Here is a 72,089-nt window from a genome sequence, read left to right as displayed (position 1 = left end):
TGACTCAGCTTTCCTGATATCCTGCATGGCCCAAGTGCAGAGGCATGAGAAGATATAAAGGTAGGTGGGATATGTGTTACTCAGCTTTCTCAGACTATTCTCATGTCTCTCCACATGTGCCATGCAGGACAGCAGAAAAGCTGGGTGCTGTTACATCATGTAATGTCACTCAGATTTCCTGCTATCCTGCAAGGCATAAATGCAGATAATAAGAACATGGAAAGGCCGAGGGGACGGGTTCACTCAGCTTTCCCAGAGACTCCTGTCTCTTCACATGTGTCATGCAGGATAGCAAGTAATGTCAGTGTCTCCCAGCTATCCTGCATGACACAGGATGGGGGAAGAGGGGCACTCACTTCCTCAAACTTTGCTCATGTATTTTCTCATGTGCCATGCTGGACAGCAGGAAAGTTGGGTGGTATTACATCATGTAATGCCCCAGATTCTTGTCAATATATGCTGAACACTGCCAGAACCTACCAGATCCTATTCACTATAATGGGTCTGTTGGGTTCCAGCGTGAGTACTGCCATTTTGTAGAACAAAATACGGCTGCACGAGGTGGCGCAGGGGAGAAGTTAGGGAGGGTAGTGAGAGGAGCCAGAGCGCATAGTGGGAGGGACTAGGAACGGGCATGGGGGGCCCAATGATTTCTGTGTACGCCCCTGGCACTGACATAAAGCTGTCAGTGTTATAAAATACATCCCAGAGCTGTAAGGATATTTGTATTCCACTTCTCTCTCCTACATTCTGCACCCAGGGAGAAATAAAATATCATATCTTAAAAGCGGTGGTCCAACCTAGGAGTCGACAACCACAATAAAAATAAAAAAACTCACCTGTCCGCAGTCCCACCCCAATGCCGCCTATCACTGTCATACTGTAGGTACTAGAACAAAACGTCACTAGCAGTGACACCGTTTTAGCAGATGTGACTGCTGAGGTCAGTGATTGAGGTTACTGCCATTACTATGTAATTTCTGGCAAACCTCAATGGTATGGCTCTAGAAGTTTTGGTCTGTAGTCCCAAGTCGTAGATATAATGCTACAAAAAATAATGCTCACCTCCTCCTATTACTAGCACTTGTCATAATTTTGCATGAATGAACTCACAAATATATATTTATAAAAAAATTTCTATCAAAACTACGTCACTTAAAAACATAAGACATCTCTCCAGGTTCCCTCCATACTCATCTGTGCGCAGATTTCTCAGCATGTAACTTTATTTCACTGGCAAAGGAATAATTATTACTGTACCAGTTATATCACCTGAGGAACTGGTGTTTGTTGACATTAATGTAATGTGCACGGCCAGCTTTGGTCTTTGTTCACATCTAACCTCATAAATAATGACGGTATGTGGTACTGACGTTTATGTTTGACTACTCTTTGGGTCTTATTCATACTTTAATTTAATATTCTACTTACAATTAGGGTTCGGCGACAACAATTTTGGGGGAGACACATAACGCACCCAAGTATCACAGTGTAACGGGACAGCCATAGAAATAAATGGGGTTGCAGCAGGACCCACAAGTTTGCCATGACTGAGACCCATGATTTTTTGTGATTCTGGGGTCGCAGCAACCGTACGAGTCATGCTACGGCCCCATTAATGTCTATGGCTGCCCTGCTACACTATAATACTTAGGCGCATGACACATCCATGGCTGTGTAGTTTATATTAATATTTAAATATATTTCTATGATCAATAATTATTTATGTTAATTTGAATACTCATTGGTAATATATTATGTGACGCTGTGTTTACCCACTAGAGGTCATTGTCAGACAACTGAAACGTGATATGTCCTGGTTTTTCCATTGTATTATAAAGTGTATAGAAATTACTTTATTATAGTGAAGAGCACTGTATTGTTATTAACTATTATTATTTCAACTAAAATCATTAATAGGAATTGAATGGCTCCTAGATTTAAAGGTGCTTGAAATATAAAGCGCTTACATTGCTGGAGAATATGGTTATTCATTTGTGGTATAACTGGAGAACTAATGAAGTAGTGAAGTTTCTTGAGGGGGTATTCCAGACTGAAGCATCAATTATTCTGTGGGTAGGCAAAAAATACTAGATCTGTGGGGGTCGGGCATTTGGCTATTCTCATTAATGCCATAAATTTTGAATAAAGCACCTTCAACCTGGACATGCTCTAGCAGCTGGGGAGATTTGGTGCAGTTTTTTTTAGCAGATCTCACCCTACATTTGGTGAGGGTGAAATCCACAGTGGATTTGGAAATTTCTGTGCAGAAAAAATCTGCAAAGCGTACATGAGTGTACATCTCCTTCCTTTATCAGGAGTACAGGTTGCTGCTTTTACCTTCCACTATGCACACGGCAGTGGTTTTTGTCCGCAACAAGTCTCCATTTTTTGCGGATCCATTCACTTCAATGGGGCTGTAAAAGATGGTCCGCATCTGTATGTTCGTTCCGTGGCCCCTCCAAAAAAAAAAAATAGAACATGTCCTATTCTTGTACGTTTTGCGGACAAGAATAGGACAGTTCTACAGAGTGCAGGACATTCTGTAAAATGCGAAAGGCACACGGCCAGTATCTGTGTTTAGCGGATCTGCAATTTCCAGGTGCAGGTGTTCCTTGTGGCAAATCTTATCTGAAACATACATTTAACATGTTAGCAAGAAGTAGGGAACAGGTTGAAACTGCAGGATCATACTACAAAGGCGTTTTTAGTCACTAACCATGGAACGCATAGGCCTGCATAGCAGTTTTAGACAATTCAGCACAATATTTTGAAGCAAGACCATTTGCTCAGTTCTGGAGATGCATCTGAGCAATACAAATGGCTGCAAAAGGTGTATATACCAGGCATACCATTGGCTAATAGCAACAGATTTTGGACATCCAAACATTTTTGTTTTAAAAGAGGACCAGTCAGCAGACTCTTAGAGTACATGCAGTGTATTAAAAAAGTCTCCAGACCCTTTAACTTTTTTTAAATATATGTTGCGGCCTTGTTCTTAAAAAAAAAAAAACAACAACGCGTTTTTCCCCATCATTCTGCACGCAGCACCCCAGAATGAGAAAAGAATGTTTGAAATCTTTTGGCAATTATATTAAAAAGTTAAAAATAAAAACTAAATTGACATAATTATTCAGACCCTTTACAACCTCTAGTCTTGTATGATGCCACAAGGTTTGAACACCTGGATTTGGGGATTTTCTGACACTCTTAGGCCTCTTTCACACGGGCGTCATGTTTTTTGCCCGGATAAGAGGCGGGTGCGTTGCGGGAAAATGCGCGATTTTTCCGTGCGAGTGCAAAACATTGTCATGCGTTTTGCACTTGCGTGAGAAAAATCGCGCATGTTTGGTACCCAGACCCGAACTTCTTCACAGAAGTTCGGGCTTGGGATTGATGTTCTGAAGATTGTATTATTTTCCCTTATAACATGGTTATAAGGGAAAATAATAGCATTCTGACTACAGAATGCTTTGTATAATAGTGCTGGAAGGGTTAAAAATAATAAAAAAGTTAACTCACCTTCTCCTCTTGTTCGCGCAGATGCCACTCTGTTCTTTAGCTGTGGACTGAATGACCTGAGGTGACGTCAGATCACATGCTCCAATCACATGGTCCATCACCATGGTGATGGAGCATGTGATCTGACGTCATCAAAGGTCCTTTAGCCCACAGATAAAGAACAGACCGGCATCTGCGCTAACAAGAGGAGAAGGTGAGTTAACTTTTTTATTATTTTTAACCCCTCCAGCACTATTATACAAAGCATTCTGTATTCAGAATGCTATTATTTTCCCTTATAACCATGTTATAAGGGAAAATAATACAGTGAATAGACTGTCACCTAGAACCCATGCGTGAAAATCGCACCGCATCCGCACTTGCTTGCGGATGCATGCGATTTTCACGCAACCCCATTCATTTCTATAGGGCCTGCGTTACGTGAAAAACGCACAAAGAGGAGCATGCTGGGATTTTCACGCAACGCACAAGTGATGCGTGAAAATCACCGCTCGTGTGCACAGTCTCATAGAAATGAATGGGTCAGGATTCAGTGCGGGTGCAATGCGTTCACCGCACGCATCGCACCCGCACGGAAAACTCGCCCGTGTGAAAGGGGCCTTAAGCTCTGTCAGGTTGGATGGGGACCATAGGTGGACAGCTAAGTTCAGGTCTCTCTACAGGTGTTCAACTGGGTTCAAGTCCAGATTTCGGCTGAGCCACTCAAGAACATTCACAGAATTGTCCTTAAGGCACTCCTGTGTTTTCTTGGCTGTGAGCTTACGCGCTCACTATCCTGTTGGAAGGTTAATATTCTGCCCAGTCTGAGGTCCAGTGCACTCTGGATCAAGTTTTCATGAAAGATAATGTGTCGCCAAAAATGTTATAAAAGCAGAGTGTGCTTGGCGTGCATGCTGTACCTGTGCTCCCTGGACTTTGTGTGGCTGTCGTGGCCCATAACAGGTAGGAACTAGTGTTAGGGACCACTCATGAAGGCGACCTTGACGTGGTGAGTGGCTTATTACGCTTTGGCCAAAATGTACACCAATGCCTTATTCAACATCCAGCATAAAGGCAGGGCAGAGTGCTGGTTTGCAGAGTGCGATTGCATTTGTGTTTTTTAAAACGGTTATCTTGCCAGTTAAAACAATTTTTCCTAATCTGTTCTTATTTTCTGATTAAAGATTTTTTTAATTCTGTTTCCTGAACAGGATTATGGGGCGGCCATCTTGCCTGAGCTTTTCTTAACAGCATTTAGATGGCATTAAAAAATTGCTTTACGGCAGCTCCGTTGTCACGGTACCTTCTGTGACAGAGGTTAGAAGATCGGAAAGACTGACTGCATGTGAGGTTAACTGACAGTCTCTTGATTCTCAGTGTTGTGGTTTGGTAATGACCACACCTCTTGTCAGATGCAGCCTGTGGTCATTACTGCATTCCCTACTTAGTTTGGTCTCGTACTTCATACCATGCAGTTGATATTCTCTGCTTGGATTTGGAAGAGTTGGTGTGTGGACCTTACCTTTGTTCCTGCTCATCCATTTTCTATTAGATAATATTTACTGGTCTTTGTATTTGGTTGTTCCCCTGTGCTTATTGTTACTAGGCCTCAGGGAGACGCTGGTTTGTTCACCTGGGAAGGAACCAGTAGTCTCATTCCCTGCCACTACCTAGCGCATTTCAGTGCTCCTAGGGTCTAGGTTTCGGCATATGTATTTTCCCACCGTCAGGGTCTATACATACTGACAGGAGTCAGGGCCATGTTTAGGGGCTTCCTAGGAGGTGACCTTTTCCCTCTCCCTAGCCTTGTCCCTCCCCTGAATTCGTGACATTATCAACTGCCCAAATACTGCCATTTTGTTTGGATCAGTGCAGCTATGGAGACTATGTCTGCACTGGTCGGACAGCTGCAGGGTCTGTCTTTTGAGGTAGCTGACCTCCGCGTGACTGTCTTGCAGATTCAGAGGCCACAGGCGGCTTGTTCTGGTGGTGGGTACCAGGCTTGCCTTGAACTTAAGGTAGCTCTCCTGGACAGATTTTCCAGGAGTAGCGACAATTTTCTTTGGTTCAGGGAGTCATGTAAATTATACTTTAAGCTGCGTCCGTACTCTTATGGGGATTACAGTCAACGTGTGGGTATGATCATTTCATTGCTTAAAGGTGACGCCCAGTTTTGGGCTTTTCCTCTGCCGACCGGATCACAATCCATGCAGTCGGTAGATGCATTTTTTTTTTTTTTTTTAGAGTCTTGGGTCTTATTTACGATTATCCGGATCGGATCTCTCAGGCCGAGACCAAATTACATGGTTTACGCGGAGTCCTATTGCTCTGAATTTAGGAGATGGTCTACGGATATGGAGTGGAATGATCCTGCTCTCCGTAGCCAATTCTGTCAGAGGCTATCTATCTGAGAGGCTGAAGGACGCGTTGGCCTTTCATGAAAATCCTGAGCCATTGGAAGCAGCTATGTCCCTTGCTGTGCGTCTTGATAGACGCCTGAGAGACAGAGAGAGAGAGAGATCGATCTAGGGTTCATCACCCTGAGGACGTACTGTCTAATAATGTGGCGGCTTCCGTTGACACTGTTGGTGGAGAGACACCTATGGTTACGCCTTATGACGAGCCTATGCAGTTAGGAAGAGCTACTCCTGGAACTGCTGGCAAGAGCTTTGGTCATATGAAGGGAGTCTGTTTTTGTTGTGGAAAGGAGGAACATTTTATGAATATATGTTCGTACGTTCAGCATCAAGGTGAAAAAATAAAATAAACCGTTAAATCCCCAACTTACTATTGGTGGTGTGGGTGGTACTGGTAGTACCCGATTTCTCCTGTCGGCCGAGGTGGCACTAGACTCCAAAACTGTGGACATTAAGGTGTTTATTGACAGTGGGGCAGGGGTTAACCTAGTTGATGGTCAGTTTGTTCATATGCATGGTTTGACAACAAATGCACTAGACAAAAATATTTCTGTGTTTGCAATTGATTCGTTCCACTCACTCAAAAATGTTTATCACAAATTGTGCAGAACATCCGTTTAACCACCCCAGCTCCCCTAGCTTAAACACCCTTAATGACCAGACCACTTTTTACAATTCTGCACTACACTACTTTCACCGTTTATTGCTCGGTCATACAACTTACCACCCAAATTAATTTTACCTCCTTTTCTTCTCACTAATAGAGCTTTCATTTGGTGGTATTTCATTGCTGCTGACATTTTTACTTTTTTTGTTATTAATCAAAATGTACAGAATTTTTCGCAAAAAAAAAAAATACATTTCTATATAAATTTTTCTCTAAATTTATTGTTCTACATGTCTTTGATAAAAAAAATAAAAAATGTTTGTAAATGCTATAACTTTTACCCAAACTATGGTACAAAAATGTGAATCTCCGCATTTTGAAGCAGCTCTGACTTTCTGAGCACCTGTCATGTTTCCTGAGGTTCTACAATGTCCAGACAGTAGAAAAACCCTACAAATGACCCCATTTCGGAAAGTAGACAACCCAAGGTATTTGCTGATGGGCATAGTGAGTTCATAGAACTTTTTATTTTTTGTCACAAGTTAGCGGAAAATGATATTATTTTTTTCTTACAAAGTCTCATATTCCACTAACTTGTGACAAAAAATAAAAACTTTCATGAACTCACTATGCCCATCATGAAATACCTTGGGGTGTCTTCTTTCCAAAATGGGGTCACTTGTGGGGTAGTTATACTGCCCTGGCATTTTAGGGGCCCTAATGCGTGAGAAGTCTGGAATCCAAATGTGTAAAAAATGCCCTGTGAAATCCTAAAGGTGCTCTTTAGAATTTGGGCCCCTTTGCCCACCTAGGCTGCAAAAAAAAGTGTCACACATGTAGTATCGTCGTACTCAGGAGAAGTAGGGAAATGTGTTTTAGGGTGTATTTTTACATATACCCATGCTGTGTGAGAGACATATCTCTCTAAAAGTCAACTTTTCCCATTTTTTTTATACAAAGTTGTCATTATAGAGATATTTCTCTCACCCAGCATGGGTATATGTAAAAATACACCCCCAAAACACATTGCCCAACTTCTCCTGAGTACGGCGATACCACATGTGTGACACTTTTTTGCAGCCTAGGTGCGCAAAGGGGCCCAAATTCCTTTTAGGAGGGCATTTGGATTCCAAACTTCTTCTCATGCTTTAGGGCCCCTAAAATGCCAGGGTAGTATAAATACCCCAAATGTGACCCCATTTTGGAAAGAAGACTACCCAAGGTATTCCATGAGGGGCATGGCGATTTCATAGAAGTTTTTCAGTTTTTTTCTCAAAAAGTCTCCCTTTCCGCTAACTTGTGACAAAAAGTTCAATCTTTCATGGACTCTATATGCCCCTCAGCGAATACCTTGGGGTGTCTTCTTTCCGAAATGGGGTCACATGTGGGGTATTTATACTGCCATGGCATTTTAGGGGCCCTAAAGCGTGAGAAGTCTGGAATTGAAATGTCAAAAAAAAATGTACGCATTTGGATTCAGTGAGGGGTATGGTGAGTTCATGTGAGATTTTATTTTTTTGTCACAAGTTAGTGGAATATGAGACTTTGTAAGAAAAAACAAAAAAATAAATTTCCGCTAACTTGTGCCAAAAAAATGTCCGAATGGAGCCTTACAGGGGGGTGATCAATGACAGGGGGGTGATCAGGGAGTCTATATGGGGTGATCACCACCCTGTCATTGATCACCCCCCTGTAAGGCTCCATTCAGACGTCCGTATGTGTTTTGCGGATCCGCGGTGTCTGTGTTTTGCGGATCTGATCCATGGATCCGCAAAACACATACGGACCTCTGAATGGTGCCAACCTTACAGAGGGGTGATCAATGACAGGGGGGTGATCAGGGAGTCTATATGGGGTGATCACCCCACTGTAAGGCTCCATTCAGACGTCCGGATGTGTTTTGCGGATCCGATCCATGGATCCGCAAAGCACATACGGACCTCTGAATGGAGCCAGCCTTACAGAGGGGTGATCAATGACAGGGGGGTGATCAGGGAGTCTATATGGGGTGATCACCCCACTGTAAGGCTCCATTCAGACGTCCGTATGTGTTTTGCGGATCCGATCCATGGATCCGCAAAGCACATACGGACCTCTGAATGGAGCCAGCCTTACAGTGGGGTGATCAATGACAGGGGGGTGATCAGGGAGTCTATATGGGGTGATCACCCCACTGTAAGGCTCCATTCAGACGTCCGTATGTGTTTTGCGGATCCGATCCATGGATCCGCAAAACACATACGGACCTCTGAATGGAGCCAGCCTTACAGGGGGGTGATCAATGACAGGGAGGTGATCAGGGAGTCTATATGGGCTATAGGTCAATGATCACCCCCCTGTAAGGCTCCATTCAGACGTCCTTATGTGTTTTGCGGATCCGTGGATCCGCAAAACACGGACACCGCGGATCCGCAAAACACATACGGACGTCTGAATGGAGCCTTACAGGGGGGGTGATCAATGACAGGGGGTGATCAGGGGGTTAATAAGTGACGGGGGGGGGTGTAGTGTAGTGGTGTTTGGTGGTACTTTACAGAGCTGCCTGTGTCCTCTGGTGGTTGATCCAAGCAAAAGGGACCACTAGAGGACCAGGTAGCAGGTATATTAGACGCTGTTATCAAAACAGCGTCTAATATACCTTTTACGGGTTAAAAAAAAAAAATCGCATCTACAGCCTGCCAGCGAACGGTCGCCGCTGGCAGGCTGTAGATCCACTCGCTTACCTGCAGTTCCTGTGAACGTGCACGCCTGTGTGCGCGCACGTTCACAGGAAATCTCGCGTCTCACGAGATGACGCGCCGGCGCGTCAAGGAGGAATGAATCGACCGCCTCCGGAACGCAATCCTGAGTTAGGCGATCCGGAGGCGGTTAAAGGTGTGAGATTTTTTTTATCAAGAATCCATCTCGTGTTTTGTGCTGGAGGGTTTGCCTGCTCCAGTGGTGCTGGATTTACCATGGTTAAGTAAACATAATCCTACCACCTATTGGCAAGCGAGACAGATTCTTGATTGGAGTGATTATTGCATAGACAACTGTCTTAGCACATAGCTTTCTGTTTTAACTACTAAAACTTCCTTTATTTCTGATTTTGCTGATGTATTCTTTGAAAGTGGAGACCAGGAGTTACCCCCACATCAAGAGTATGATTGCCCTATTAACCTTATTCCTGGAGCTAAATTGCCCAAATCTCGGTTGTATAATCTTTCTGAACCCGAAAGAGCAGTCATGCGAGAGTATATCACTGAGAGTTTGGCTAAGGGACATATTAGACCGTCCAAATCCCCAGTTGCTGCAGGGTTTTTGTTTGTTATGAAAAAGGACAGAACTCTTAGGCCATGTCTGGATTTCAGTGAGCTTAATCGCATTAATGTCCGTTATCCCTATCCCCTTCCTTTGATCCCAGATTTGTTCAATCAGATTGTCGGTTCCAAGGTGTTCTCTAAGTTGGATTCGAGGGGGGGGGGGAAATAATCTGGTATGAGTTCACATCAGCGTTCAGCCTTTCCATTCTCCTGCTCCGTTATAGGATTCGGCACATAACTGAGCAGAATTGTGCCTACGGACCCCCTAGACTATAATGGGGTCCATTAGGTTTCCGCTCAGAAGATGATTTTGGAGCAGAGACCAAAGTTGTGCGCGCAGGACTTTTGTCTCTGGTCCAAAATCATCTTCTGAGCTGAAACCTAACGGTAATGTGTCGAATCCGTCCTTTCCGTTCTCGTGCTCCGAAGTACCTTCGTGGAAGTTGGGCCCAAGCTTTATTGGTCCATATAATATCTCTGCCATTTCACAGGTCTGCGACTAAAAATCTGTTTGATTATTTTCATCTAATTTCCATGTATTTTGGTGTGCTGAAAACAAAGAAAATATTGAAAAAACTCCTAGATGTCATGATTTGCCACAAAATGCGAAATTATCTTCAAATTTATAAACAAAATAATAATTTTGGGTATTTTTTAAAATATATTATGGGTTTTTAGCCAAATTTAAAGTCCAAATTACTATTAATTAATTCACATAAGTGCATTTAAGATGGCAAAAAAAAAACTTAAAGGGGTTGTCTGAGTTATGTAAAAAAAATATAGCACTGTAAATCTGATGGTCAGCAATATATACATAGGCTAAGCAAGTTTTAGGGAAAAAAAATTCTATTTCCTCATTTCCCTAGTTATCTTCTTGGCCCTTAGTTGTTATTTGCAGGTAAACAATCTTTGCCCCTCCCCCCCTGCAAAGGGGGTGAATACAAGTGCTGCTCTGAGTGACATGTCTGACTAATGGAATACTCAGCAGCATACTGTATGTGTAAGGCCTCATGCACATGGCTGTGTTCCGCGGCCGAGGTAACACGGCCTGGATTCCTGTTCAGAGCAGGAGCGCACCGCGTCATTGGTTGCTATAGTGTATTACTGTAGTGCAGCGGCGACATGAAGCGCACGGCGTCATAGCAACCAATGACGCTGTGCGCTCCTGCTCTGAACAGGAATCCAGGCCGTGTTACCACGGGCCGCTCTTGGCAGCGGAGCACGGCCGTGTGCATGAGGCCTTAGCCTCAGCCCCGAGTCTGTGCTTCTAATAGTAGAAGGGGTTAGTCTTTCCTGAAGAATCTGACTTTGAAAATGATACAAGTCCAAAATTGTTTTCTCAGGAGGATCAAATGAATGATTTGGTAAGAGACTTGAATCTTCCCAAAGATGCTGCCGAGTTACTCGGATCAAGGCTGAAAAGCAGGAATTTATTGTTGCTTTTCGGAGTGTCATTTTAATGGTTCAAACATTGTGAAAAGGAGTTCGTTCTTTACTTCGCCCAGGAAGACAATTTGGTTTATTGCATCGATGTCGAAGGTCTGATGGGTCAATTTAAAATCCAATATGATTCAGAGCAATGGAGTCTTTATAGATTCTTCAAAAAGAAGTCTCAAAGCAGTTTTACTCCACAACGGTTGTTTTTATGCTTCCATACCTGTAGGTCATTCCGTACACTTGAAGGAAACCCACGAGAACTTGGAATTGGTTCTTCGTAAACTTAAATATGAAGACCATGGTTGGAAAGTGTGTGGGTACTTGAAGGTCTTGTGTATTCTGCTCGGGCAACAAGCTGGGTATACTAAACACCCTTGTTTTCTGTGTCTATGGGACAGTCGAGACCGACAAAATCACTGGACCAAGAAGAGTTGGCAGCCGAGGGTGCTAACAGTCGGTGAAAAAAATGTCCTCTGAGAAAATTTGGTACCTTCCCATAAAGTTCTTCTACCACCTCTCCACATAAAATTGGGATTGATGAAGCAATTCGTAAAATCACTTCCAAGAGATGGAGAATGCTTCAAATACTTAGTCACCAAGTTTCCAGGCATGTTGATGGAAAAATTGAAGGAAGGTGTGTTTGTCACACCAGACATTAGAAGGCTTATAGTTGATCAAGAGTTTGTCAATACCATAATGGATCCTCAAAAAGAAGGGTGGATTGCATTTAAAGAAGTCGTACAGAAATTTTTAGGCAATAACAAAGATCCTCATTACAAAAAGATCGTCGGACAAATGCTGAAAGCGTTTCAAGCTTTAGGTTGCCTGATAAGTTTGAAAGTGCATTTCCTCCAGTCTCAGCTTGACTACTTTCCTGGTAAAAATTTGGGGGCCGTGAATGAGGAACAAGGTGAACGATTCCACCAAGACATTACAGAGATGGAAAGGAGATACCAGGGAAAATGGAGCATTACAATGATGGCAGACTACTGTTGGATGCTTCAGAGAGACATTCCAGATGCTACTCACAAGCGTAAATGCACCAAGAGGAGCCTCACAGGGGAGAAAAATAGAGTTTAGTGTATGTAGGTGAGCTCATTTCAGTTCAAAAAAGGATTTGCATGAATTTTTTTTAAATAAAACTTTAATTTTATAAGTCTATTTCCATTTATTTTGAGGTATTGTCTTATTTAACAGTTACCTAAATTGTCAGGAAATGTGATGTCCTATGACAAAATGGAGGTCATTTTCGGATACAGGGCACCAAAAAACTAAGTGTAATGACCGACATCACGCACAGGGAGGAACACAGGGAAAGCCCTGCCCAAGGGAGAGGGAAAGGTGGTGACCCCTAACTCACCTTGCGGCTGGCACCTGACTGCCCTGACGTCCCTAGACAGGTTCCTCACCCGTGCGGCGATCACGTGCCTAAACCCTGGCTTTCCCTGAAATGAGCCCTAGATAGTGAATGGGCCGGTGGGATCGCTAGTCCGCACCACTGCACTAAGAGGGAAACACCAGGGAGAGGACAGACAAATACAGACAAACACATACACCCAGGTGGGCGACCACAGCAGTCCACAAAGGTCCAACAGGGATCCGGAGGGTAGCGTTCTGAATCAACAATCCGAGAACGCAGCAACACAGCTCCAGTAGGTCAGCATAGATGTCCAGGCAGGAAGCTCTATCTCTGGCAACCAGAGACGTGTGAGAGAGGAATATAAGGAGGTTTGGGAGTGCTGGACAAGGAACAGCTGAGGAGAAGGAGCTACCGATCCTTGAGTGAGCCAAAAGGGTTTGCAAAGCAAACCCAGAAAGCTACCATAAGAAAAACAGCCCTATCTTAAATAGAGCGTGCAGCCAACCGCTGCGACTTCCTGACCCCGGGTATAACGGAGTCAGGCGTGGTTCTTGATACCCTCGTGACACTAAGATTACGTGAAATAACCAAAACAGCTCTTGAAATTTTTTATTTTTTTTGCAGACCTGAATTATTAACCCGGTAGCTTTTCGTCTTGACCTTCCGCAGCCTTTAAAGATTCATATTGTTTTCCACAAATCATTACTGAAGAAATATGTTGAACCTGCTGAACCGTCCTCCCTGCCAGGTCAAAGCAGGTAATTTTTGGGGAATATCTCAGGAACGTCCTAGAGCGCTGAGACCCGGTCTAAAATCTTCCCGACACCTTATGTACCTGTGTGCCAAATTTGGTGAAGCTCGGTCCAGCCGTTTGGTAACGCATAGAGAACAGAGACAGACAGACAGACAAACACACACACACACACACACACACACACACACACATACACATATATATATATATTCGAGTTACTCCTGCAGTTTATAAATCTTTTGCTAGAGGTAGTTGTGCGTTGTGTGTGTATATATATTACGCTTTTTGTGAGGCAGTGTAACCAAAAAATGGCTGTTCTGGCACAGTTAAATTTTTTTTTTTTTTTGACAATGTTCACCTTTTTATAGAGCAGGTCGTCATGGACGTGGCAATACCCAATGTCTATTTTTAACATTTTATTTTGGTTTTACACAATAAAAGAACTTTTGGGGAAAAAAAGTCTCCATTTTCTGAAAGCCATATTTTTTTATATATACATACACACAGTACAGACCAAAAGTTTGGACACACCTTCTCAATCAAAGAGTTTTCTTTATTTTTATGACTATGAAAATTGTAGATTCACACTGAAGGCATCAAAACTATGAATTAACACATGTGTAATTATAAACATAACAAAAAAGTGTGAAACAACTGAAAATATGTCATATTCTAGGTTCTTCAAAGTAGCCATCTTTTGCTTTGATTACTGCTTTGCACACTCTTGGCATTCTCTTGATGAGCTTCAAGAGGTGTGCCCTGTCAGGTTTAATAAGTGGGATTTCTTGCCTTATAAATGGGGTTGGGACCATCAGTTGCGTTGTGGAGAAGTCAGGTGGATACCCAGCTGATAGTCCTACTGAAAAGACTGTTAGAATTTGTATTATGGCAAGAAAAAAGCAGCTAAGTAAAGAAAAACTAGTGGCCATCATTACTTTAAGAAATGAAGGTCAGTCAGTCCAAAAAATTGGGAAAACTTTGAAAGTGTTCCCAAGTGCAGTCACAAAAACCATCAAGCGCTAGAAATAAACTGGCTCACATGCGGACCGCCCCAGGAAAGGAAGACCAAGAGTCACCTCTGCTGCGGAGGATAAGTTCATCCGAGTCACCAGCCTCAGAAATCGCAGGTTAACAGCAGCTCAGATTAGAGACAAGGTCAATGCCACACAGAGTTCTAGCAGCAGACACATCTCTAGAACAACTGTTAAGAGGAGACTGTGTGAATCAGGCCTTCATGGTAGAATATCTGCTAGGAAACCACTGCTAAGGACAGGCAACAAGCAGAAGAGACTTGTTTGGGCTAAAGAACACAAGGAATGGACATTAGACCAGTGGAAATCTGTGCTTTGGTCTGCTGAGTCCAAATTTGAGATCTTTGGTTCCAACCACCGTGTCTTTGTATGACGCAGAAAAGGTGAACGGATGGACTCTACATGCCTGGTTCCCACCGTGAAGCATGGAGAAGGTGGTGTGATGGTGCTTTGCTGGTGACACTGTTGGGAATTTATTCAAAATTGAAGGCATACTGAACCAGCATGGCTACCACAGCATCTTGCAGCGGCATGCTATTCCATCCGGTTTGCGTTTAGTTGGACCATAATTTATTTTTCAACAGGACAATGAGCCTAAACACACCTCCAGGCTGTGTAAGCGCTATTTGACCATGAAGGAGAGTGATGGGGTGCTGCACCAGATGACCTGGCCTCCAGTCACCGGACCTGAACCCAATCGAGATTGTTTGGGGTGAGCTGGACCGCAGAGTGAAGGCAAAAGGGCCAACAAGTGCTAAGCATCTCTGGGAACTCCTTCAAGACTGTTGGAAGACCATTTCAGCTGACTGCCTCTTGAAGCTAATCAAGAGAATGCCAAGAGTGTGCAAAGCAGTAATCAAAGCAAAAGGTGGCTACTTTGAAGAACCTAGAATATGACATATTTTATATATGTCATATAATTACACATGTGTTAATTCATAGTTTTGATGCCTTCAGTGTGAATCTACAATTTTCATAGTCATGAAAATAAAGAAAACTCTTTGAATGAGAAGGTGTGTCCAAACTTTTGGTCTGTACTGTATAATATATATATATATATTTTTTGGGGGTGATTGTCTTAAGTAGGATCTCATTTGTTGCGGGATGAGATGACAGGTTGATTGGTACCATTTTGGGGCACATGACTTTTTGATCACTTGGTATTACACTTTTTGTGCTATAAGGCGATAAAAAATGTCTTTTTTTTTTTTTATGTTGTTTACCAGATGGGTTGGATCACATGATATTTTCATAGAGAGAGGTCGTTATGGACATGACTATACCCAATATGTGCATTTTTTAAGTTTTATTTTATACAAAAAAACCTTTTTTTCAAAAAAAAAAATCATGTTTTTGAGTCTCCATTTTCTGAAAGCCATATTTTTATATTTTTTTGATGAATGTCTTATGTAGGAGCTCATTGTTTTTGCGGGATGAGGTCACGGTTTGATTGGTACTAATCCTGGGTATATATGATTTCTTCAAATCACTATTTGTACCATTTTCTGGGAAGTGCGGTGGGCAAAATTGCAATTCCATCATAGTTTTTTTTTTTATGGTGTTCACCATGCGGTAAAAGTGATCTTTTTATAGATCAGGTCCTTACGGATGCGGTGATGCCAAACATGTTTAGTGTTTATTTTTTAAATTTTTAACCAATTATGTGTAGATCTAGGAAGAAGTTAGTTTTTTTACAATTTTTTTGGACCCAGACCCACCGGGTTCTTGAAGATCCAGTTGGTCTGATGGCTTACAATACACTGCAGTACACTGTATAGTGTACTGCAGTGTATTGTGAATTTCCACTTGGCCTTTAGCAGAAGCCTGATCAGGCTTAGATATACTATAGCAAGCCGGATGCCTGTGAAGGCGTCAGGTTTCCATGGTAACCACCGGGACTCTGCCACAGTGCAGCGGCCCGATGGGGGAGGGATCCCCCTCCCTCAGTTTACCCTTCAAGCATCGGGTTGCTGCCACAGTAGAGCAGCGGCCCGATGGTTAGCCCCTCCATACAGCGGTCCCTATAGACCATGGCATGGAAGGGGTTAAACAGCCAACATCGGTGCCAGCACCGATCTCAGACATTTCAAGCAGAGTGTCAGCTGTACATTACAGCTAACACTCTGACCCACTGCCATCCTAAAAGGGTGTGTGTGTGTGCTGCGCGCTCCGCATCTATGAAGGGGGGAGGCTCTCTGCATTCTTGAAAGGGGGGGATGGGGGTGTTGTGTGCGCTCTGCCATGCTGAACTGGGAGGGTAGGGGGGCCACCGCTTGGCCATCTATAAAGGAGGGGGGCATTAACCATTCAAGCACTGGGCTGCTGCCACGGCAGAGCAGCTGCCCGATGGTTAGCCCCTTCCAGACAGCAGTCCCTAAGGAGCATGGCATGGAAGGGGTTAAGCAGCTGTCTCAATCAGATTGTCAGCTGTATGTTACAGCTGACACTCTGCACCACTGTGCCATCCTGAAGGTGGGGAGGGGGAGGAAGGAGAGGGAGACACTGGAGCTAGGAGGAGTTACAGAGAATCCGTCATCTGATGGATTCTCTGTAAATTCACTGAGAGCAGCCTGCTGTGCATAGGAAGCACAGCAGGCTGTAAAACAGAAACGGCAAAAACGGCAAAAAAATAAATAAAAAATAAATAAAATAAAATAAATATATATATATATATATATATATATATATATATAAACACACAACAACCTTTACAAAGGTGTCCATATCCTTTAATGCCTGACAAAAAAGAGAAATAAATACAGATCCCGCTAGTAGACAAACTCAAAGCTGTGTAGGGAAAACGGCTCATTATTTTTAATAAAGACCAATTTTAAAAATAATTTTTAGTTCAAAATCACTACAATGCAATAATAGAAAAAAAATTGCGACCAATGGTGTACATAGCCTTTAATTAGAGATTAGCAAATGTCATTTTTTTCAAATACGTTCACGCTTTGTTTGGTGGTAAAAGCAGAATTGCGTTATGGATTCTGTTACCACGGACCATAACTTAATTCTATGACAGAATGCATAATGGAATGCCTTTAGAGGCATAAAGGAGCTCTGAAAAATGAAAAGGTGGAATCCGATTGGTTGCTATGGGCAGCTAAGCCAGTTTTCCTTTGCACCAGTTTTGATAAATCTCCCTCAGAGTGCTACAACTGAATCCAATCCTGTGTGGGCTTGCAAACTATAATCAGCTGGTGTAGCTGAAATTAGTGGGTTCTCTAATATGCATGAGGACCTTCATGAATTTTACCAGAACATATTCAGTGCGGTAAATATGCTTTATGTGACAACAGTATTTCCAGAACTGAACACTGCTTCAGTGATGGTTTATAATGCTGTGTTCTTGCCTGACCTCGGCTGTACAATTCAGTATAGCCAAGGTCAGGCAGGAACACACAAAATTATAAATCATTATAATGCTGTGAGTCACAGGAGTTGTGTTCAGTCTGGGAAATACTGTTGTCACACAGAGCTTACTTCCTGCCCTAAATTCTCTCTTATGAAATTGCCTATGCAGTGCGAGAAATACGCTTTCTGTGACAGAGGTATTTCCCATCCTGAATGCTGCTCAGACCCACGGTATTATAATTAATAATGATGCTGTGTGTTCCTGCCCGACCTCAACTCTAATGTTTTGTACTGACAGTACAAATTATGCTAGTGAAAATCATTACAGTTGAGGTTGGACGGAACACACAGCATTATAAATCATTACAATGCCGTGGGTCTAGGTCATAAGAGCAGCATTCAGGACGGGAAAAACTTCTGACACAAGGAGCGCATTTCTTGCACTGAACACGCTTGTGTGAAATTGGCCTTAGTGTTCTATTTCCCTGGAACGCCACCACAGGGGAACTATTACACAGTGCCTATTGAAATCAATTAGTTGCCTCTGTAATGCAGGACAGGTCCTCCACTCTTATCAACTTATGAGGATACTGAACAAGGGACCCCTCTATTTACTTTACTGCCTAAAAGCACAATGGCTCAGTGGTTAGCATTAATGCCTTGCAGCCCTGGGGTCCTGAGTTTGAATCCGACCAAGGACAAACATCTGCATGGAGTTTTTTTGTCAGTCTGAGTGTTCCTCCTTAATATTATTCCTCAAATGTGAATTTAGCTTTTCATGAGCTACATATAACACGGATGCCTATTTCATACATGGCATGCATTGCACACAGAAAGACCATATAACTACTTACAACACATTCTAGAAGGTGCATCACAATTTTAAAATGAAGTTTACCCAACCACTGAAGCATCAGGACACATGTTCTGCCAGCATTGCTCCAGCTAGCAAATTTACCAATGGGCAGATTAGGTGAACCCCAAGTTCTAATACTCTGAAAGAAGTCAAAATAAAATTTAGGTTTAGGTTGTGAAACGTTTACTCGAAAGACAGAGCGCCTTGAATTCATACCATGTTGTGTAAGCTGGATGACAAGCCCGGTCACGGTGAACATTCCTCTGGCTGAGACCTCTTCATTTAGTCTCAGTGCTGTAGTAACTGAGCCAGCTGTTCCCTACAGACCAGAGTTGTGACAACAGGGATGTTTATTAGTTGAATAAACCTCTCTGGGTTTGCACCTGCCTTTTGGTATAGCACAGGGAGTTTGGGCAAAAGCACCCGGAAAATCAAGTTAACGTTTCATGGGGAAAATATTTCCAGGTGGTAACAGAATCTTTATTCAGTCTCACACATGTGTGATGTGAGATTGGTGACACCCATTTGTATTTTGGGATTTACTTGTTACATTAAGTTTTCTGCATTAACAATTACATCAATTGTTACAAAATAAAGGAATCTACAGAATTCCAATCAAACTCAAATCCAGACAACATAGTGTATCTGGGGTGCTATTTAGAGGGATTTTCTACGCATGACAACCCAGGTCCATATGACCTTTGAAGGTTCGTCTACACCAGTGTTTCCCAACCAGTGTGCCTCCAGCTGTTGCAAAACTACAACTCCCAGCATGCCCGGACAGCCTTTGGTTGTGCGGGCATGCTGGGAGTTGTAGTTTTGCAACAGCTGGGGGCACACTGGTTGGGAAACACTGGTCTACACATCAACAACATGTGTCATGTGACAATTCATGTAATGATGGTCAATGGTGTTACAATGTGACATGCTCGATTTTGTGTCACAAGGAGCATGCCACACATGGCTCTTACTCCATAGGCTTGAATCCAAGTTGCGCTCAACATGCAATTCAGCTGTGTTTTCATAGTGATTTTTCTGTGACTTGCTGTTCCCTGTAGATGTACCCTTAGGGCATGTGGAATGTCATTGAGGGGGTCCCCAGGTGATCAACATGCAAGGTTCTTTTTAAAAAGGGTGGTGTTCTTCATGTGACAAATACTATCAATAACAGAAACATGGGTACTTATGCAACGACTTAGAGTATCACACGTGTAGCTACAGTATAGCCATAGTAGATAATCTAGCTGTAATAGGGCTAAGAGAAGAATAGGCCATCGATCTGCAGAGGCAATACTGAACCATGATGCAAATAGCATTAAGTTGTGTTCTCTTTCATTGTAGGACGTTCTTGTAGTCTACTTATATCTTTTAAAGAGAAAATAGCCTGGTACATTTATGAAAGATCCATATCAGTCCACCTACTACTACAAGTTAATATTTATATTGGACCTGTCACCTCTCTTAACAAGTCTGTATTAGTAACCAATTGTATTCCACATTAAATGACCATTCTGGAGCATATTTTCATATACACTCCTTAAGACTAAAATTGCAGCACCGATAAGGACAAACTTATGCAAGTTGAGGAAGTAGCAGGTGTCTATAAGATCTGCAGATGGTTCAATTTTAAGCACCTAGCTTCAATCTGTAGCACATGAGAGAGGCATAAAAGCCAGATTGAAAAAGGTTTTATTAGCCACATGAAACCTCACAAATCAGACCAAGTTGTGTAGGATGATTGAGTGACGCCTCCCAACACTGGGCTACTAGCCAGACATCCAGCTACAGGTGTTCCATTGACCTCATGCCACTGCTCTTAAAGGCTGCCATGGTGCACAGCAAGATGGCAATGGAGGTCTAGTTTCCTCAATGAGTCCCCCTTTTGTCTTGGTTGCAATAATAGCCAGAGATTGATCTGGAGACCACACGGGCAATGCCATGAAGATGCCTTCAGAAGGGAACATCGTACCAGTCCTACCCTCAGGATTATGGTATGGGGCGGCATAATGTACAGTAGCTGGATCCCTCGAGTCTTCATTTCAGATACACTAACAGCTCAGCGTTATATTGGAGAAATGGTCATACCATTGGTTCCACGGCCAGGAATAGTTTTTCAACAGGACAAAATGCACCATGTTTCTCATGCTACTATGAGCAGCCTGTGTGACCTAAATGTGCTACTATGGCCTGCAATGTGTTCAGACTTTTCTCACACATCTAGTGCACATCTGGGACTTCATTGGTTGGCAATTGCATAGGGAGCTTTAAGCAGCAGATCTTGATGATTTTTGCATTCAGCGTGGCAGAGCATTCCTGAGATAACTATTAATAACAATTGATAGCATGCCAAGGTGTGCATTTCTGTGAGTGGTGCTCACTCAATACTGAATAAAGATTTTTTTTATATATTTTGTTTAATTTTTTATCATTTGCATATCATTAACATGCCTATAGAGCCTGTGATTTCCATAATTACATGACTTTTCCTTATTGGTATTGCAATGTCAGTGCTTAGGAGTGTAGCTCTAGGTTGCGTCGTTCCTTGGTCATTTCAACTAGAAGTATATGAATGAATTGCCAACTAGGTGTTATCAATTTCGAAGTGTATCCCTGCACAGTCTGCCACTGCCCAATTAGTACTGCTAGATGTAGACTTTACGGACACACCACTTTGACCAGCAGGAATAGTAATACCCAGCTGACCATTCATAATAGCAGGAATAACTGAGTCAATCGAGTCATATGGAAACATGTTTAAGAATAATTTCATAGGGAGGTGACAAGTCCTCTTTAAGAGGTTTTCCAGGAAAATAATAATAATATTGGCCTATGCCAAGTGTCAACTGCTCAGCAGAATTAGGCTCCATTCACACGTCCGCAAAACACGGAAAGCGGCAATGTGCATTCCGCATTTTGCGGACCGCACATTTCCGGCACTAATAGAATATGCCAGTTCTTGTCCGCAATTGCGGACAAGAATAGGACATGTTTTATTTTTTTCGGGAACGGAAATGCAGAACGAAATTGCGGACGTGTGAATGGACCCATATGTGTATGGCTTCGTTCACATCTCCATTCGGAAATCCAGCAGGCTGTTCCAGCACATTGCGGACAAGAATAGGACATGTTCCATTTTTGTGCGGATCCGCAATTCCGTGTCCGGGCAGCACATTGTGCTGCCCCATAGGAATTAATGGGTTCGCAATTCCGTTCCGCAAAATGCGGAATGAAATTGCGGACGTGTGAATGGAGCCTTAAGGGGTAGCTGTGTGAAGATCAGGGGTACATAATTCATGAGGCAAACTGACTCTCTTGGCTCAGGTGGCGCTGTGCTAAAATTGAAGGGGGGCAGCAAATTATCCTCCAGCCCTGCACATTTTTGGGTATTATTGTACATCATGGATTTATTGCAGTTTTTTCAGAAATTTGTGGCAAAACTAACAAAAACAAGAGGTGTATTATAACTCCTAGGCATAGATGTGTGTAGGAGAGGGTAAAGGACCTTTGAGATCATGTGTGCATGCCAAAGGACTCCAGGGAGAAGAAGAACTGGCAGCATCTGCTCTTATTCTGAATAGAGAGGAAATGTACAGCTTCACGCCTCGTGTACTGTATACTGATGTATATATACAAAGCCACAGCACAGCACCTATATACTGATATATATGGCAGATTTATGTTTTTCCCAATTCCACCCCATTTGGAATTTATTCCACCTTCGCACTACCTCATATGCAATGTTAAATGATGTCATTAGAAAGTACAACTTGTCCAGCAAAAAGTTAGGCTTCATACATGTATGTGAACTGAAAAATAAAGTTATGGCTCTGGGAAGGCAGGGAGTAAACAACAACAACAACAAAAAAAAGATCGTCCTGTCCTGAAAGGGTTAATTTGGGAACCTTTGTGATTCAAGAGCATTATGTTGATGGTGTGAGGTGGGGCCATGGTATTTAGAAAGATTCAGAGTGTATGTCTGTAAAATGTTATGGCCATTCATAATTTTGAGTTATGTGGTCCAGAAAAAAATAAAAAATAGTGGTCAACCCTGGACTGTGTTCTGGGATCTGTACTTATTTGAAACCAGGTCATACATGACCACATATTGCAAACATGTTTAAGGCTGCAACTCAGCCCTTAGGCTACTTTCAGACTCGCGTTTTGGCTTTCCGTTTGCGAGATCAGTTCAGGGCTCTCACAAGCGGTCCAAAACGGATCAGTTTTGCCCTAATGCATTCTGAATGGAAAAGGATCCGCTCAGAATGCATCAGTTTGCCTCCAATCATTCTCCATTCCGCTCTGGAGGTGGACACCAAAACACTGCCTGCAGCGTTATGCTGTCCGCTTGAAGAAACTGAGCCAAACGGATCCGTCCTGGCACACAATGTAAGTCAATGGGGACGGATCCGTTTTCTCTGACACAATCTGGCACAATAGAAAACAGATCCGTCTCCCATTGACTTTCAATGGAGTTCATGACGGATCCGTCTTGGCTATGTTACAGATAATACAAACTGATCTGTTCATGATGCATGTCGTTGTATTATTGTAACGGATCCGATTTTACAGATCCATGACGGATCCGCCCAAAACGCGAGTGTCACAGAGTTGCAGTCTGAAAGACGTAGGAAGTTTGCTGTCATGTACTGAATGGATTTTATGACAATTCCATAAAGCTAGAATATTTTATGTAAAACTGAATGCTGGATTTAGCTTACTTCTATACTGACAGTTAACTAAGCCCTATTATTCGACAAGGACCACAGATTGTATATCCAGACACAGCAGCTCGTCTGTGCCTGGTCCTGCAGGTGAGGGGCCAACCTTGATCCCAAGGATGGGGCACCAATGCTTTTCCTGGAAACCCCTTTCAGAATGGTAAGTGGAGAAACTAGACTGACATTAAGATATGACATTTTTAACAATGTGCAGGAATAAAATTATATTGCTTGAAAAGAAAACCAATAGCACTTACATTTAAAAATAAAAATGTTCATGGGGGGGGGGGGGAGCAAAAAATAATAAAGAAACATTTGACCCTACTGTATACATATGTAATATACTCTTTGACAAAAAATGTAATGCACCAACAATGAGTTGTTGGCATCACATGAACCTGTGTGTGAATGTAATGATGACATATGTAAGTGATTACAATATTAGAGCGAAAAGATACATTTATTGGGGAAAACTGTACAATTGTAAGGAGGCTCCAGTACCTGTTGGGTCACCTCTAGCCTGGATACAGGATGAGATATGGTTGGTCATGAAGGCATACACGTTCCTTATGGTATCCTGCAGCACATTTGCCCACAGATATTGCAGCTGGGCCTGTATATCCTGCACACTGGAAGGAGGTTGCCGAAGCTGGCGATCCAGTGGAAGCCCTTTTACGCCCTCTTGTGGCAAGACCCAGTGTCTAATCAGACCATACCTGTAATCATTTACATATCTGCCTGAGACATTAACTGCATGACGAATTTTTCAGCAATCCGACATTTCTGGGTGCACACTACATGACAAAACAAATTGATATGATCAGGCCTTTATATGTAGATAATGTTGCTATTTAAAAAAATAAAATAAATGGAACTAGTCAGTGCAATGTGAGCAAAATTTATTAATACAAAAAAATGTACATAGGGTATACAAATGTAGCTATTAGGAACACTTGATTTTAAATAACTAGCAAAAAACAACATATTTTGAAAGACAAGAGAAATTGCCTTTGGTAGAACCATGAAGAAAAGTGGACCACTTGGATTTGTAACCTTTAAATACAGAATACTGTTTATTTTAAGGCCATCTCCTGTCAACATTACAAATATAGATGAGCGAATTTCATATTTTGAAATTCGGTCACGCTTTGTTTGGTGGCAAAAGCAGAATTGCGTTATGGATTCCGTTACCACAGACCATAACGCAATTCTATGACGGAATGCATAATGGAATGCCTTTAGAGGCATTCCGTTATAATAGAATTCTATGGGCTGCAAAACGGATCCGTCCCGTTTCCGTTATGCAGGGGAGACACAGAATCCCTATAGTTCCATATTTTAGTGCTGTAGGCACCCTGTGTGGTGCTTCTGTACGGCACAGTGTTCTTCTCTAGAAGCATAACTGACTGTGCATGAGCCTTAATACTGTATCAGGTCAATTAGACAACTACTACATTTTGCTTGGTCCATCAGATGCTAGCCGGATTTGCATCATCAATATTTCCAACAAAAAAGGAAGCTTAATAGAGTTTTAACAAATAATGGTGTTTTGGGGTTTGGCCAGTAGAAGATTTATATTTAAGCCCCATGCACACAACCGTATCCACTTTCTTCAAAATATAGATGCAGATCGTGTGCTGTCCGCATCTTATTTGCGGACCCATTGTGTGGATGTCCATTTTGTTTGTGGAATGGATATACAGATGCGGAAAGGACAGAGAGGATCCATGTGTTTTCCACATCCATATGTCCGTTCTGCAAAAAGGTAGAACATGTCCTATGCTTGTTCACAAAATGCGGACGCAACACAGAGCGCATCCATATAATGCTGATCTGCGATTTGCAGACCTGATGGGGTTTTCTGCATGGGGCTTGAATGAGGAGAAATACCTTATTTAGATATTAGCCTGTATGAAAGGTGTATTTATCAAGCTATGAGAGAATGATGCTAATATGCCCAAAATCAAAAGATTTTCTAGGACAACCTCACGTTATACCTGGAACAAGACACAGCCACATGCGGCACAGTGCCTCTGTGAATGAGAAATGATGAGAACATCTGGCAATCTGAAATAATATGCATCTACAGGTCTCCATGCTAAAACTATGTTGGGGCTTATCTTGAAAACTGAGAAGCAAAGGGGTTTCCTATGGTAATCAAAGCTTTCACTTTTTAAACCAGTGAAAAAGCCATAATCTGGTTGCTATAGGCAACATTTTTTGCATAGATTTTAAAAGATAAGCCCCATTGTCTTTAGCGCATGCTGCTCAGGGTCAGTCCGACATATATCTGGTCTACTCCAATGTAGGACTTATTGCCTCTTGAGGTTATGAAGGTCTTCATCGCAAGACAGATGGTTGAAAAATGCATGTAGCTTAGGCTGAGTTCACACTTCAGTTATTTGGCCAGTTATTTCCATCAGTTATTGTGAGCCAAAACCAGTAGTGAAGCATACCCAGAGATCAGGTATAATGGAAAGATCTCCACCGTTTGTGTTTTTGCTCACAGTAACTGATGGAAATAGCTGACCAAATAACTGAAGTGTAAACTCAGCCTTAAAAATCGTAGGTAGACTGGTTGCAAGGGACGCATTGCCTGACAAACATATATAACAGGTAGTGCATCTACTGAAACTTTCAGTAAACTGAACCACTTTTGTCCACGGACTATGCCTGGTATTGCCGTTCAGTTGTATTCATGTGCATGGGCTTACTACAGTAGATACGGCCTATGGACAAGAATGAGCTGTTCTGAGAATGGGTTCTCTTCCATGAAAAGTAAACCCATGTTGACAAAGCTTCTAATAAAACGCTGATGTGTAAGGGCTCATGCACACAAACTTATTTTACTTTGGTTTCCGTTCCGTTATTTTTTACAGGTCCGTATGTGGAACCATTAATTTCAATGATGCTTGAAAAAACCCGGAAATGACTCTGCGTGTATTCCTTGTCCGTATGTCCTTTCCGAAAACAACAAAAAACAAATCCTATTCTTGTTGGTTTTGCGGACAAGGCCAGGCATTTTTACAAAGGATCCGCAAAAAAAAAAAAGAATGCAACATGGACGTCACTTTTTTTTTTGAGGATCAGCGTTTTGCAGACCGCAGAGTACATACTGTCGTGTGCATGAGCCCTAAGAGAGAGGATTTATTAAACCATAATCTTGGAGATATCCCTCATACACTGAACAATTCTTGGGCAGGATGCTCTACACTTTTTCCCCCGTTTAGATGCATTTTACAAGGATTTCCACTGCAGCTACATAGCAAGAACTTGCATACCAACTGGGCTCATTCCCAATAAGTTAAATAACAACAAAACTGAAATACTGCTACAAATAGCAACAAATGAAATCTATTAGGTTCTCTTTTCTCTCTCTCTATATATATATATTTACAGTACATGACAACATTTCACAAGTCCAGTCCTACTGGAATACTCAGAATGAAGGAAAGAGAATCTTTTGACTATTTACAAAGTGGAATCAATGGCATGCTTCTGGAAACCATCAGCCTTTTCCAATTGAAACTAAGAAAAACACATTTATATTATAATAATAATAATAATAATAATAATAGGACATAATATCTATAATAACAAAAGTGAACAGGCAGCATTTTAGTACAAAATGCCAGTTACAAGTGCATAGCATACAGAATAACAAAACAGTGACACTGTATCAAAACTTTACAAATTCAGAGAATGACGTTACTACTTACACAGCTCAATACTGTCTACAAAAAATGTGAACGCTTTTTTTTGTTCAGCTGGCATCATAACAGTAGTGGTTTGACCATTTTGTGTGTTTTTGGGGTTCAGTAAAAGGAGCTGTTTGCACATCCTCTACTTTGAAATGCATCATTGTTTCGTTCTTTCAAGATCATGCTTTTTCCTAGAATGAAAAAGATGCATTAAAAAGAGAGCAGGGAGTGACATGTTCCTTACTGTATCAGACGTAGGAAGCCATCTCTATAGCACATAACAGCATTTTACATTAGTTGCAATGTGACACCATAAAGCGGTTGTCAGGATTTAGTCACACATGCATTCTGTACAAAAAACATGTTTAACGCAGGAAACAAACATTTCTACCTTTTACCACCATGTTGCTTTTATATTCAAAATTCTGTGCTGATGAAACTTTAATAATATATATATATATACACACACACACACACACACACACACACACACACTGTATGTAGCGGTTTGGCGCTTTGTACAGAGCATTTGGATCTCTGTACCAGAAAAAGTCTTAAAAAAATGCAGCCACCAGTCACCACTAGGGGGAGTTTACTACACACTGTGTTATTACAGGGTTCAATTTATAACACTAAGCAGCAAGTTTTTGCTCTAGTGGCAAATGCAGGCATTTTCTAAAGTTTACATCTATGCATGTGATTTCTAGTTCTCCAGCAGAAAAAACAACAACAATATTTTAAGACATTCAAGAGGTTAGCCCATTAACAGTAAATATTGTAGGTGATAAAATGTATGATCCATGGAGGTCCGACTGCTGGTACCTCCACTGATCATGAGAATGGGAAGCCCCGAGTCTGTGTGAATTAAGCAGTAGTGTGCATGTGTGAACACTTTTCCATTTGCTTCTATGGAACTAATTGAGATAGCTAAATGCTGTACTCAGAAGTCTCATATAGGTGCACTGCGGCTCCATGCACACAGGAGACTCGGGAACCCCTGTTCTCATAATTGGGGAGTGATCCCACCACCATTGATTATAATTTAAAGGGGTGACCCACAAACAACATTTATCACCTATTCACAACTAATCAGTGCACAATTTTGAATCTATTAGATGTAGTGTTCAAGGGTGGAGAATTGCATGAAAATCTACTGTATAAAATGACAAGTGCTTTCAAAAGAATTTTCAAAAGGGACCATAACATAAATCTGGCTATTATGATACAACAGCATCAGATTTTTTTTTTAAGTTTTAAACCCCGCATCATTCATACTAAACAGTACTTGGTGACTCAGAAAAGCTTCTGTGCAAGTTAGGATTTTGGCTATGTCTGTTTCGACTACGCACAGAAGAGAACATAATGTTGCAACCAGTCACCTTACATTTATGAAGTTGCCTCAGATGTACAGTTTTGTAATGGGCCCTGAATGTCCCCTTGTTACTGTAAGTTTTTTGGCAGATGTGGCAAGTTATTGGCATACCAGATGGTATATGTGAGAAACTTTGGTCAGCTTTGCTGACCAAATTCAAGTTGTGGTAGACCTCTTCCTGTGAAATGAAGCTCAAGCCTTCAAAGTTTTCATCACTATCTTCCACTGGTAGGTTACCTTCTTCACTACCGCCATCTGAGTCCCAGGAGGAATGTGAACTGCTTGCTGACTGGATGCTTGAGGTTGTGCTTAAATCCAACACAACGCTGTCATTCACAGGATCCGTACCAAAGCTGTCCAAACAAGGCTCTCTGATCTTACTCATGGGATAAACCAGACTCCCTGTCCGGTTCATTCCTTTGAAGATCACAGATGTCTGTCCTAGGTTTTTTAGTGGGGATTCCTGGTAGTGATCCTTAACCATGTCTTTCAAAAGATAAGGGATGTTGTATGGGTTGTTTTGTAGTTCCAAAGCCTCTCTGGTTAGAAGCTTATGATGAAGGTTCAGATTAGAACTGTGCCTGTAAAACAGAAGGAAGAGTGAAGGGAATTTCCAGTACACAGACAGACAGCAACTACCTGTTTCTAAATGTATTATGATAAAGATAAAACGTTACCTAATAAAGCAGATTAGGTTTCTCTTTCTGCTAGGGATTGAACACTAACTAAAAGTCTACATAAACTGTGAGGGGAGCTCTGAATGGATAGGTGCACTTAGAAGGCTCCAAACCCCTTGTGTACATAAGACATCAGTACTACAAAAAGCATGCTAGTTTTAACATTTTGAAAAAAGTAGGACGATTTTGATATGGACTCTGGAATGCTCTCCACTTACATCTAATTTACAGACAATTATAGGGGATTGCTTTTTTACTGTATGAAAATGTCATTTACAATGTAGAACAGATGCAATAATTTAGATTTTTGTCTTGGTTAACCTCAATAACCATGCAAGTAGGTCTCTAAATTATGAAAAAAAAAATGTTTTTAAGGCAATTAATCTGCTTATCTGACTGACAGTCATTGTGTACATATGATGAGAAATATACAGGTGGTATAGCAGCACAGAGGGCTTTGCTGTAATAGTTGCCATGCCAGATACCTCAAGTGTTGAGTTTTTTTCTAAGTAACCCCTACAGGTTTCCATACACATTAGGCCAACGTTGGCAAACCTGGCAATTGCCTCCAGACAGGCCAACTATCTAATGTGCATTCAAAATTCGGCCAATGTTCATTCAGCCTTTGTCATGGGGAAAAAAGGACCAGGATGACTTCTACGTGCCTGATTCTTTATTTTTCAATAACTTGTGGATGTGTATGGCAGTAGCTTACTCCCCATTCCGGACAAACTAAGCAGTCACGAGGTTTTACAAAGTATATTGTTTGGCTAACAGCTATTGAATTTGTACTGACACCCTTAAGGTCCCAATATAGATTATTGTATTGTCAGCCAAAGCCAACAATCTAATATATAAATGGGGAGCTCCCAACGACCCACCACCACCACCGGCAGATTATGTCAGGGGAGAGAAGGATCAGGAGAAAAAATAAATAAATCATCCTTTTGTTCTCCCAGGGGATGAGCTGCTGCCAGATTTATTTGGCAACAGCTTTCCTCACCCTCCCAACTAACATACACGCTCAGCCGAACCAAACATGTTTGTGGGGGGGTTGGCAGAGATAGTGGTAAGCAAAACAGTTGTCTGTGTAGGGAGAGGTGAGTTTCTACCAGACACCAGTGTTACTGCTTGTTTAGCAGTGAAACAACGGGATCAGAGAGGTGCACTCCAACCTGTCTAATCCACATTTATCCTTCTTAAAACTACTTAATAAAATGTATTTTAAAGGGCTTCTGTCACCCCACTAAAGTCATATATTTTTTTTTTGGGCTACTTAAATTCCTTATACTGCGATATATCAATATATAATGCTCTTAATCATTTTCGTTCAGCAGTTTCTTCAATAAACTGACTTTTATAATATGTAAATTACCTCTCTACCAGCAAGTAGGGCGGCTACTTGCTGGTAGCAGCCGCATCCTCCTTTCATAAAGACGCCCCCTCCTCATGTTGATTGACAGGGCCAGCGAACGCGCTCGTCCTCTGGCTAGCCCTGTCTGCATTCAAAATCTGGCGTCTGCACCGAACCGGTCTACAGTCGGCGCAGGCGCCCTGAAAGGAGGACGCTCGCTCGGCCGCTCCATCCTCAATGCGCAGGCGCCAGATTTTGAACGCAGACAGGGATAGCCAGAGGACGAGCGCATTCGCTGGCCCTGTCAATCAACATGAGGAGGGGCCGTCTTTATGAAAGGAGGATGCGGCTGCTACCAGCAAGTAGCCGCCCTACTTGCTGGTAGAGAGGTAATTTACATATTATAAAAGTCAGTTTATTGAAGAAACTGCTGAACGAAAATGATTAAGAGCATTATATATTGATATATCGCAGTATAAGGAATTTAAGTAGCCCAAAAAAAAAATATGACTTTAGTGGGGTGACAGAAGCCCTTTAATGGTACATATAAGGGTCCATTCACACATCCGTAGTGCATTATGGATCCGCAATACACCCAGCCAGCACCCCCATAGAAATGCCTATTCTTGTCCGCAATTGCGGACAAGAATAGGACATGCTCTATTTTTTTCCGGAGCTGCAGACCGGAAGATTGGGGCTGTACTCTGATAATGTGGCTGTGGAGAGCACATAGTGTGCTCTCCGCATTCATTCAGTCCCCATAGAGAATGAATGGGTCCGCACCCGTTCCGCACAATTGCGGAACGGGTGCGGACAACACTTGCGGACATGTGAATGGAGCCTTAATAGAAACCAGGCAAGAATTTAAAAGAAACAGTCACTCATTGTCAGCAACCATAGCATGTGTTAAATACCAGCTCCTACAGAAGTGAGTGGGGGATTGGTGTAGGGTAGCAAAGTTGATTCACCAGCATCTGGCCATCCAGAGAGTGGTGGCATCTATTACGAGCATCAGTACAGTCTTAGACTACTGTTTCCCTCCCATATAGCCACTGGAGGGAGAGGGGAGATATAGTCTTAAGTCATAACAATATCTGCTGTCATGAATACTTCCAGAAAGGATGAAATGATGCACTGATGAATAGCACCATCAGCCCTAACATCATATCTCTAGAGACACAAATGCAAATATTGACTAAATAGTTCTTTACCTGTCTCTGCTCCTCCGGGAAGGGAAAGCAGCATTGCAGCCATCAATTGTACATAAATGCATTTCTTTTGGGTGCACATTTTTGTAATGCATTTTAACACTGTATGCGTTTTTGAAGGCCTTCTTACAAATCTCACAGTGGAAACGATTTTCATCCTTGGGTAAATCTAAGTGCTGATCTCCACGTTCTAGGTTTACAGAGTCACTTAAACCAGGGCCCTTGTTAGATATTGCACCAAAAGTGCCCCCATTGAAAGGGAAATGCCGAAATTCAATACTGTCCTCACAATCAGCGAGTTTTGGCTGCTCTCTGTTATACAGAGAAGGGTCAGCCAGCTGCCTCACAACATTAAAGTGGGTTGGGCGTTCATATTTATTTTCACTGGAATCCACTCTCAATGCCGGCTCTTGAGTGAAGGGATGAAATTCATTCTCAGAGTCTGAAGATGTATTGTCATAACTTTTATCCATAGCAGAGTGAGAATTTGGTCCTTCTCCATTTTGGGAGTGGAAAGTAATTGAAGAATGCACAGTATCCCTCTCAGGTCCACCTGGACTTTCATCAGGAGTTTGTACATTCCTATCAGAGTTATCAAATACAAAGGAATCATCTTTGTTTGGAGAGAGGTCCTCTTCAGAACTCATGTTTTCTGTGCTTTCTGTTGGGGCATCCACAGATTCTTTATGGATTTTGATGGGCATGCTGGATTTTCGAGATTTCTTTTTTGGCATGTTATCCAATAGCGCATCTGCGGAAGCCATCTTATCACTAATAGAAGGAGAGATGGCTGGTAGAGAAGGAAGCATGCCAGGAGTATTGGCAATTTCAGCTGGAGTAACAGGACATCGGTAGAAAGGTAAAACTGGTTGAACAGTTTTCAAGTTAGGAATGAGAACACAAGACTGTCCAACATTAGGCAGAACTGTTGGCATCTTTGAGTCAGTGCTGTGAGTTATATAGTTATTAGAAGATCTGTTATCTAAGCAAGGACTTTTGAGTCCCATCCTTTTGTGATCCTCAGATACAGAGATAATGAGTCCATTCCTAAGATCTTTATCTCTATTATTTCTATTCATTGGCATATGAAGTCGTGGGTTGGGATTAGAACTATGACGATTTCGGCTACGTAGTGAACTAAATACCATATTACAACCCTCTATGGTACACCTATGTTTTATCTTCAGGTGCACCGCATTGTAATGTATCTTTAATGTTCCTTTGTCATAAAAGGTCTTTTCACAAGCAGTGCAAAATACACGGCCCTTTCTGGGTCCAATGCCATTTCGTTCAACAGGCTTCAGATTATTTTCAGGAGAGACTGAAGTCATCTCATAGTTTGTCAAGGTGTTGTGTGAGCTGGTATCGCTTAATGGGCTATCATCTTCTGCTTTGGTGACGACATCCTGAGCACTTATGCTGGACTCATTTTCTAAATTAAATGATGCAGAACTAGAAGTCAAGAAGCTGCTTTCAGAGAATGATATATGGGCATCTTGTTTGCTTTCATTCTCTCTATCCTGGCTTCTTTCAGTAAGTGGCCTTTCAGGTGGTGAGCCTATAAGAGGGGGAGGCACAGGGCTGAAAAACTGAAATGGTAATGTGAAGGCCATGTTATTGATCATGTTTTCAAATGGATGCATGGAAGGTGGAGACACTTTCTCCAGTGGGTTAGGTACTATAATAGGACTGCTCCTAGGGTTGCTGTTTTCGATAAATGTTCTGATGTCAGAATTTGTCCGAGTGCTAGGAATAAGCACAGAGTACCCCTCTTTCTCATGGATTGCCATAAGTTCTACAATAGATTTTGTTTCTCCAAATCGAAGAAACTGCTGCAATGTGGCCAATTCTTCTTCAACAGTCATTATTGACCAGTGATCCAAGACTTTTCCAGATGCATCCTAAAGATAGTTTTGTTTCAAACAAAAAGAAAAGAAAAAAAAAACACTTTAATATACAGTTTTTTATTATTGCTTTAAGGTATATGAAATACAAATGGATAAATACTAATCAGGCTAAATTCCTATGGAAAGCAGTGAGAACATGAAGATACTGACACAAAAACCATTTAGTGGAGACACATCGTGGCCAACGTTTCTCCTAACATACCATAAGCAATTTGGTAAGAAAAGAGCTAACCACTTTTTTTGTTAGCAACAACCAAGCAAACTGCGAGTGGAATCATTCAAGTGTTCCCTAACCCAGTGATTGTACCAATAAAAACTACTACTGCAAAAACAAACCTTCACACAGCTCAGTCTGCGGAAAAAGAAAAAGGTTATAGGTCTTTACAAATCCACAACACTTTTTTAAACGGTTTTATTATGCAAAAGTAGAAAAACCTAAAAAGTGATCAAAAGTATAAAAGAAACCATAACTGTATAAGTTTAATATAGCCATAATCGTATAGATCTGCAGAATAAATATAACATGGCAGTCATACTGCACGGTACAGGCCTTAAACAAAAATTCAGAACAGATTTTTATTTTTTATTTATACCTTTTCCCCCGAAAATTTAAGAAAAAGCAGTATGGCCATAATTGTACTGACCCACCAAACCAAAAGGTATTATATGTACAGTAATAAGAAAAAATAATGGATGGTCTGTTTCAAACTAGTTCCTGTCCTTTACCCTCCTCTCTGTGCACTGATAGCACGGAAGCCAGGATTTACTTAAAGGGGCCTGTCCCCCCATTACATGTCATAATCATTTAAATACCGGTAATTGATAAAGTATGAAGCATATTTGCCATTAATTGTGTAAAAATTATTATTTTTTTAAATAAAAAATATCCAGTAAAGACTTATAACATTTACGGCATAGCATGGAGCCACCTGGTATTCATAGTATACAGCAATGTGTACATCTTTGCATTGAGCTGGGTGCTGCATAAATAAATAGCTTTCTGCATCTCTGTGAACACAGGGAAGACAGTTATTTCTGTTAGCTGCGCTGTGGTGAATAAAAGATTACTATACACAGACCTGTCTGTGGGGAGAGCAACTGAGCATGTGCGACCAGCCCCACTCAGCTCAGTAAATGGACGTACATAAAGCTATGCACTTTAAATACCAGGTAGCAATATAATATGTAAGAAATGTGATAACTTCATTGGCTCATTGTTAACAGCTTCCAAATGGTAAATATGCTTCACTTTTTATCATTTATAAATTTATTATGACATGTAATGGTTGGACAACCCTTTTAATACTCTATCATTGTAAACCACCAACTGCTAGTATAAGGAGACCCAGAAGCAGTAAACTGGCAATAGATTCCCCTGGTGTGCAAGACTTTTAAGCCTGACTGCTGTATCTATAGGAGTACAATATTTTGTATGCAACTTAATTGCACAGAATGCAAAAAAGCTAAAACATTTTCCATGACTACAGATATAAAAATACCCCTTTCTGACAGACAGTGTATCCAGTGCTTTGAAGTTACTACACAATTTTGGCTATATTTGAAGTTCATGTTCATTGACTTTTATAGGATGATATCATTATCATATGGCATCCACCGGAGCATGACAAGTATAGAAAGGATCTATAAGGAAAGCTGTGCTTCTGCTTAATTTTTATCAAATAAATCAGTCTGAAAGTGTGCTCCAATGGAATGTCTATTAATCAATCATATGCAGGTCAGGCAGCAGACACTATGGGGCCATTTTACATGTAGTATCTTCCATCCACTTTGGTAACATGTGAAATGTTGTATCGGATATCACCAAGGTCCCTTTGTATGCGCCTGCTTGATCGTATACCATAAGTATTATAATATAATTTATTATCATTTTGTTTCTATTTGACCTCTTACTCAATTTGTACCAACCCCCTGATGAACCAACAGTGGGGGAAACGCGTTGGGGTGATTTATCTTTATAGAGTTAAAGGGAACCAGTCATCAACTGTATGCTGCCCATACTAACGGCAGAAAAAATTTGAGACAGGCGAGTTGATTTCAACGGTCTGTCATTTAGAAGTTAAAAGTAAGTGGTTGCCGAGAACCAACATCACAATCATTGCAGACTGGACCTGGAAAAGAGTCCCGGCCACCTGAGAAGAGTCCTGGTTATTCATGAATTCCTGCTCTCCTGCTGATGACTGACAGTCTAATACCTAGGAGAGAACTGCCAATCATCAGCAGATGGGTGAGAGAGCAAGAGATTATGAATAATCATGACTCTTCTTAGGTAGATTTGACTCTTTTCAAGGCCTGGGCTGCAATAATTATGATGCTGGTTCTCGGCAACCTCTTACTTTTAGCTCATGAGTGACACACCGCTGACATCAGCATTTCTGTCACTATTTAATGCTGCCCTCAGTGAGGTCAGCGTAAAGTTAATGACAGGTTCCCTATAAGGGGGTAGGGATATCCAGGGCCCATCAGGTTTAGGCATGTGGGCGGAGTAATCACACCTTTAGGGTTTGTCTCCGGGCTGAAGCTATACTAGGGTATCTATAGGGAAAATACCCCCAGACCTATACCTCACCCATTTATGCCTTCACTTTCTGCCCACTATCCCTCCCACTTTTTTGTTTTCGTTTGGTTCTGTTGGTAGCGATACTCTGATCTGGTATCTAGTGGAATCGGATATATATCTTACCTGTTTTTCATTGATTCGGCATATGGGTTGTCCTATTGATGACCTTAAACTATAGGTACCGTTTTTAGTACTGATTCAATAAAATATGATGTTTTAAGGGTCCTTGTTCTCTTTCTAGTAATTATTCTGGTTAGGACACCACTATTATCTATATCTTCACTCTGTATACTTTGTTTTAAGAATGTCTATTAATCCTTCAAATCTGCTGGGTTATTAGATTTCATGGCAAATATCTACAAGTATCTTTCTTTATTAAAATGCAAACTGTAAATATTGTTTTTTACACTTAGATAACACCTAAAAGGGATTTCTCATCTAAAGTTAAGTGGATGAATTAACATCAGGATAAAAAGCCATGCAATTTAAGTTTCAGATTAGCTGCTCATTTTAGTCAAGTCCAATTTTCACCCCCATTGTAAGTTTAATAATGTTGCAAGCATGTAAGGATCGTGGAATAAATGAAGGCATATTGATCTATAGCCAGCGTCCACAAAGCACAGCTGTAATTACACTTGAGTGTTGGAGTTATATCAAACTCTGGCCATGTCTAACTTTTCCCAATAACTATAATAAATATTTTATCACAGGACATGTATTTGATAGCCTACTGAGATTTTTCAGTCCATGAAAGACTTTCCAGGTTGATGAAGAATGTATCATCATATTTTTTTGATGCTGTAGAGGCTTTGAGATAATTGATTCCATATTTTTAATCCCAACACTAAAACGCAAGATTATCCAGATCATTAAATATTGATCTGTGTCATGATATAAGACCATAATGGAACTTTGCATAAAAAACATAATTGTAGCAAGCAGCAGGAAGAGCAAGGATCTTGCAAGCCGTTTAATTAGCATAACTTAACTGAGGTCCATTGTGCTCTTACGAGGTACAAAGAGTTGTTATAAGATGATCATAATGGACTGCAAACTAAATAACTTTCAACTGATTTACATTTATTACTAGAGTTTGTAAGCACAAGCAAATGACAACTAAAACAAGATGTAAGTGGGCTGAACATGCATCTTTACCCATAAGACATCACCACCGCAATGCTGATTGTGAGAGGTACTGCAAGTAGAACCATTTTAAAGGCTATGGCCAGCATTGGGGGCATTTTGTTTACTAAAATGCATTTATTTTTGGCTAAAAATCATTTTCGTAATTAGGATTTATTACATTCTGCAGGGTGCAGAATGCTGTTAATTTGTTGAAGAGCTTGTCTAACTGCTCGGTTTCCAGTGTTCTCTCCTGAGCAAATATCCAAGTTTAATTATGGTCGAAGTAAATACATTTTGAATTGATCATAATTGAGCATAGATCGCTTAGGGTGCTGCCACATGTTTAGTTTTTTTCATGCTGTTTTTCAAGCCAAAACCAGGAGTAGATTGAATAAAGTGGAGAAGCTAGATCTGCCTTTAACATTTTCTCTCTTCCACACCTTTAACACGAACCACTGTATCAACCAACAGATTTGGCTTAGGGCAACTCCTAAGGACGTTATCCTGGCAATCCCCAGTTTTCACCCTTTAACCACTGTACTGAGAACTGGAAATCGCTGCAGGGGAACCACCAGGCTGCTACTTCCTGTAGTAGTTTTGTGATTGACAGTTGACCCATGCGGTGCAGAAACACCGATGCAATGCACCGAATGGTCAGGCAGAGGTCAGTGAAGGTGGAATACATGCTATACGGTAAATGTTCTGAGGTCAGAGCAGGCTGTGAAGAGTCAACACAGGCACAAGTCAGGTCAGGCAGCAGAGGGTCAAAATTCTGTTAGTGGGCAGAAAGTTGGTACACAGTCTGCAAATATAGAACCTATTGCTCAGGCACCATCCAAAAATGGAAGGTGTCTTAAGCAATTCAGGGTTTCCAGCCATTGGCTGGTGAAAATAAGTATGTGTGTAATGGTCCCTTAAGGGCCAGTGGGATTGCACCCTATGGGCAGAGGAGGAGAGGGCTTGCTGGCAAGCAGGCTGCAGCCTGCATGGAGGAACAGAGCAGGCCCACCGAGAAGACAGCAGGAGGTAGGTCTAGACCACTGGAAGAGTTGGGAGGAGCAGGAGGAACACAGGAATGGCTGGAGCTGCTGAAACATTTGTTTAATTGATATAAATTGTAGAGGTCCCATTTTTATTCATTTTTTTTTTTTTAGGAGAAGTCTGGAACCATGTGAACACACCTACATCAGGTGAAAGAGAAGTGGATTTATACAAGATGTATCATGTTGGATCTGTCATAAGACTAAACAAATGTTTGTGTGTTGAGAATGTAAACACTGATCACTGGTAGGTTTTTGTGAATTTGTTTGTTATTTTATGTGCTTTTTCTGGCTTAGACCTTCAGACACCAAAAATGACCACTCAGGCAATCACTTACTGAGGTGAATTTCACAGTAGAAAATATATATACAATGTAGGAATATAAACTATGTATCACTGAGTAATTATCCTACTTAAAACTTAACTTTTAGTCATTATTAATTAAAATAAGTCCCACAAAAAATAATGTGTATATTTATGATAACTGCATAGGTCAGATACTATGGACTTAAGTACAATAAGACACAGGGTAAGTATGCAATCTCAGGTGCTCGGATTTGGACCAGAGGTCCCACTCACGGTTTGATGATATTTTCGTTGTATGGAGATGAATTATACCACAACAAAAATAGACGTAGTAGGAAGGTCCATAGAGATCTTGATAAAAAAGTGTTGAGATGAACGGTTTTTCTGGTGCAGGGTAGGAAAAAGGCAGATGCTGGGGAGATAAATATCCCTACCAGGCTATTAAGATTCTGCCTAAAAGCGGAGAGGTCTCCTGCCTAAATGCGGGAGAATCACCTCAAAAGGAGGCGACCCCACTTATCGACGGCTGTCCCTGTTGTCCTATCCCTAAAAAATAGCTCCCAGTGTCTGTACAGCCAAAAAAATTAATTAAGAGATTTAGAATTCCCTCTGGTCCAAATCCGAGCACCTGAGATTGCATACTTACCCTGTGTCTTATTGTACTTAAGTCCATAGTATCTGACCTATGCAGTTATCATAAATATACACATTATTTTTTGTGGGACTTATTTTAATTAATAATGACTAAAAGTTAAGTTTTAAGTAGGATAATTACTCAGTGATACACACTTACTGAGGTGGGTCACTGCTGTGGCAAGCGATTTACTGAGCCGTTATTTCCTGTTTGTTGAGGGGATCCAGGAAGGCCCAAAACAGGAGTGGTGGCATACTGGCAAGTAGGCAAGTATCACCCCTTTGCCTTTTTTATGGTATTAGAGACTTGCTTACAATTTTAATTTAAAGGGGTTCTTGGAGAGTAAAATATTGAATTCTTATGATCAGGATAGGTAATTAATATGAAATTGGTGGGGGTCTGACTACCAGAACCCCCACTGATCAACTCACTGCAGCTTCTTCAAGCAGCTGATCAGCGGGAGTACTGGAAGTCGGGCCCACACACCAATCTTATATCGACGACCCATCCTTAGGATAGGTCATCAATACTGTACTCCCAGATAACCCCTTTAATTCATTTGCAGCTTAAAAGCACTCCCTGCACTTTACAAGGTATGTTATAAAGAGGAGGATGTTTGCTTTCCATTGGCAATGGTTTACAAAAATAAAGATACAATACTAATACTAGATAGATGAAATAATAGATATGATATATGCATATATTATCTAGCTATCATAAATCTATGACATATATCAGAGTAATAATGATTGATGGATATATCACAGATACAGTATACACATACATGGTATATAGATAGGTAGAAGAATATATCATAGATGGATAATATGATAGATTACACAGTATATGCATATATGATAGACAGACAGATAAAACTTTGTGCATGACTACTGCAATAGTACCTGAAGCACATAACCCCGGATATAGTCCTGGAGTGTCCAGTCAAGTGAATGAAGGATCTGTATGACCTCTTCTTGCTTTAAGACACTGAAAAGTCGATCAAGCAGAATTTTCAGTCGAATAGGAATGGCTTGGGTTCCATAGAGCATAAGGCTGCTGATATCAAAGACTACGCTGGACTGAACAATTTCAACTTGACTGGTGGGGTAAAAGTGTGGGATCCGTAGCTTACTCAATGCTATATGAAGAAAAATATGTATTAGAAGAATAGTAATTCAACGGGGATGGATAATGATGAGAATGTAGTCATAACATTTACCATGTGCCACCCATCCATGTCTGCACTGCTCGCACTGACGGGGATTTATTTTGCCAGGTTTGAATCCCAAACAGATGCAGTTTACCAATGTACATCTTATTGCCTGCAATATAAACACATTGAATATTAAGAATTAATACCGCAACACAAGCAGAATGCTGGAAAACTGAATGAAGATGAAAAAGTACAATCCACATTTTTTTATATTCATCCTGTATCTGCTACAGTCCCCCATTATTTCCTGTAAGTAGGCAACAACTGTGGTAAACTGATGGAACTAATATCAAATACAGATAGACCCATGCAGACACAGTGTACCATCCAGATCAGTTGCATATGTTCTAGACATCGGTGACAGATTAGAGTGTATGCTCATACTTTTATAGCTTCCAGGTACAATGTAATGATTGCCTTTTTTAATTGTGGTAGAACAAGTTATCCATCTGGATGCCTTATGCAGGTCATAAATAAACTCCAGTATGGTCGGTTTCAAAGTCAGACACACAAACCTACAGACGTAACCTATGGTTCTATAAGCTATAGGTGGGGTCGCATCTATACGAAAAAAAAAAAAAGATGAAAAAGGTGATAAAACTATTTGCCAAACTTTTCAGAAATCAATCCTAGATAGCCGATTTATGAACTCTGCTGGGCAGCTGCATTCACACAACTCTGTTTAAATTTGGATGAATGAATTTGGGATCCATGGATCTAAAAGGTGGTGACATATTGACGTTCTCACTGGTTGCATCAATTGCTGTGTCTAGAAACAGAAATGTCCTGTATTGGCGGGCACTACACCCAGCTGTAAGGTAACAATGAGTCAAGGCTGGGGATATATATCAATCCCCTGGGAAGACCACTGCTGTACAGAGTGGAAAACAGATTATGGCAGCCTAAGAAAACCAGTCTCAAGTTACCCCTATTAGCATTTCATCAGCAAGACTTCCTACAGGGGTCAGTGACATCTGCTGAAACTTTGTGTCCAACTGATACAGTACAATAAATTAAATGCTATAAAGAGGGGTATGAAGGCAATAAGAATTCTTGGACATTCAGCTTGATCATATGTTGCACTAAGGCTAGGACTAATTACAATTTCAAGGAGTAGCCTGGTTTATGGAATTTAGCCTGGACCATTAACGCATTATGCAGACTGCCTTTTGATTTCAATGAGAATAGCCTAACTCTTTATTTCCCTGGTGGTGGCGCTGTAGGGAAATGATTCACTCGCTGCCAGGTACATCATAGATGACATGTGTTCGATGGTGGTCCCACCAGTGACATGTACTTATCATTGGAAGACCCCCAGTTAACCTATATAAGTTACTGTCTAACCCAAACCTAAAGTAATACAGGGGTACTCAAAATTTCCAAAGACCTTTATCTTCTCATGTTCTCCCTCAATTCATATGGATTTAGTTCATGAAGTTTGTTTTATACAAGTTCATTAACGGAGACCAAGCCAAAGTTGAGTTTTGGAGACAACATAACATACAACAGGTTGATATCCATTGGTATTTCACAGGTTGCATGTGGGTAGAAACGTTTTGTGACATCTGGTGGCCTTTCCAGTAATGCACCTCTTGCCAATTAAAAAGAAAACTATCATATTATAAATTGACTGAATTACACAACGCACAAGTCCTTGATACACATGACGCTTTATTACTGTCAAACAACATTCAACACATTCCTGGAAAGCAGATGACCAAGTATCTAAAAAATAAATGTCTGAAATCTTCTGTATGAAGTCGCTGAAGGTAAAGTGTTAAAATATGTAAAAAAAACAAAACTTACCTCATTCATTTTGTGCTTTGGTTCGGTCCCCGCAAACAGCTGAATCTCATTCCCTGGAATGCACTCACTAACACACAAAACAGAAGGTCAAGTTACTTTCTGAAAACACTTCTTGGCAATGCTTCCCAAACCAGCTACCACCCTCATTACAGATATCCACTGGCTACAACTTCTGTTCAATATCAATAAGATACATATATATATATCATTTTAGGGACCCACTTATGAAGCTTGTTTACACAGCAAATGAAAAAGTAAAGAATCCAGCATTGCATTATAGACTGTTCTCTACCTTAATGTGGCCACACACGCAGCCAGCAGCTTTCTCCGCTGACTCCCCCAAACCTGCATGCTTATTTGTATGAGAAGAGGGGTAAAAGCCACTGCCTAGCAGGGGCTCACTTTAACCAGCATGTCTGTCTTCACTCTCAGGGTATACACTTTATACAGTAGGATCTGTTCGCCCCACATGTGAGCAAGTTCTATACCAAATGTGGTTGTATACAATTATAAGCCACACAGTTCCATACTGTATTCCATACAGAATCTCATTTACTTAATTAGCCGATTATGCTACTACAGAGGTTAAAAAAAGTTATGTGACGTATACCGTCTGCCTTTTGGGGTACTTTGGGCCCATTAATGACTATGGCTGTGTCTGGAATATAAATCGAGAGTACTTTTAAATAAATATACATTGTTGACTGCTCTTTCCAGCATTTATCTGTGTTTCGGCAGCTTGAGGAGTTGTCTAGGATTTTGATATTGATTGCCTATCCTCAGAATAGACAATCCATATCAAATTGGCGGGGGTTTGATACTCCACACCTCTGCAATCAGCTGTTTACTAGTTTCCCATGCAGGAACTAGACAGCTCTGGACATAGCTGGTTACTGCAGTGCTTCTCCCATTGAAGTGAATGGAAGCAGTGCTGCAGTTACTAGCTCCATCCAGACTGGCCATCAGTATCAAAATCCTGAACAAGCCCTTTAAGCCTACACATAACTACTGTGTGCAAAACTAACATGTCAACTTTGCACTCATTTTTGTTCTAACTGACATGAAAAACTGGTGCACACACATGCTTCCGGTAGAGAAAATCCATCTCTTGCGAAGTTCCAGTTCTATGATGCCATATAACTTGGTTGTGAAAGCTACTACAATCTCTGCTTGTGTAGCCTGATCTATGCAATTTGTGACTATGCAGCACAAAGACCACATTTACAGGAACCATCACAAAATTCAAGACCTGTGGCACCTGCATATAAAATTATAATAAATGGTAATCCAGACATTGATACACTGAATAATATGGCCCAGAGCCCATTACATGAGGGTAAAACACTACCAATGTGATGTCTGCGTGGTATACAGGAGACAGACATAAGTGCTGTACGCTACTACAGGGGCAGGTTGTGATGCTGTGTAATAACTTAGTTGAGTGATGAAGGTCTAAGTGATGTTACCAATACTAAAGACTCAAGCTTTTAGCCAGGTCCAGTCTCTCATTCATATACCCTTTTGGAAGATGAAGTCAGAGCCTCAAATTCTGTTTGTCTGTATAGATTTGTCAGTGTCTAGGCCGCTGTGCCGTTTAGGCCTCATGCACACGACCGTTGTGTGTTTTGCGGTCCGCAAACCGCGGATCCGCAAAACATGGATGGCGTCCGTGTGCGTTACGCAATTTGCGGATTGGCATGGACAGCCTTTAATATAACAGCCTATTCTTGTCCGCAAAGTGCGGACAAGAATAGGACAGGTTATATTTTTTTCACGGACCACGGAACGGAGCAATGGATGCGGACAGCACACGGAGTGCTGTCCGCATCTTTTGCGGCCCCATTGAAGTGAATGGGTCCGCATCCGAGCAGCCAAAACTGCGGCTCGGATGCAGACCAAAACAACGGCCGTGTGCATGAGGCCTTACATGTATGGTGCGGGCTACTGCTATGTGTGATCGTACTCTAAAGTCCTCTTGTGGCAGTTTTAAAGCTGCAACACAATAAATGTAAAGTAGTAATAACCCTGTAATCATGAATATATTCAGAATCTGCCTTCCATACTTTTTAGTAGGACCCTACTGCATAGAAGACAAAAAGATTTGCTGTCATCGATGACTAATGAGCAGACAATCAAGACGATCTGAGAACATGGCAAATATGTCTTGATTACACATCTCAAGTAACAACATTTGGCTGTAGTCAGGTAACCCCCAAAACATTTGTGCAGACACAATAATGACACAATATAAGTGATATGGGAGGCCAGAAGACAGGAAAGGATGAGCTCATCATTAGGGCCTGAATCATATCGACTATAACTCCTGCAGGGTCATGACACAGACCGTCCTACCACATACACCTCCTTGCACAATCCATTTTTCTCAGCCAAAATATATACCACAAGTACAATAAATCAAATTGTATAAAACTTCTGAATACATTGCTGTTAGAATGTGGTTACATGTCTGTATGATCCTTCATGTATTTCATTGCATACTCATTTCTCGATTGCATACAGTAATCTGTTCAGCCAGTAATAATTATTACTGAAGCTTCAAGGAACTGTCACCCATGTGGAGATGCTGCATGTTCACACGTCTTAGTATACTATATTCACATGCTAAAATATGGTACATTTGTCACTGAATATCCATCTCATACATATACATGGAGTTTTACTACAGCGTGTGTAAGGATTTATACAAACCCCAATTACTGTAGATGTACAGTATAGAACAGTCATTGAAATTTTTGCAACAAATATGCCCTACAAACCCTTACGTGGTCCAGCTATACTTCACATATGGGGGGACATCAACCTTGGCATGTGCATGCTCCAGTTGGATTATTATAAGACAGTCATTTCTGATACTTGGCCTGAGCTGAAGGTGCTGTATAATACAAGAATGTCAGAACACCTTTTCAGGAGCCCACCACACATTTAAGATATAAGCAGTATGCACTTACCTAACTGTTCCCCATAACTTTAAAACTTGTAGATGACTGAAACATGTCTTCCCCCCCCCAAACAGGGTATCAGAGGATCCTCTGGTGGCCCAAGCTCTGACTCAATAAAAGGACCTCTAAGTTCTAGCAGAACATAACTTGGAACTGACTTTAAAACCAATAACCTTCAGAGATCCTATTAAACCTCATAGAAGATATGGTCTGAATATGCAATAATAACAAAAATTACTTAAAAGGGCACAAGTCCTGTATACAGAGAGGGGGGTTTGGCTCCTAGGAACTTCAGTTCAACATTGAGAACGCTAATAATTCTATAAGCCACATGCTCAGTATAAGGCAAGCGCCAACAATCAAAGGCATGAGATTTACTGAAGTTCACAATACAAAGAGTAAAACATTTATTTCATATCTGCTCACATTTAATCAAATGTGTGGATTTTTATTAAATTTTCTTTCCCAGAAGCCAAATACAGGAAATAATAATGTGATATGTAGTAGATGTGGTTCATTAACAGGGACATCCATGTTCATGACAACTTAATTTACCTTATGCTGCTTAACTGTGCTATGTTACCGTTACATAACCCCCATTCCAGAAACCTTCAGTGGTTCTACTGACAGGTTATCACAGCAATGCTTCAACTCAAGTAGAATCCTCAAGAAATTACAGCTGTGATCATTTTTGGCAATTCTCTCTGCAGGCATTGTCACACGTTAAAACAATGAGAACCTACACCAAAAGACAATACTGGCAACAGACCTTTTTTTGATAGGTTCCCCAGACTAGTTATGAAGGCCTTCAGTCACTGTGATCATTCAGACATCACAATAAATTGCGCCAGAATGACAACTCCACTCTGTTGCATCTGTACATACCTTTTCAGGTTTTTTGAGGTTTATAATAAAACAGGCAAAGTGTAGTACTCTAGTAAGACATATTTTAGAAAACACCTGAAAAAAAACGAACTTCACATCTTTGCAACAATTGACTTACAGGGATGTCAAACTCGTGGCCCTCCAGCTGTTGCAAAACTACACCTCCCATCATGCCTGGGCATACTACAGCTATCAGGGAATGATGGGAGTTGTAGTTTTGCAACATCTGGAGGGCCATGAGTTTGACATCCATGACTTAAAAGGTCAATGCAGATGCAACTTAATGCAGACTAAGAATATTAAAAGATATAACTCTGCTCTATGAGAAGAGGACTCTCTAAACGCCAGCAGAGATGCATGGTCACACAGACTTCAGGCCACGTAAAGAACAGTTGACAGAGCCTGTCAATTAGCAAAGCTGCATGTCTTACTGATGCCTATACAGTTAACTGCTCATCCATCACATGATCCCCGCTTGTTGGACCATTGCTGATACCTGGTGTCTGAACACCAGACAATTAGGTCCATGTATCATTAAATCCTGTAAACATGTCGATATCTACAGAGATCTAATGCTCTTATTCACAAGGTGCATGAAGTAAAGATCCTAAGGTGTCAAACTTTATCTCCATGATTATTCTATGATCTGCAAATTGCAGAATCTGCTGGTAAATGGTTACGAAATATATGTTTTAAGGCCTGAGGAGGAACCATAAAACATTACCTGTTGAAACTCTTTAATATAACGTAGCACTTGTCCAGACAGACTTATTTAGTTGTCAGGATTCCTGGAGGGGTGCCTTCGCAAGAAGCAGATTTTTGCTGAAATGTCTGTGACGCAACATAAGTTCCTTTTATTTTAATGGGGTTGTTTTGGTGACAAGCACATGGATTTCTGCAAGCCCCATTCAGATGAATGGGACAGAGTTTTAGGCACAGAAAACTTCTGCAACAAAATCTTCCCCTCTCTCGAGACACAACACACCCACAAAATAGGGTGATGGTCACTTCTGTAGTAGTTGCAGAACTATTAAATCCATAACAGAAAATGGCACCACATATACTCGCAGGATTAATGAGGTGAAAATTAGAAGGAGCTGACCTGCGCAACTATGCTGCAGATCAAACACGAGCATTGTGCGGAGAATTACATACATGCTAGGTCTTCGTGTGACAAAGCATGTTAACTCCAATATCAGGATAGGAAAGAGACTTGAAAGTAGTGATAAATAATGCATGCTTAGGAATTGTGATAAAATTAAGGCATTCTATGAAAAAAAACATAGGCGATTTTAGACATTGGCTCGCAGACAGACATGCAAGGCGAAAAAAAAAGAAAGAGAAAAGCACACCATTATCCACTCTAGTCTGTAATAAACCCAGAAGTTGAGACAGTGGCAGCTCAATGGTAAGAAAAGAGGAGCAGTCGAGAAGAACATGTTTCTACACTGCCTTTGAGAAAGTTTGGCTTCCAGCTATGCACTGATTAATATCAGATCTCCTCCTTTACTTGCCTCTTGACAATCGTGTCACATCTGGCTGACAAATCCTTACAAGCTTATCCAAACCTAGGCAGCCCAGATCATGCTCCAGGACTTGCTAGAAGGAAGCGGTAACACCAGCCCTGTACTGATGTGCCATCATGAAACTAATGAAGCTGACTTCACTTGTAGACTGCAGAAACACGAAGCAGCACAACATGCCTGGAGGTCCTTGCAACATAGATGTTAGCTCACCCAAAAGATACAAAACAACAATAAGCTTTCCAGTTGATGAAGCCAAACCTGCTACATGATTCCAGGCAGTGCAGGAGAGCATTGTAAAAGGAGATAATCACAGATTAACATAAGAGCAGAAAGACACCTCTGTGCAGGCGAAACAGGACAGTTTGTCTCTAGATTGCACTTTCCATCTCCAGCATTACGTCAAACTAAGAAAATGGGATGGGCACACCTATCTTAATGGATACTGCATAGTTAAAGCCATCTATCAGTGTATTGATTGTTCTGTACCAAGTTCAGTGGAAAGATTGGTTTCCTATCCACAACTACAGGAAAAGCTTAACATAAAAAAAAAAAAGAGGAAAAAAAAAGAATCTCGCCTAGCTTTCCCCATACAAGAGCTTCTTTTTAAAACTGTATAAAGTGCACTTGTAAGGAGCATATATTTGGACTACTAAGTGTTACGGTAATAAAATGCATTGAGAATATTCTGTGGAATTAGGACTGAATAGAACGGCGAGCCCATAATTGTGTCATCCCCATGATCTTCATCAGCACCACTACCACAGTGCTTTCAATGGGGCTACAGGACTAAGTGTGCTCTGAGGGAGGACAATAGCACTCTTCAATAAAAGGATAGGATTGTATGCATAATTTACAGACACTGATCACCGGCCACTAATAACACTAAGAACGACTATAGGAAAATGGTTTTTACTGCCTGCTCTAAAGAGCCTTTCTGCATCATAATACGGACATTAATGTACTTGCTTAAAGCACTTTATACAGGACTCCTTTAAAGTTACATTGTCACTTATCAGCATTAGCAAATGCGTAGTGAAAAGAATGCAGACACAATTATGCTCGAAAAAAAATTAGGTCTTATGCTAGTAACGGAGCAGAATATCATTTTAAGTATATTATTATTAACAAAATTGTAACAATGTTATTTAAGACCAGAATAAAAGAAATTAATATATAAAAAGTTTCCTTACTTTGTCCATTGCTAAGGAGATATCATGTCCCAGGCAGTCCCTCATTCCCTCAATGAGTACTCCAGCTATGTAGTTTAAGCGCACTCCTGTCTGTACAAGTAGTAAGACAGAACATCACACGCCTTCTTAGCCTTGTCTGAATAGGAGCACCTCAAGGTCTGATGAATACTAAGACTGTGCACAGGGGAGTGGAATGAGATCCTCCCACTTGGTGATCTGTGGGCCCTCCAAGTTTGTGTCTGCCTCGCTCACCTCTGCAGCATGCTCTCACCTCCGTGCCCTGGTGTGCTCTGTTCCAGCATGCTCTCAGTCACAGGGCAGTCCCCTCACAGCTGGCTTGAAGAGGGCATGACACTCATCTTTCACAGAGATTTGATCAAAAGGAATCACAGAGGCTTGAGGCACTCCTGATGCGGTCTAAGAAGATTCTACCTCAGTTCTGGCAGCCTAAGTAATGCATTAAATCAATGCAGCTGACCTAAGGCCACTTACCATTTTTTCCCCCCTGAAAACAGAACTATCTGTGTATAAACTACCAGGCTTATTTCAGGTTGGGATTACTTGTCCAAACCAATGACCTAACCCCACCTAAACTAACTCCCCAAACTGAAGTTTCTTCACCAGTTTTCGGAAATCTTACAATTAGATGTGGAAGAGCATCAGACTTTCAGGAATGCTAAGTATTTAACACATACTGTAGATTTCTAGATCTATAGCAATCTGAATACTAATTTTACAAAATGCTATAGATCCGAACAGTAATGTTCATACAATGCATTTATGCCAAAGCAACGACGAAACAAATGTACATGTCAATGGGACATTCCTGCACCTGTCAGATCCTGTTGTATTAAGAGAATTACTGCATATCCAATAGACCAGTATAAAAATACTAACGGTACACAATTAGTCCAGAGAAAACATTCGGATTCCTTCTCCACTGACTTTCTGGTCTTGACCCATATGACAATTTAACCTGTTCAGGACTGGGCGATTATCAGTTTTAGCTTTTTTTTTTTTTTTTTACTGCCGACCTTCCCGGAGCCACAACTTATTTTTCCATTCACATATCTGTATGAGGACTTGTTTTTTGTGGGGCAAGTTGAACTTTTTAATGGCACCATTTTATGAGTTTCATTTTTATGGTTTTCACTATGCAGTAAAATATACATGTCCTTTTCATTCTCTGGGTCAGTACAATTACAATGATACCACATTTGTACAGTTTTTCTTGTGTTTTAATACTGGGAAGAAAATAAACTTATTCTGACCACCCCCCCCCCCCCCAATAACTTTTTTTGCTTCGCCCTATGCCTTATTCACACGTCAGTGTTCGGTCAGTGATTTCCATCAGTGATTTTTAACCAAAACCAGGTGCACCTCTATAGACCGAACAGGTGCAGATCTTTTCCTTATACCTTATGTCTGTGGAGGCTCCAATGCTGGTTTTGTGAAACAATTTTATTTTAAATTTTTCACAAAATAAAAAACAGGTATATCAGTACATATGAGCAATAATATGTATGTGATACAAGTCATAAAGGTCGCCAACATCCAACATTGATATATATTTGTATCAACAGCAAGTTTCACTCAATCAATAGAATCGGTTTATTCCTTAAGTCATTGGAATGTGCGTTGAACAATCTATGTACTCAATCCTGGTTTTGGCTCACAATCGATGTAAATCACTGACCAAAACACTGATGTGTGAATGAGGCTTTACACTGCAACGGATTACCAGTGTATGGGAGAATTGCTATGTTCCTATCGAACCCTGCCTGTAACAGAGAATTAACTGCTTCCCCTAGTGACTTAACTAGAAATGACTGGGCCCCACAGCAAATATTTGAAAGGAGCACCCCCCCCTCCCCAGAAATGTATTTGCAATTCCCTCCTCCTTTGCAACCCCCACTCCAGTGGCTAGTTAAGATCACTCTCTCAGATGAGACCCGGCAGCCTCTCCGTCCATTTCCTACAGTGTCACTGGATATAATGTATTTGTATAATACTGTTGTGGGGGCCCTGACAATATCATTTAGTCCTCACCCTGGGTGGGTCCCTTGTGAGTTTGGGCCCCAAATCAGACACTTCCCCTATAGCTACGTCCCTGGCTTCCCCGATCTGAGTAGGGAAGCCATTTGGGCCCTGAGAGCACAGTGCTCCCAGGAAATGCCGCCTCAGATCGTGTGGTCACAATGGACCATGGCACTCGATATATCGTTTTTCAAAGTTAATTCATTTATTTATTGTCCATCCCAAATAGGATCTTTTTGAGAAGGTCAGTCACAATATATATGGAACCACGGCACTAGATATATCGTTTTTCAAAGTTAATTCATTTATTTATTGTCCATCCCAAATAGGATCTTTTTGTGTTGCAAGTGGCCAACGTTTCGGTCCACTAGGACCTTGATCAAAGCCTGATGCAGGAGATCGGAGGCGCCGGGAGGACTCCCGGCGCCTCCGATCTCCTGCATCAGGCCGTGATCAAGGTCCTAGTGGACCGAAACGTTGGCCACTTGCAACACAAAAAGAGCCCATTTGGGATGGACAATAAATAAATGAATTAACTTTGAAAAACGATATATCGAGTGCCGTGGTTCCATATATATTCTGACTGACCTTCTCCACTGAGCACCGACAACTACACACCAGGAGTGCCATCCACTATAACCATCACAATGGACCATGGCACCCGAGGGGTTAAATGTCTGTGATCAACGCTGTCACCGACATTAACTACGGGTGCCTGCTTTTTAAAACAGAAACCTGGCGACCGTGGTGCTTGCTCCGCTCACGAGCTGACGCCATTTTTAAACCACAGCTGACGCCATTTTTAAACCACAGCATGCACAGATGGCCAGGGAGACTGCACCAGAGGAACAAGCCATGGTAAAGATGCAGTCTGCTCTGCAGCCAGCATATTACAGAGCATGGGAAGCTGGACAGATATAAAGACTGATATATAGATGCTGTATAAATTGCCATCTATTAATCTAAAACTCTGTTCGTTTTAGACTAGTTCTGTGTGCGCGCTCCAACTCTAACGGCGCTGAGTGTGACTACCTACTAGACTGGAATTTATACAGAACAGTCTCCAGAAAACTATGTACGGATATTCTCACCTCCTCCTGCTCTATAACATGCTGTCCATGGATCAGACTGCTGTACCACATGAAAAGTGCCCTTTAAGCCTGGTCCTATAGGAAGCCAATTTCTGTTTCCAGAGGGATCACTTTTATTCTAAAAAGAAGCAAACTTTGTGAAGTGCACAAACTAAAGCCTCATCATATGGAGCCAGAAAGGTTCCACGTGAAAATATAAAGCACCTGTGAGGACAATTTGAATTTCACAGTGCACTGTCCAACATTCCCCAGATATGTGTTCTGGAAACCCAACCCTCTGCTGATTTCACATTGCTGCTTAGAAAGCCGAAACGTTGAAAAAGAATCAATTTTCTGTGCTCTGGTTGATCCACAAGAACAAATAGGGTACAGAGTGCAGAAAATCCACAGCATTTACAGTAGCAGTGAAGCGGATAAGATTTTAACAACTGTCATCCACATGCTGCACTGAGACTCAACGTCTGAATCTGTACTTCACTTGACACGCGGTGCAGATTTTAGAGAGGACCTGTCGCCTCTCCTGACAGGTCTGCTTTACTAAATGATTGTATTCCACATGAAATGACAATTCTGGCGCATCCATCTTCATCACTGCGTTGTGTTACTCCTCTAATCTTCCTATTAGATATAGATTTATTGATAAATTGCCAACTGGAAGTTACCAAGTGGGCAGTGTTCCCTGCACAGTCTAATGCTGTCCAATCAGTGCTGCTGGTGTCAGACTGTGCAGGGACCCCCTCCCCCCCAACTGGTATCACCCAGCTGGACCTTTACTGCATCAGGAAACGTGACCATGTGGCCGTTCCCTATTACGGACGAGTAGCACGTGGCAGTATGAGCTCTAATTAAACTAATGAAGCCCGCACTGTTTAGTTGGTCTTCATTGCTAATGGCTGCAAGGTATTGATGGTGTACATGGATCCATTGATTTTAATATGTTTAGATTCATTAATACGAGTCACTGGAAAACCAACAAACACGCGCTACTTTGGTGCCTCCACACCGCGAAAAAAGTAGTGCATGCAGTGCTGACCGTCAGATGCGGATCGCGGACCCCATTCAAGTGAATGGGTCCGCGATCCGCATGCGGGTACCCGTGCATTGCGGTCCGCAGCATGGGCACGGCTAGCACATGGTCGTGTGCATGAGCACTTAGGAGATGCTCTTGAAATCCCTTTTTCAGCCTAGTAGGGCACATGGCATATGGATGACACATTGGGGGGAACAGACACACGTACCCTTCACATATGAAACACTGACCGTCTTGTCATGGACTTCATCACTGACACAGATGTGTGAAAAAGTCGAAATTGCCAATTTTTTATTTGGTACAGTCATAAGATGCTATAATTCCATAGCTGTTACTACTCATTAGAAAAGTCCTTGTATCACTAGAATATGATACTGTTTTTTGTAAAGTCATACACTGGATTTTTCTTGCTTTATAACACCTACTATTATTATTTCAATTTAGGGTACTTTCACACTAGCGTTTCTCTTTTCCGGCACAGAGTTCCGTCAAAAGGGCTAAATGCCGGAAAAGAACTGATCAGGTATATCCCCATGCATTCTGAATGGAGAATAATCCGTTCAGGATGTCTTCAGTTCAGTCATTTTGACTGATCAGGCAAAAGATAAAACCGTAGCATGCTACAGTTTTATCTCCGGTACTCCATAGTAATGCATTAGAGCCGGCCCCCCTTTTCGAGTCTGCGCATGCGCAGACCGAAAAAAAAAGGTGAAAAAAAAAAAATGCCGGATCCATTTTGCCGGATGACAACAGTAAGGGTACTTTCACACTAGCGTTTTTCTTTTCCGGCGCTGAGTTCCGTCCTAGGGGCTCAAATCCGGAAAAGAACTGATCAGTTTTATCCCCATGCATTCTGAATGGAGAGCAATCCGTTCAGGATGCATCAGGATGTCTTCAGTTCAGTCTTTTTGACTGATCAGGCTTTTCAGAAAACCGCAGCATGTTGTATTTTTACCTCCGGCCAAAAATCCTGAACACTTTGACTGAACACCGGATCAGGCCTTTTTCCCATTGACTTGCATCAATGCCGGCACCGTGTGTTCAGTCAAACCGGATCCGGCTTTTGCATGTTAAACCCGAAAAATGTGAAAAAAAAGTTAAAGTCCATAAATGGCGGATACGTTTTTTTCAATGCATTTTTTCATTGTGATCAAAATCCTGATCAGGATTTAAATGTAATCCGTTTTCACACGTTTTTCCGGATCCAGCGGGCAGTTCCGGTGTCAAAATTGAACGCCGGATTTAAACAACGCCAAATACCTATCAAATACCCTTTTTGGCCTCTTGTTCCCATAAAACTAAACTCAGAGGAGTGAATGTCTCTTCAGCTCCTGTCTCTGGTGAATAATGATTCTAGCAGCAGGAGCTGTGGGAATTCTGGCTGTTCACATTGTTGGACCCTTGCTACCGGTCCAAAATGGGGGCCTTTTTTACACCCGCTGAGAGGCAGGACAAGCTGAACTATTATAGAGATATCTTATGTAGTCAGTTGGCGGCTGCCTATCTCTGCACCATCATCCATCCTCTCGCAGGTATGACTGGGGGGGGGGGGGGCCTTCTTCACTCACGTTCCTCTGCCATGGCTGCTGTGGCAGGTTGGGGGGTAGGAGCAGTTCTAGCTCCATCAGCAGCAACTTGAGTCTAGAGTTGCTGATGAGCAGCTTTCTTCACCCGCCTAGTGTGAAAGTAGCCTAAGGCCCCATGCACACTGCCGTGTTTCACAGCCGTGTGCGGGCCGTGGAACCGCGGCCTGGAGCCCTCCTGAGAGCAGGAGCGCACGGCGTCACTGGTTGCTATGACGCCGTGCGCTCCCTGCTGCCGCCGCAATACAGTAATACACTGGTATGATCTATACCAGTGTATTACTGTACTGTGCCGGCAGCAGGGAGCGCACGGCGTCATAGCAACCAGTGACGCCGTGCGCTCCTGCTCTCAGGAGGGATCCAGGCCGCGGTTCCACGGCCCGCACACGGCTGTGAAACACGGCCGTGTGCATGGGGCCTAAGACTGATCCAGCATTTCAATGCATTTTTCTGACTGATCAGACATTTTTAAGACTAAATCAGAATCCTGATCAGTCTTAGGCCTCATGCACCACATGTCCGCAGTTTTTGCGGCTCGGGTGTGGACCCATTTACTTCAATGGGGCCGCAAAAGATGCGGCCAGCACTCTGTATGCTGTCCGCATCCTTTGCATCGTCCCGTGGTCCGCAAAAAATATATAGCATGTCCTATTCTTGTCCGTTTTGCGGACAAGAATAGGCATTTCTACAATGGGCCGCTTCCGTTTTTTGCGGACCGCAAAAAACGGCACGGTCGTGTGCATGAGGCCTTACTAATGCCATCAGTTGGCATATGTTTTGCCGGATCACTGTGACGACGGAACTGATTGCCGGATCACTCTGCCGCAACTGTGAAAGTAGCCTTAATTAGAGTTAGTTAACTCTATTATGACACGATTTATTTTGATTTCTATATTTGCATGTATTACTTTAAATAAACAAAATTTGCAAGAAAAGTCCATCTCAAATAAATGTCCATGTGTAAAAGAAAAAAAACATGTGTATGCATGAAAGAGCAAATCTACTTTGACCTTGGCTTCACACATCCCCTGTCCCCTCACATAGCCATGAACTGAGGACAGGCATCAGAAGGGGGCAAACAGTCACTTTTAGGAAAGGTAAACAGAGACAAAAATCTTCACTTTGAGTGAGCTGATAATAGCCCAGGAGAGCAGCAGAAAGCCCCACTTAATACCCTTTAGGAGAAGGTCATGGCAGGGTTGCCTGTCTTGTACACTGGTGGTGCTGCTTCAGTATCCCAGACAGTCAATCATCGCATTGTGAGCCATTCCGCGGATTTATGGGGCACTTTAGTGTTGCTGAAGGCTATGTAAATTGAAGGGTATATGCGACAGTTGGATTACAACCTAAGGACACATATACTTGTACCTTTGAAAGCCTTCTGTGCACCTCTTCAAACATTCCTTCATTTTAAAAAGGACATCATTTGGTCAGCAGAGTCATATTGAGGTAGTCACCGAGAATTTTTTTTATATATTTATTGCATTCCTTCCGGAGGACGTCCTATCAAGGATTTTAAGCAACTAATATGAATTTGCCTCTTGTTCATACAATATAGACATTTTTGCAGTGATATACAAGAAGTTTCCCATGTTATAAAAATGGAAATCATGATAATGTGTTTTAAATCTTCCCCATTTTAATATCTCTGCTTGCTGGCCATGAATGGAAAGCCGATTATGCATCCTGTACAACTTTGTGAGAAGCACATTTTAGGGCACCTTTTCCTAAAGGAATTGTCCAAGATTTTAATATTGATGGCCTATCCTCAGCATAGGTCATCTGTACCTGATCAGTGGGGAACTGACTCCTGAGACCCCTGCCGATCAGCTGTTTGAAGAGGCTGCGGTGCTCCTGTAAGTGCTGCAGCCTCATCCTAGGCCAGCGATGTCACGTTCATCGATCACATGGCCTAGGTGCAGTTCAGTCCAATTAAAGTGAATGGGGCTGAACTGCAATACCAAGCACAGCAGCTATCCAATGTATGATGGTGTGCTTGGTAAATTGTGCTCACAGGAGTGCCGTCACCTCAAACAGCTAATCAGTGGGGGTACCATCTGATAATGATGACCTATCCTGAAGATAGGTCATCAGTATTAAACTCCTGGAAAAACCCTTTATGTTCCCTTCCCTGGCTCCAAGCAAGGATCTTAAAGGAGCTGCGTCCCTGCATGGTCTGACACTGTCTGGTTAATTCAGCCAGTGTCAGGACGTGCAGGGAAACCCCAACTGGTAACACCCAACTGGCAATTCATTCATAAGCTTTTAGTAGGAATATTAAAAGAATGGGACAACAGAGTCATAAGACAAGATGTTCCATGGTTGTTTTTTCATGGGGAATGCAAATGGTTGGTGCCAGGAGAAATGACAGGTCCTCTTTAAAAGCTGCAGTTGATCAGCCCACATTTTAGTGCGTTTATTTATTTTACTTTACACTTAATGTTGATTATTAAATACATTCAGTTCCCCAAAAAATCAAAAAAAAATCACGCACTAAGAAGGAATTGTTGTAATCGAATGAAACTTTCTATGTGTGAATGTAATGATAACAGAAGTAAATGATTATTAAAATATTAGAGCGAAAAGATAACGTTTGAAAGGAGGTTCTAGTACCCTTTTGGTCCACCTCTAGCCTAGATAGAAGAGGAGACATGATTGGGCATGGAGACATACAGGTTCTGTACAGTATCCACTGTCTGGGACGTTAGGAGCCTGTACACCATGTATGCATGCCCCCACGTAACCACTGCTCACAAACCTAACAACTAGATTAGAACAGCTTGGATGGCTTGTAATTCGTCAAAACAATCACGCTGCTTTTCTCAGTCCAATGATATGCCTCCTCTCAAAGTCTGTCAACTGAGCAAAATATCTTTGAGCGAGTCAGAGACATGTCTAGCAGTCAACGACCTTTCACCAAGAGGTATACTACCCAAAGTAGCCTCTGAGAGCCTTTTAATAAGTCAGTGGGGGAAGCACTTTTATGCCCTTTTTTGGCAAGTCCCAGTGTCTAATCAGACCGCACCCATTATCTTTTACATATCTTCCTGAGTCATAACTACATGAAAAGTTTTGCAGCAATCTGACATTTTTCGTTTTAGGTGCATTATCTTTTTTGACAGAGTGTATATCATTTGGCTCCCAAATGTGTAGACTCAAGAACCAAAAGGCGCCTGAGGCCTCTTGCATACGAACGTGTGCTGCAGACTGCAAATTGTGGTCCGCAATGCACGGGCACCGACCGTGGGCCAGCCGCATGCGGATCGCGACCCCTTTCACTTGAATGAGGTCCGCGATCCGTCTGTTCCGCAAAAAGATAGGACTATCTTTTTGCGGAACGGAAGCACGGAACGGAACCCCATGAAAGCACTCCGTAGTGATTCTGTTCCGTGGTTCTGTTACGTATCTCCAGATTTGCAGACCCATTCAAGTAAATGGGTCCACATCAGTGATGCAGAATGCACACGGCTGTTGTCCCGTGTATTGTAATACCGCCACGGGGGGCACACGGTCGTGTGCAAGAAGTCTAAGTGATTTTATTTAGCCTGAAGCCCTGAATTGCCTAGAACTATCCTACCTACAATTGATTAACCCCATCTTAGGGTCCATTCACACGTCCGCAACGCGTTTTGTGGATCCATGGATCCCCAAACATGGACAGCGGCAATATGCGTTCCGCATTTTGCGGACTGCACATTGCCGGAACTAATAGAATATGCCTGCAATTGCGGACAAGAATAGGACATGTTCTATTTTTTTTTCGGGAACGGAATTGCATAGAAATTAATGGGTCCGCAATTCCGTTCCGCAAAATGCGGAACGAAATTGCGAACGTGTGAATGGACCCTTATGTGTATGGCTTCGTTCACATCTCCATTCGGAAATCCAGCAGGCTGTTCCAGCACAGAGAAGCATGCCCGATCCTCTACTTCACTGCAATGAGGTCCAGGAGGGATCCAGACGATTTCTGGCATAAATGTCAAGTTCTAGCCAGACAAAAACTGTTGCATGCAGCGTTTTTTTGTCCAGCCAAAAGCTGGCATTTGCGCCAGCTCTCAGAAATAGAGATGTGAATACAGTTGAAGTGTGGTCAGCTTTACTACTAATTCAAACCTCTACATTGCAAAGGGTGAAATCCGCAGTGGAATTCCACACCATAAATTGACAGTGTAGATTGCAAATCCGCACCGCAGGTCAGTTTACATAGCAATCTTTTTAAAGCTGTATGTATGAGATTTCTTGAAATCTGGTACTGTACAACACTGCAGATTTGCTGTATGGAAATCCACTGTGGCATCTCCGCAGCATTATGGCATGTATGAATCCACCCCGAATGTATTAGTTTTCAGGTGTTCCTTCTGTCGCAGGTAACAATGTCATGTTTTTAATCCATCATTTGGCTGTGGTTTTCTGCAGTGGTGAAGCTCTCAGACGCTCCAGGACCTCCCTCCTTCCCATCTGGTCTGCTAACACATATGTTGTAGGGTTAACTGTATGTCACCCGCAGTTTTAGTCTGGTAAAGAAAATCACTGATTTTAAACAAGCACTGTCTCCAACAACAAAAACAGTCCTGGTACGGATGTTCCCCAGAGGTGTGGCGTCTAATCCATAAATTGCCACACAAGTTTTAACAGGCACGTCTGGTCTGTCACCAGGAGTTTAGTAATTAACAAAAAAAGGTCTCTTCTTTTTCCTAATGGTTTATGAGCGATACATGTGAGCAGAAGCACCTCTCTCTGCTATGCAAAGATATCCATCTACTTGGTGATCCCTTTTCTGTTGCATCCAATTAAAAGAAGCCTATAGGCCAAGAGTACACATAAACAGAACATTCCTGAAGTCATGTTTCAACTTCAGTGATGTTTTCAGAAGTGCAGATAGCAGGGTGGAATAGGTAGAAAACAGGAAGATGCACTAATCATGCCAGAGCCGTCTTCAGAGGAACAGAAAATAAACTACTGGAGCAGCATTCAGAGTCCTCACAAAGGAAAGCAAGGCTCAGTGCTCGCCCAATCTACTGATATCATTAACCTTTTCACTCTCAGCTGCACAAGATCATCATTATTATTATTATCTAAGCGCCATTCATACCATAGCACTGTACATATAAGGGGTATACATACATAATACAGACAATTGCACTAAGCATGAACAAGACGAGTTACAAACTGGTACAGAAGGAGAGAGGGCCCTGCCCGTGAGGGCTTACAATCTACATGGTATGGGAGAAGGACACAGTAGGTGAGAGTGAAGTTGGTCATGGCGGTACAGAGGCAGCAGGGTCACTGGTTGTAGGCTTGTCTGAAGAGGTGGGTTTTTAGGTTTCTTTTGAAGGATTCCACTGTAGGTGAGAGTCTGATATGTTGGGGTAGCGAGTTCCAGAGTGTGGGGGATGCACGGGAGAAATCTTGGAGGCGATTGTGGGAAGAGGTGATAAGAGGAGAGGAGAGAAGAGAAGGAGGTCTTGTGAGGATCGGAGAGTGCGTGTGGGGATGTATCGGGAAAGTAGCTCAGAGATGTAGGTAGGGGACAGGTTGGGGACGGCCTTGTATGTATTTGTTAGTACTTTGAAGTGAATTCGCTGGGCAATGGGGACCAGTGAAGGGATTGGCAGAGGGGAGAGGCAAAGGAGTAACAGGGTGAGAGGTGGAATAGTCGGGCAGCAGAGTTGAGGATAGATTGGAGGGGTGCGAGAGTGCTAGATGGAAGGCCACAAAGGAGAGTGTTGCAGCAGTCTAGGCGGGAGATGATGATCATCAGCTGTTTATTAAAATTAAAAATAATAGATAAAATGTACATATAGATTAAAGAAGTTATCCAAGACCTAAAATGCCCTTCACACAGATTGCACTTACCTCACTCCCCAGCACCCGAGTCGCTTCTGATGCCGGCACAGCCGCCGCATCTCCCTGTCGTGTAGATGAAAACATCCAGCAATGGGGCTGCAGCCAATAGCAGGCCGCAACGGGAACAAGCTTTCCTAGCGTCACCCTAAGACTTGAACATAAGATCGTTAGATCACTAATCTCAGGCTGTAATAAATTACCATTGCAGCCTATGGGACATTCAATGTGTTCTAATGAAGGGCAGGACTCCATAAGAACTATTGCTGTGGTAGCCTCGAATCCTTCAGAGGGACAGAGGCTACCACAGTGAATGGATAGCTTCCCAAATCTCAGCTCAGGGAAGTCGGTTGGGTCCCTGAAGAGCCTCTCAGATGCCGTGGTCACAATTGACCATGGCAGTTGAGGAGTTTTAAACAACCCTGGGTGTGTGCTGTTAAAATAGCAAAATCCCAGTGGCTTTGGTGCCAAGATATCTGCTGTACATGTATGGCAGATGTCAGAAAGGGGTTATCCTCAAGATAGGCCATCACAAACTGATTGGCGACACCCCATATATCTGCCGATCAGAAGATTGGGTGTAGCTCTGTCACTGGAAGTCGGAGCCGGAACTACATAGCATCGTCAACATTTGTAGTGGATGACGCTCTTTACTACAGCGCGGTTCCCATTGACATCAACTGCGCAGTTTTTGGAGCTGTGTAGTTTCAGTGGCGGACATAATAGATATCTTACATGTTTACAAGCAGTCATGGGAACATATTTGTGTCATGCTGTGGATTATCTAAGTAATTGTTTCAACTTGATATATAACATCACTAGTTTTGCTTGATAAAGGCTGAGTGTGGCCAAAACATCGCAATATTTGTTGCTTTAATGGAGATTTGAATAAAAGCATCTTTTATAAAAATTCCAGTGCCTTGGAATAATTGACTATTGCCATATGTTTGGTGACTGGGAGACTGTCCAAGTTAAAGAGGTTCTCCGGCAATTAAGAAAGTGAAAATACTTAAATATAAATTTATGATAAATATATTCCCAAATACCTTTCATTAGTTATAATGGCTCGTTTTGTCTAGGGAGCAATCATTAGAAGAAATAAAATGGCTGCCGTCCTATTGGTGAACACAAAACCTGTCCTCACACAGCAGGACAGGTTACTTTACAACACTGAGCTAAAGAGCTGCCTCATCCTCCTCTCTGCTCTGTGTGTCAGTATAGAGCTGATAAGATCTTCAGCTTAATCTCTGTAAGGCTTCATGCACACGTCCGTTATTTGGGTCTGCATCCGAGCCACAGTTTTGGCATCCGTTGCTCCGTTCCGTCGCCCCGCAAAAATAAAATTGAACATGTCCTATTCTTGTCCGTTTTGACGACAAGAACAGGCATTTCTAAAATGGGCCGCCTGTTCCGTTCTGCAAATTTCGGAAGGCACACTGATGGCTTCCATTTTTTTGTGGACCGCAAAAAACAGAATGGTCGTGTGCATGAGGCCTAAGAATGGAGTTCATAAGGAGAAATTAAGTACAGAGGGGAGGGTGTGGATAATGAGCAGCAGCTCTTATATGCAGTCTCCATTACCACAGCCCACAATCTGTCCTGTCCATACTTCATGTCTCCTCATGAACTCCATTCCTACAGAGATTCAGCTGAAGATCTTATCATCTGTATTGTGAAGTTGATGTGATGCGAAGTTAAGCCCTCATTCACATGTCAGTGTTCTCCATGGACAGCACACGTCCCCATTCATTTTAATGTGTGTATTCACACATCAGTGTTTTAGCATAGTCCGTGGGTCAGTGTTTTTAGCACGGATGCATGCTCTATTTTGTCCGTGTTCATGGATCAATCGATTCCATTATAGTCTATAGGTCAGTGAAAATCACGGATGCAATATGGATGTCATTCGTGTTGTATCAGTGTTTCACGGATCATTAAGAAGAGATCCTTTGAAAATTATATATTTCAGCTGTTCAGTGTCAGTAAAACACAGATCCAACATGGACAGCAAAAAACGGACACACGGACCCAACACTGATCCTTCATGGATGCATCACCACCTGCTCACAGATTTGCACACTGACACGGACGTGTGAATAAGGCTTAACTTGTGCTGCTGTGTTTACCCCCTTCAGTTTCCCCTGATGATTGCTCCCTAAACAACATGAGCCATTATAAATAATGAAAGGTATTTGGGAATATATTTACTATAAAGTAATATTTAAGTATTCTAGTTTTCTTAATTCCCGGAGAACCCCTTTAAGTACGCAGAATAGGAACGGTCGCTGGGAGATTATTTTGGATTTTGCAGTGCTGTTACCCAAGATCTCAAATCAATGACAAGTCATATCTCATGTACATGGCTGTATTACAGTTCAGTTTTGTATGTAGCTGTAGTAGGTCTCCCCATGAAGCCTTTACTGTTCCTCCACATGCCTCCAATGTCATACAGAGGTTGAGTGACATGCACCATCCTATGCCATACGCACAAGAATCCATTAGTACAGATTTGTACATATGGCATCCATATACCGTAGCTCCTTTTACATATACATGATAATGAATATATACCTATTTCTTTTAAAAGCAAATGACCTAGCTTTTCAGCATCCGCACAGAACGGGACAATCTCCTCCTGGGTTACAAAGAAGACAGACTGTTGCATATCTGAAATTCCCCCTCTCTAAACAAATATTTTTTTTTCATTTCTTATCACTTTGCCATATACAGTATATGTTGCTCTATATGTCACTTCCAAGATAAGGAATCTAGATGCACAATTCCTTAAATAAATAAAAACTAAATTTTCTGAAAACTTTGATTGTGTAGCCCCAGCTCTAATTAAAATGCCTTAGTGTTGGTGACCCACTTAAAGTATAGTTATCTATGCAGTAAAACATTATATGCTCTCTACAACTACTCTCATTATAGAAGAAAATCTGTGATGTGGCCAGTACTACATGTTATGTAGAATGTGGTAGGAATGTTCACTCATCAACATCTTCAACAGGACTGTCAAGGTCAAAGAGGTTTAGAACAGACTAGCCATTTAATGGAATTAATGGAATAATGTTTACAAAGAAAGTCCTATAAATCTCCAAGGACAAGGATGATGTCTAATGAGAAGGACCCAAAAAAATCTTCACATTTTCTGGGGCATAAGAATTGCAAAAAAAAATCCTTTAAGTCATGTCAAGAAGATGCAGCCTAAACCACAAAAGTAAATTAATAAATAATATAGTTAGGTACACAAGTCTACAGAAATTGCACTGAGATTAGGATATTTGCAAGAAACTACTACTACAGCAGAAAGGTCCCAAACTAGGATCAGACAAGAAGAGTTCCAAAGTAGCAGCACAGAAGGGTCCACCTGGATGCCATCAGTCTCGGCCAAGTAAACAATACTGACATCAGATTTAGCCTGCTGACCAGCGCAGGTTAGTAAGGGTCACAGAGACATAAGGGTGACCAAACTGTGCCTGAAGCAATGGATGATCTGGAAGTCATCACAGTAACCAGGACAGAAAGTCATCTTTCTCCTCCAACTTCTACAAGAATTTGGCATTACCCCATATTAAACTTACTGGAAACCACATTACTGGATTTAGGGGATACAAGCAATTTTGCAAAAGGTTGAATACTAAGAACTAATTATAGAAGAGAACATTGGAAGCCATCTTGTAGATAGAAAAAAAAGCTACCGTGTACACCTGTGTATTGTTAACATGCTCGCAACGATTGCAACAGTGACTAAAGTGGTCAGGTCATTGCAGAGGGAGTTCACATCAGTTATGATGATCCGTCAGAAGAACAGAAAAATAAAGAAAAGAAAACGGATCCTGTAAACAAAAAAAAACAACGGATTCTGTGCATCAGTTATGCACATTTCGCATCTGAGACAGAGATTCGTTATTTCAGAAGAAAAAATAAATAAAAAAGCATTTTTCTTCCGTCTGAAATAACGGATCTTTGATGGAAATGGCTCAAACGGATGCCAAACGTGTACAACTGATGCAAAGAATTAGGGATGAGCGAATCGACTTCGGATGAAATATCCGAAGTTGATTCGCATAAAACTTTGTTCTAATACTGTACGGAGCAGGAGCTTCGTACAGTATTAGAATGTATTGCCTCCGATGAGCCGAAGTTATTGCTTCGCGAAGTCTAACATCAATAACATCATAAATTAATTTGTACTGTAAAAAAACTACTTCCCGTACTTGGGTTCGGTTCCAAGGTACCACTTCAGCTCATCGGAGCAATAACTTTGGCTCATCGGAGCCAATACATTCTAATAGTGTACGGAGCTCCTGCTCCGAACAGCATTAGGCCTCATGCACACGACCGTTGTGTGCATCCATGTCCGTTGTTCCGTTTTCCGTGATTTTCTGCGGACCCATTGACTTTTAATGGGTCAGTTGAAAACTCGGAAGATGCACCGTTTGTCACCCGCGTCCGTGATCAGTGTTTCCTTTCCGTCAAAAAAATATGACCTGTCCTATTTTTTTGACGGACAACGGTTCACGGACCCATTCAAGTCAATGGGTCCGTGAAAAAACACAGAGGCACACAAGATTGCCATCCGCGTCCGTAGGCTACTTTAGCACAGACGGATCCGCAGATCTGTCTGCATACGGCTTTTTCAGAGCTGAGTTTTCACATCGTGAAAACTCAGATCCGACAGTATATTCTATTCTATACTGCTTCAAGTTAGAATATACTAAGAACTGTGTACATGATTGCCCCCTGCTGCCTGGCAGCACCTGATCTCTTACAGGGGGCTGTGATCCGCACAATTAACCCCTCTGGTGCCGCACCTGAGGGGTTAATTGTGCGTATCATAGCCCCCTGTAAGAGATCAGGTGCTGCCAGGCAGCAGGGGGAAGACCCCCCCTCCCTCCCCAGTTTTAAATTCATTGGTGGCCAGTGCGGCCCCCCCTCCCTCCCTCCCCTGTATTAAATTCATTGGTGGCCAGTGCGGCCCCCCCTCCTTCCCCTTCATTGGTGGCCAGTGCGGCCTCCCCTCTCCCCCTCCTAATTAAAATCCCCCCCCCCCCCATCATTGGTGGCAGCGGAGAGTCCCGATCGGAGTCCCAGTTTAATCGCTGGGGCTCTGATCGGTAACCATGGCAACCAGGATGCTACTGCAGTCCTGGCTGCCATGGTTACTTAGCAATTTTAGAAGCATTATACTTACCTGCGCTGTCTGTGACTGGGTAAGTGACCTTTCACTTACCAGTAGGAGGAGCGCCCGGCCGGTCACAGATAGCGCAGGTAAGTATAATGCTTCTAAAATTGCTAAGTAACCATGGCAGCCAGGACTGCTGTAGCGTCCTGGTTGCCATAGTAACTGATCGAAGTGGCGCACTGGCCACTAATGAATTTAATACTGGGGAGGGAGGGGGGTTTGCCCCCTGCTGCCTGGCAGCACCTGATCTCTTACAGGGGGCTATGATACGCACAATTAACCCCTCAGGTGCGGCACCTGAGGGGTTAATTGTGCAGATCACAGCCCCCTGTAAGAGATCGGATGCTGCCAGGCAGCAGGGGGCAGTTATGTCCACAGTTCTTAGTATATTCTAACTTGAAGCATCCCCATCACCATGGGAACGCCTCTGTGTTAGAATATACTGTCGGATCTGAGTTTTCACAATGTAACTCAAATCCGATGGTATATTCTAACATAGAGGCGTTCCCATGGGGATGAGGACGCTTCAAGTTAAAATATACCATCGGATTGGAGAAAACTCCGATAGGGACTCCTGACTTTACATTGAAAGTCAATGGGGGACGGATCCGTTAGCAATTGCACCATATTGTGTCAACGTCAAACGGATCCGTCCCCATTGACTTGCATTGCAAGTCAGGACAGATCAGTTTGGCTCCGCACGGCCAGGCAGACACCAAAACAACTTTTTTTTTTTTTTTACTTTCCTTCATGTCTGGTGATCCTCCAAAAATCACGGAAGACACACAGAAGAAAAAACGGACACGGATCACGGAACCCCGTTTTGCAGACCGTGAAAAAATACTGTCGTGTGCATGAGGCCTTAGAATGAAGTTTAATGCAAATCGACTTCGGATGCTTCGCTCATCCCTACACAGAATCATAATAAATTTTTTTTTATCTTTCTGTTCTTCTGACAGATCAGAAGAACAGAAAAATAACAGGGATGTGAACTCCTTCGCACTTTTTAACAACACTTGTAAATGCCTGTACTTCAAAATATTTTTGGAGGGTGCTTAAACGCAGGTTTACGCTGGCGTTTTTCTGCGCTTTTGTGTTTTTAGTGGCATTTTTTGCAGTACAAAAGCCCATCTCCAGATGTTAGCTGAAGTTGTATGGGAAACAAAGGCAGGAAACAAGCGTTTTTTGCTCCCCGAGTTTTCGTGTAAAAAAAAAAAAAAAAAAATCAATAGAAAAATGCAGTATCCTATTTAAAATTTTTAAAAAAGGGCCACAAAAAGACAAGTTGGGCAAAAAAATATAAAAAATTTAAAAAAATGCAAGTGGTTATTCTGGCTTTTTTCTAGTGTAAAAAAGAATTATCGATTGTTCGCAGAGACCTTAATGGCATTTTTAGTTTTGTAGCATTTAAAAAACACACGCAGAAATGCCCGCCTATATATATTGTTTTATGCCACTTTGTGGCATATTAAAGTCGCAGGTCTTGTCGCAAATGTGTTTTGCGACAAAATCTGTGCCTTTACCTCGCTGATGCCACTTTTCTGAAGCTGAAGAAAAAGGGGGAGCTGTGTGAGCGGGGAACAGAGCAGGCCGGCCAGCCCATCTCATTCATAATTTTCCACACCAGTTAATGGCTCCCTTCGCTGGCGTAGTTTAAAGGGGTTTTGCCACTTCAGCAAATAGCATTAATTATAAGAAAGTGCGTAAAACAGTAAATGTGATGCTAATCATGCACCAGTTTTTTGGTGCACAATGTGGCGCATTGTTTACAGCAAATCTGCCTTAGGGTACTTTTACACTTGGGCAGAGAATTCTGTCAGGCAGTTCCATCGCCGGAACGTATGGAAACTGATGGCATTTGTCAGACTGATCAGGAAAAAATAACACTAGTGTCAAAGTAACCTTAGTGTATCTGTCCCCAAAGTCACAAGATTTGAATACAAAAATATGCTGGCACACAACTGTAGGGAGTTCACATCGAACATTTGTAGTGTTTAAATAAAATGTGGTAAAGTGGTACCCTCTGGACACTATTATACTATTATTACGTGGCATTGCAATTATATTTCAGCACTGTACGGCATGGATACTTGGCCACTGATTAGAGATGAGCGAATTTCATATTTTGAAATTAGAGTTCAGGTTCGTGTAGTGGTATAATCTGAAATGTGTTATGGATTCCGTTACCACGGACCATATCGCAATTCCATGACGGAATGCCTTTAAAGGCATTCCGTTATTCATTCCGTCATAGTAGAAGTCTATGGCCTGCATAATGGATCCGTACCGTTTCCATTATGCAGGAGAGTACTCCAGCATAACGGAAACTGGACTGATCCGTTATGCTGGCCATAGACTTCTATTATGACGGAATGAATAACGGAATAGCTCTAAAGGCATTCAGTTATGCATTCCGTCATGGAATTGAGTTATGGTCGGTGGTAACGGAATCCATAACGCAATTCAGATTATATCATAACACAAACCCGAATGTCAAAATATGAAATTCCCTGATCCCTACCACTGATGTTTAACCTCCTCAGGACCGCCGTACGCAGGATTGCGTCCTGGCGGCGGCCCTGCTATTCTGGGTGGACGCATATACGCGTCCTCTCGCGAGAGGCGAGATTTCCTATGAACGCGCGCACACAGGCGCGCGCGTTCACAGGATCGGAAGGTAAGCGAGTGGATCTCCAGCCTGCCAGCGGCGATCGTTCGCTGGCAGGCTGGAGATGCGATTTTTTTAACCCTTAACAGGTATATTAGACGCTGTTTTGATAACAGCGTCTAGTATACCTGCTACCTGGTCCTCTGGTGGTCCCTTTTGTTTGGATCACAGGTAGCTGTGTAAAGTAGCACCAACCACCACTACACTACACCCCCCCCTGTCACTTATCAACCCCTTATTAACCCCTGATCACCCCATATAGACTCCCTGATCACCCCCCTGTCATTGATCACCCCCCTGTCAGGCTCCATTCAGACGTCCGTAAGATTTTTACGGATCCACAGATACATGGATCGGATCCGCAAAACACATACGGACGTCTGAATGGAGCCTTACAGGGGGTGATCAATGACAGGGGGGTGATCACCTCATATACACTCCCTGATCACCCCCTGTCATTGATCACCCCCCTGTAAGGCTCCATTCAGACGTCCGCATGATTTTTACGGATCCACGGATCGGATCCGCAAAACACATACGGACGCCTGAATGGAGCCTTACAGGGGGGTGATCAATGACAGGGGGGTGATCAGGGAGTCTATATGGGTGATCACCCCCCTGTCATTGATTACCCCCCTGTAAGGCTCCATTCAGACATTTTTTTGGCCCAAGTTAGCGGAAATTGTTTTTTGTTTTTTTTTCTTACAAAGTCTCATATTCCACTAACTTGTGTCAAAAAGTAAAATCTCACATGAACTTACCATACCCCTCACAGAATCCAAATGCGTAAAATTTTTTAGACATTTATATTCCAGACTTCTTCTCACGCTTTAGGGCCCCTAAAATGCCAGGGCAGTATAAATACCCCACATGTGACCCCATTTCGGAAAGAAGACACCCTAAGGTATTCCGTGAGGGGCATATTGATTTCATGAAAGATTGAAATTTTTGTCCCAAGTTAGCGGAAAGGGAGACTTTGTGAGAAATTACAAAAAAAAAATCTATTTCCGCTAACTTATGCCAAAAAAAAATAAAAAAAATGTATGAACTCGCCATGCTCCTCATGGAATACCTTGGGGTGTCTTCTTTCCAAAATGGGGTCACATGTGGGGTAGTTATACTGCCCTGGCAAAGGTGCTCTTTGGAATGTGGGCCCCTTTGCCCACCTAGGCTGCAAAAAAGTGTCACACATCTGGTATCGCCGTACTCCCTGATCACCCCCCATGCTGGGTGAGATAAATAATCTTAGTCAAATGCCAACTTTGTATAGAAAAATGGGAAAAGTTGTCTTTTGCCAAGATATTTCTCTCACCCAGCATGGGTATATGTAAAATGACACCCCAAAACACATTCCCCAACTTCTCCTGAGCACGGCGATACCAGATGTGTGACACTTTTTTGCAGCCTAGGTGGGCAAAGGGGCCCACATTCCAAAGAGCACCTTTAGGATTTCACCGGCCATTTTTTACAGATTTTGATTTCAAACTACTTTGCACACATTAGGGCCCCTAAATTGCCAGGGCAGTATAACTACCCCACAAGTGACCCCATTTTGGAAAGAAGACTCCCCAAGGTATTTTGTGATGGGCATAGTGAGGTAATGGAAGTTTTTATTTTTTGTCACAAGTTAGTGGAATATGAGACTTTGTAAGAAAAAAATAAAATAAAAATAATCATAATTTTCCGCTAACTTGTGACAAAAAATAAAAAGTTCTATGAACTCACTATGCCCATCAGTGAATACCTTAGGGTGTCTACTTTCCGAAATGGGGTCATTTGTGGGGTGTTTGTACTGTCTGGGCATTGTAGAACCTCAGGAAACATGACAGGTGCTCAGAAAGTCTGAGCTGCTTCAAAAAGCGGAAATTCACATTTTTGTACCATAGTTTGTAAAGGCTCTAACTTTTACCCAAACCAATTTTTTTTACCCAAACATTTTTTTTTTTTATCAAAAGACATGTAGAACAATAAATTTAGCAAAAAATTTATATATGGATGTCGGTTTTTTTTGCAAAATTTTACAACTGAAAGTGAAAAATGTCATTTTTTTGCAAAAAAAAAGTTAAATTTCGATTAATAACAAAAAAGTAAAAATGTCAGCAGCAATGAAATACCACCAAATGAAAGCTCTATTAGTGAGAAGAAAAGGAGGTAATATTCATTTGGGTGGTAAGTTGCATGACCGAGCAATAAACTGTGAAAGTAGTGTAGTGCAGAAGTGTAAAAAGTGGCCTGGTCATTAAGGGTGTTTAAGCTAGGGGGGCTGAGGTGGTTAAAGAGGACCTTTCACCGATTATGACACTGTGAACTAAGAATACAGACATGGAGAGCGGCGCCCGGGGATCTCACTGCACTTACTATTATCCCTGGGCGCCGCTCCGTTCTCCCGCTATGCCCTCTGGTATCTTTGGTCACTAAGTTATAGTAGGTGGAGTCTGCCCTTGTTCTGCTGTAGCGCTGGCCAATCGCATTGCAGAGCTCACAGCCTGGGAGAAAATAACCTCCCAGGCTGTGAGCTCTGCACTGCGATTGGCCAGCGCTACAGCAGAACAAGGGCAGACTCCGCCTACCATAACTTAGTGACTGAAATCTCTGCCTACTATAAGGCTCCATTCACACGTCCGCAATGTGTTTTGCGGATACACGGAGACGCAAAACACGGAAAGCGGCAATGTGCGTTCCGCATTTTGCGGACCGCACATTGCCGACATAATAGAATATGCCTGTTCTTGTCCGCAATTGCGGACAAGAATAGGACATGTTCTATTTTTTTGCGGAAACGGAAGCACGGATGCGGAAGTGCGGATCCGCAAATGTGGATGCGGACAGCACATTCCGTCCCCATAGAGAATGAATGGGTCCGCACCCTTTCCGCAAAATTGCGGAAAGGATGCGGACCCATTTTGCGGACGTGTGAATGGAGCCTAACTTAGTGAGCAGAGATACCGGAGGGCATAGCGGGAGAACGGAGCGGCGCCCAGGGATAATAGTAAGTGCAGTGAGATCCCCGGGCGCCGCTCTCCATGTCTGTATACTTAGTTCACAATGTCATAATCGGTGAAAGGTCCTCTTTTAAGCATTGTATGGCACTTTCATTTTAATTATTTTTTGAGGAACTGAAAGGCCTTTCTGACTTTTCTCTAATATTTCTATGTACACATCTGGATGTGTATAGCTGATCTATGGCCATACTGATCTGTATAGAAAAGCCACAATTAGTTTGGGCACTGACGTCCAAAGGCCTCTTTTAGGGCACAGCCACATGGGGTGGATTATCCGTTGTAAAAATTCCATTGCGGAAATCACTGTGGATTTGTGGTGTATTTTGTCCTATACATTAAAAAGGGCGATATCCGCTGTGGATACCCTCAGCATAAATTGACATGCCCCAGATTTGAAATCTGCACCTATTTCGGCCGCAAAGTTTTTTGCAGTCTGTAGATTAAGCTTCTTAAAATCTCCCACACTTTGCTGGAACTGTAAAGCGCTGAGGATTTTCCACAGGCAAATCAGCAACAGAAAATCTGAAGCGTTTGTGTCCTGTGAAGTGAAGGTTTTACCTTTGAATCAGATTCCTTTTAGCAGCAGCATCATCAGAATACAGGTAGAATTTATAGCACCAGCAGTCTGTCAATAATGAGGAGGAGGTTTTGATATGCTGTAGGCCATCAAGACAGCCTCTTTCCTGTCAACATTGGCAGAATACAGGTGCTCTGGTTGGATTTGACTCAATGACCCGCATAAAATGAATAATCATTTTCAGAAGTGGAAGTAAATTCCCAATTTATGGAAGTTCACACAATTACCACGTTCTATTGGACTGTG

At 42.0% G+C, this 72,089-nt stretch overlaps 1 protein-coding gene across 1 annotated transcript; it reads right to left on the bottom strand.

The window, feature by feature from the left end:
• Positions 1-24,228: 24,228 nt before the first annotated feature.
• On the bottom strand, positions 24,229-49,060 carry BNC1 (basonuclin 1). Its single transcript, XM_044279580.1, has 7 exons — positions 48,824-49,060; positions 42,263-42,329; positions 40,463-40,565; positions 40,146-40,381; positions 31,656-33,553; positions 28,651-28,994; positions 24,229-27,232 (listed from the first exon to the last, which is right to left on the bottom strand). The coding sequence occupies exons 2-7, from the start codon at positions 42,269-42,271 to the stop codon at positions 27,156-27,158; spliced, it is 2,667 nt and encodes an 888-aa protein (XP_044135515.1). The 5' UTR covers positions 42,272-42,329; positions 48,824-49,060; the 3' UTR covers positions 24,229-27,155.
• Between the last annotated feature and the right edge of the window lie 23,029 nt (positions 49,061-72,089).

The sequence above is a fragment of the Bufo gargarizans genome, chromosome 2, assembly GCF_014858855.1.
Source record: "Bufo gargarizans isolate SCDJY-AF-19 chromosome 2, ASM1485885v1, whole genome shotgun sequence".
NCBI lineage: Eukaryota > Metazoa > Chordata > Amphibia > Anura > Bufonidae > Bufo > Bufo gargarizans.
Note: the sequence above shows the minus strand (reverse complement) of the source record. Positions and strands in the feature narration are given on the sequence as shown.

What these genes read in the sequence shown, in the direction of transcription:
- BNC1 (XM_044279580.1), bottom strand. An exon ending in ACATGGATGGGTGGCACATG is followed by an intron (nt 40,382 to 40,462) that starts GTAAATGTTATG and finishes TTCTTCATATAG; the next exon opens with CATTGAGTAAGCTACGGATC. An exon ending in AGATGGCGGTAGTGAAGAAG is followed by an intron (nt 27,233 to 28,650) that starts GTAACCTACCAG and finishes TTTTCATTCTAG; the next exon opens with GAAAAAGCATGATCTTGAAA.